We start from the raw sequence: 71,130 nt of genomic DNA, 5'->3' as shown, positions 1-71,130 counted from the left end.
TAATGCTTGAAATTATCTTATTCTGTAACAAGGACATCATACCAACATGGTGCGTAAGGAAGTTCATTTCACGGCTCACACATTTTAAAAATAAATATATATTGACATGTTATGAGTGATATGAGTTCTGCATGAACGGACGTGTTAGTCACTCAATTAGTCGTTCGACCCCTTTTTGTAAAGACTAGTAATGAAAAATTGAAATGGAACACGCATGTGAATGTATGAACAAGTTGATATGATGTGTATGAATATTCATATGAGGTATTCATCTAATAAGGATGTCGTGTTGTGAAAATTACATGCGGTCTGGATAACAAAAGTACTAGTTGTGTAACGTGTTGTTCGACACTCTTGTATGAATTCATGATCATAATGAGATTATAACAAGAATGTGAATTTATGAGTATATCGATATGATGTAATGTAAACCTATGAGTATGGAAAAATATTATTATAGACACGTGTATTAAGAATTCGTTCTATGAGAATGTTGATTTACGTTATCCTACATAAATTGTGCCTTGTTAATGAATAGAATGTAATGATAAATCTGAGGAATGGTGAAAAACATATAGAAATTGAACAGGAAAAAAAAATTCTAGCAATTTTAGCCTTGAAAAAGCCGAGTCGTTACATTTTTAAGACAAAAATGTTATCTTTAATAACCTATAACTTTTGGTATATCATTGCCACAAGTTCAACATACTTTTCACTAGCCTTTTTAATGATTTCCATAGCCAATTCAACTTTATCATTGATCAAACAATCTTTATATTCATGAAAATCTTTGAAACTTTCAAACATGTATGGATCAATATACCTTTGTTGGATGCTATTAAATAGGTTCCTTCCTATGCTAAATTTTTGAAAGATCTATGCACTTTTAAGAGAAAATTGAAAGTGAAAAAGAAAGCCTTTTTAGCTGAACAAGTAGGTGCCATTCTTCAGAAAAATAATGCTTTGAAATATAAAGACCTTAGTTGTCCTACAATTTCATGCATTATTGGAGAACATAAAATTAAAAGAGTTTTACTTGATCTTGGTGCTAGTGTGAATTTACTTCCATATTCAATCTTTCAAAGACTCAATCTAGGTGAGTTAAAACCAGCCTCTGTAACTCTTTTACTTGCTGATAGATCTGTAAATGTGCCTAGAGGAATACTTGAGGATGTGTTAGTACAAGTTAATAAATTTATTTACCCTGTAGATTTTGTTGTCTTGGATACACAACCTATTGAAGCATGTAATTCAATTCCTGTCATTTTAGGACGTCCATTTCTTGCAACTTCTAATGCATTGACTAATTGTAGGAATGGACTGATGAAGCTATCATTTGGAAACATGACATTGGAGATGAATATTTTCAACATTTGCAAGCAACCTAGAGATGATAATGATTTAAAGGAAATGGACTTTATTGAAAAATTAGTTCATGATCAATTTCAAACCACTTCTAGTGAAACTGAGATTGATGAACCTGACGAGTTGCAAATGGTCTCCTTTCAGGAAGAAGCAAAGGCATGTAATTAAAGACCACAAACTGAAGAATTGCCACTATGATCAATTGAGTCCATACCTTCAAGTGTTCAACCACCAAAACCTGATTTGAAGTCGTTACCATTCAATCTCAAATACTCATTTTTTGGGAGAAAATGAAACTTTTATGGTAATAATCTCTTTAAAACTTAATGCACATCAAGAAGGGAAGTTATTACAAACTCTAAAAATGCACAAAAATGCATTAGGATGGACCATAGCTTCCATAAAAGGAATTAGGCCTTTGATTTGCACACACAAGATTTATTTAGAGGAAAATGGCAAACCCTCTAGAGAAATGCAATGAAGGCTTAATCCTAATATGAAAGAAATAGTAAAAAATAAAGTCATTAAGCTTTTAGATAATGGAATCATTTATCCTATTTTTGACAGCAAATAGGTAAGTCCTACCCAAGTTGTACCCAAAACGTTTGGAGTCACTGTGATAACAAATGAGAAAAATGAGTTAATTCCAACTAGGATTATTATTGGTTGACGCATGTGCTTTTGACTATAAGAAACTTAATTCAATGACTACAAAAGATCATTTTCCTTTACCTTTCATAGATCAAATCCTAGAAAGAATTGCAGGTCATGAATTTTATTGTTTCGTAGATGGCTATTTAGTACTTTTGCATATTGAAGAATGCCTTTTGGATTATGTAATGCACCAACCACATTTCAAATATGCATACTTAGCATATTCAGTGATATGGTTGAACGTTGCCTTGAGATTTTTATGGATGATTTTTCTATTTTTGGTGATTCATTTGATGATTGTTTAACTAATTTGGAAAAGATTTTGAACAGATGTGAAGAGAAGCATTTTGTACTGAATTGGGAAAAATATCACTTTATGGTAACAAACAGCATTGTATTTGGTCACATTGTTTCATTAAAAGGAATTGAGGTTGAGAAATCTAAAATCGAGTTAATTGCCAACTTACCAACACCAAAATCTATTAAAGATGTTAGATCATTCTTAGGACATGCTAGTTTTTACAGAAGGTTCATCAAAGATTTTAGTGTAATATCTAAACCATTGTGTAACCTTCAAACAAAGAAAAATATTTTTGAATGGACTCAACAATGTGAAAAAGCCTTTGTTAAACATAAAAGCTTGCTTACTTGTGCTCCTGTTATTTAACCTCCTGATTGGTCACTACCTTTTGAAATAATATGTGATGCTAGTGATAAAGCCATGGGTGCTGTCTTGGGACAAATAAAAGATAAGAAACCTTATGTGATTTACTATACAAGTAAAACTTTAAATAATGCTCAAATGAATTACACTACCACTAAAAAAGAATTACTTGCAAATAGTATTTGCATGTGACAAGTTTAGATCTTATCTTGTTAGCTCACCTGTTGTCGTTTTTAATGATCATGTAGTATTGAAATATCTTCTCTCTAAGAAAGATTCTAAGGCTAGATTGGTGTGGTGGATTTTGTTACTTCAAGAATTTCATATCACAATCAAAGACAAGACAAGAAAGGCATAAAAAATATTGTTGCATATCATTTGTCAAGATTGACAACCGATTCGAGATCTAACATCACACCAATTAATGACTACTTTCCTGATGAATCTTTATTTTTTGTCTCTACAATGCCTATAAATTTCTAAACAAATTATGAATTTTGTTATATTTTTCTCCTTTCACTTTTATTTTATCTAACTTTTATTTCTTGTGTTTTGTCTCCTTTTCTTTTTCTTCTTTTTATTATCTTCCTACATATGCATGAGAGTTTGATCACGTACATTAAATGATAAACTTTGTAGGGTATCCTCATCTTCTTTAAAAAACATGGCTGAAGAGGATAATCAATCACTTTCTAATGAGAATAATGTGAATAATCGGGTTAGAACACTTAGAGACTACATGAATCCAACAAGAACAATTGTGCAATCATGTATATTTTTTCCTCCTAATGCATCTCATTTTAATTTTAAGCCAGGCATTATTCAACTTTTACCTTCTTTTCATGGTTTAGATCTAGAAAATCCATACTTGCATTTGAGAGAATTTGAAGAAGTTTGTAACACTTATAATGACTCAAATTGTAACATGAACACCATCAGATTAAAACTTTTTCCTTTTTCTTTAAAAGATAAAGCTAAAACATGGCTATAAAATTTGAAACCAGGATCTATTCATGCTTGGGATGAAATGCAACAATAATTTTTAAAGAAGTTTTTTCCATCTCACAAAACTAACTCTTTCAAAAGACAAATCACCACTTTCACTCAAAAACCAGGAGAAACATTTTACCAATGTTGGGATTGGTATCGAGACCTACTTAATACATGCCATCATCATGGTTTTGAAACATGGAGATTGGTTGCACAATTTTTTAAAGGGTTAACACCTAAAGATAGACAAATGGTAGAATTGATGTGCAATGAAACTTTTGAAAACAAAGACCCTGATGAAGCAATGGAGTACCTAGACTTGCTAGTTGAAAATGCTCAAAATTGGGACACTACAAGCACTTATGAGGCACCGGGTAAAACTCAACCTCATACATCTAGTGGAGGTATGTACAACCTTAGGAAAGATCATGACCTCCAAGCCAAATTTACATCTTTAGATAGAAAAATTGAGGCACTTTAATTTAAAAAGAGTGGTCAATTAAAATCTGTTCAAGACATTATGTGTCATATATGTCAAATGAATGAACATGTAACCAATGACTGTCCAACTTTGCCTTCTTTCAAGGAATGTCTCCATGAACAAGCCCATGCTTTAAACAATTTCCAAAGGCCCAATCATAACCCATACTTGCAAACATACAACTCGGGTTGAAGAAATCACCTAAATTTTAGTTGGAAGAGTGGTAATAATAAAGCACAAACTTCACAGCCACCGTTTCAAGCACACCATAATTTTCAAAATTCTCATGGATATTCACCTCCTTATGCTCAACCTCCTAGAAGAAATCTTGAGGAAACATTGCATGTATTAATTAAAAAGTAAGAGACAATCAATACTCAACTTGCTTTAAGCATGACAGATTGTAAAGATGCTCTTGAAAAATTCACATATGCTCTCAATTTTCAAGAGAAAAGTAAGTTTTCATCTTAACCACAGCAAAATCCAAAGGGGTAACACAATGCAAATGGAAGTAGTTCTAGAAGTCATCACATGGATCAAGTCAAATCAATCATCACTCTTCGTAGTGATAAGGTTATTGAAAAACCCACTCTTGAACCTTGTGAGAAAGATGATGAGTCAATCTCTAAGGGTAAGGAAGGGGTTGAATCTGAATATTGCAAAGAAAAGAATGAGTCCCCACCAGCACTTCCATTTCCTCATGCCATAACCAAACAGGAAGCAATCGAGGATGAAAAAGGCACCGAAAATGTTGTTGCGGATCATTTGTCAAAATTGACAATAGATTCGACATCTAACATTACACCAATCGATAATTACTTTCCTGATGAATCTTTACTTTCTCTTAGTTCAATGCCTTGGTTTGCTAAAAATAGCAATTTTCTTGCTTTAGGATTTTTGCCAACTCATTTGGATAACCAAGACAAAAGAAAGTTTTTGAGCGACGTGCAAAACTTTTATTGGGATGACCTTTACTTATTCAAATATTATCTTAATCAAATATTTCAAAGATGCATTCCCGACAATGAGGTAAGTAATGTCATTAAATTTTTTCACTCTAAGGCATGTGGGGATCATTTCTCATAAAAAAATACGACTGCAAAAATCTTACAAAGTGGATTTTACTAGCCCACCATGTTCAAAGACTTATATGCATTCTGCAAAACCTATGAAAATTGTCAAAAGGTGTGATTTATTTCAAAACATAAAGTATTTAGATAATCTTCTATTGACTCTTAAGTCTCATCATAATGGAGATGTGCATCGTGCAATTCATGATTTATGGCCCCATTTTCATAAAGAACATGCTCATCATAGTCTTGAGAATCTGACTAAAAAAAGACCCAGTTAGCCAGTTTTTAAGAAAACTAGATGGGAAGCCTATCCCCAACCCAAAAACGGCGTTTAAGCCGTTCTTGGACGTAATACCAAGGGAAGATGTGAGCCACAATCACAACTACCTATACATACACATGTTTTTTCAAAAAAAAAAAAAAAGGGAAGAAAGAGAGAGACTCCAGCTGGCTTCCATATAGGTGATATGATTGCATTTTCTTTTTCTCATCTATAAAACCTTCTTCTTCTTCCCTTCATTTCTACTCAACCCACACATTCTACAAGCATAGACAGGTCTTGAAATGGCAAGATCCTCAGCTCTTAAAATAAAAAATATTTGATGATTATAACATACGAGTGGAAGTTCCAATCAGATGATTTATCCTTAATAGTTTATTATAAATTTTTAACATGATCATATTAATTATCTTATTTAAGTAACACCATACTTTTAAATATTTTCAGGAATTCATGATGCTAGCTTATGTTAACAACAAATCAAATTCCTTTCATAGCACATGTGTAGGTTATAACATACGGGTGGCAATGAAAGCGTCAAGCATTTGTTATACCAAATGTTATACAATACAAATCTAGATTAACCATTTAACAAGCAAGGTATTAAGAATTAGTAAGATAAAAAGATAAGACATGTTAATAACAAACTTTCTTAGATATAAACATTGAAGTCCATGTTAAGTTTATATTATACCTATTCTAACACCATTAGTGAAACCTTTTTCACCTTGACATAATAAACTTAGCGAAACATAAATAAACAGCATAAGAACATAAGTATAGTAAAGGAAATGAAAAGCATAAACAAGAGATTAGGGAAAATATAACATGAAATAAAACTTAAACATTACAAAAATGTAAAGAAAGAAATAAAGAGCATATCTTGATCTGAACAACAAAGATGCCTTAATGCATGAAAAATGCCTCCTGTTATAGGCCAAAATTTTGAGTTATTGATTTGATGACTAATTATTGAGTGGGTGGCCACTTCTTGACTTGGTGACAATCTTTTTGTCTAAACAAAACATCATTGATAACATCAGAATTTGAATAGACTTAACCATGAAAGTTCTAGGAAATTGTCTTAGCTTTCCAATAAAAAAACATTGAGGTCATTTGGACTTCTAGAACTCGAGATATGGGTTGAACACTGAACAATGTCTATGTTGCAGGACAGATTTGGACTTATTCGTTGTTGCTGCAATTTAGATTTGAAAACGGCCTTTTTAAATCTTGGGCTCCCATGAAAGTTTTAGGCTTATGTCTTAGCTTTCCATCCATATATAGCAGACCTAAATCCAAGATCTACAGCTCCAGATATGACCCAATGACCGAATAGTGTTCTAGTTTGAACTGAATAACATCACTTTTCTAAGTTTGGCCCTCTCTTTGTCTTTTAAATTTCAGTAGTTAAACTCATCAATCAATCCTTTGATTTATGTGATAGGCCTGCATTTAAGATGAACATTTACTATAAATTAAAGGTATTTTATAGTATTAGACTTGTTACTATAAAATATGCTTTCATTAAAGAGTTATTGATAGTTCAAGTGCAAAATGATGATATAAAACCTTGATAAATATGCACTTTTAAGTACTAATCACCCCCCCTAACCAGCTTATTACTAGTCACTAGTAGTCAAAGCGTTTAAATAGAAAAACAATTTGCAAATTTCACAAAACAAGGCATTCATCATTCAACTTCCATTAATCTATTGAGATAAACAAACTCTCATTAAATTTATATATATTTGCTCAATACATTTTTAAAATAATATTAATAAACCTTCTTTTTTATGTGTTAAATGTATGAATACATAGATCATGGGGCTTTTATTGGAAGAAAACAATATTTTGTTCTAATGTTTAAGGTTAACTTCCTTGGGTTTGGATTATTATCTTCTCTCTTTTTTTTTTGAATATATATACATATAACTTAAAAAGCAATGCATCTTTAACCCATGTAACGAGCTTTCAGCTAATGACTCCCAGACCAGTTGATTTTAGGGCATTAGGTATTGAGACACCCCTACAAACTTAGTAACTCGGGTTGTAGATACTAATACGTAGATAGTGCAATGTTTGATTCCCTTAAGCTTTTCTCCTTAACCCATGTACCAAGCGTTGGGTCAATAGCTCTAAAGTTAGTTGACTTTAGGGTATTAGGTGTTAAAACACCCCTTTAGGCTTAATTTCTTAGGTTAGGGAGGCTACGAAACCAAACATATTTATGTTTTTATTATCAACAATTTTTTTTTTGTTTTTTTGTTTTTTTGCAAATTATATACTATCTATTTCCCTTAGTTGTTACCTTTAACAAAGAACATCCAATGCGCAACTCATAATCATATGTTAAGGTGTGTGTGTGAAAATAAAGGTTTAAAAATACTTGTTAAATGAGTATATAAGCTGAATTAAGTGATAATAATGCAAGAGTTTGTAAACCTAAATATTTTAAGAAGTATTCTGATAGACCTTGATAAGAATATTTACTAAGATGTGTCTCAAAAGTCAATCCTACTCTGCCATCCTAATAACAGTTTTGTCAAATGGTTTTATTAAAAACAAAAGCAATTAGATGGTTAGTTTTTTTTTTTTTATGTCAACTACTACCCTCTTCCCCCAACCAAAACGAGACATTGTCATTAATGTCCTAAAGTAGAAAAATAGAGTATAGAAGTCATCACCTAAAGCAGCGAACACTGACAATCTTGATATATATTTAAACAATTACAATAGATAACAAAATAGAAAAATATTATGCTATTAATAAAACTAAAAGACATAAATTTTTACAAACTATGACTCAAATCCAATCTAAGCTTTTTAGGGCTTTTCGTAGTTAACCAATTTATGCGACTCATAGAGGGATCAATTACATCAATGAAATACTATAGTTGGTCAATCAATTGTTCAGCAGTAGCAGTAGAGTTTATGATTTGTCGTGCCGAATATGTTTGAAATTTTTGTTCCACGACATGATCAAGAAAAGACAACAAATTATCATAAAAACCAATAACATTTAACAGACTTATGGGTTTATGGTGAATGTGCAGATGAGCCCAAGAGGAAATATGAAATATCTCTTCCAATGTGTCTAGACCAGCTGGTAAGGCAATGAAGGCATCAATATGGTTAAACATTGCATTCATTTGATCAAACATTGTGGAGACCTGTAGTTCCTCTCCAATTGTTTTTCCAATGATGTTCTTTTTTGCTAAAGCTTTGGGGACGACCCCCAAAACTTGACAACCTCCTAAAAATGCAACTATTGACACACTCCCCCATTAACCCAATGTTGCCCCCTATACTAAATGAATCTTTCTCTCAACTAGTACCTGACTAAGATGATTTGCTGATTCTAAAAACTCTATTTCCTTCCCGGGACTGGATCCGCTAAAAACACAAAGATTTCTTAAGTGATGACTTAAGGAACCTACCATTTCTACACACTTCTATATCTGTTGAATGTATGGGTTGAGTATAAATGAAAGGAAGGAAGAGAAGATTTTATAGATGATAAATTAAAAAGGCAATCATACCACCTATATGTATGTCAGCTAGAGTCTCACACTCTTTCTATCTCTTTTTATTTATTTATTTACTTATTTTGAAAAAGCATGTGTATGTACAGGTAGTTGTGATTGTGGTTCACATCTTCCCTTGGTTTTATTTCAAGAACAGCTTAAACGCCCTATATGGGTCGAGGATAGGCTTCCCATCCAATTTTCTTAAAAACTAGCAAACAAGGTCTTTTTTAGTTAGATTCCCAAGACTAAGTCGAGCATGTTCTTTATGAAAATGTGGCCATAAATCATGAATTGCATGATGCACATCTCCATTAGGGTGCGTCTCAAGAGTCAATAGAAGATTATCTAAAGACCCCTTACTCAGGCCATCCTTAATGAATTGTATTTTATCTTCATGGTTTGTTGATATCATTCCTAAAGAATGACATGTCACATTAAAAGTCCATCTGGCCATTTGTGACAGAGTTTTAGTTGTTTTAAACGACGTTTCTTTGCAAAAGTACTTTTACCTATTCTAGGCATGTATGAAATGAAAGAATTGGAGGACTCACCTGATAATCAAACCTTTGCTTCAATTAGCCAGCGAATATCTTCAGGAATTCCATGGTTCATTAACAACCTCAATCTTGCACATTTACCACAATAAATTTTTGTAATCGCATTCTAATGCAGAGTAGGAAAATACTTTTTTAATTTTTCAAGAGTGGTGTCCATTTTCAAATGAGAATTGGAGGAGAGATTCAAAGAAAGGGGAAAGAGCAAAGAGTTGCACAAATATATACACAAATATTAGTTATCATAGGAAACTAAAAGAACCAATTTAAGAGTCATGGAGCACCGTTATCCGCCATTTGACCAGGGTGAGAGAGACTGGCAAAACAAAAGTCACACCAAAAAGAAACATAAAAACAATGTGAGAAAAAGAATTAATCTTTATATACAGGATCACCCAATTCAATAGAGTAATGTTCAACTGAAAAATTGTCAAAGTAAACTTTCAAACAATGTCCATTTACCTTGAAAACATTTTCATTCTTTGGGTTCTTGATATCACAGGCTCCATATGGATACACATGTTTCATAATAAAAGGACCGCTCTATCTTGATCTTAGTTTTCCAGGAAATAAATGGAGTCGAGAATTATAAAGCAAGACTTTTTGACGAACATTGAATGCTTTTCTTAGTATTTTCTTCTCATGAAACTCTTTGATTCTTGCTTTATAAATTCTTGAATTTTCATATGCATCATTTCTTATTTCCTCAAGCTCATTTATTTGTAATTTTTGTAGTTGACTAGCATCATCAAGGTTTGAATTGAAAGCTTTAATAGCCCAATAAGCTTTACATTCAAGTTCTACAGGCAAGTGACACGGTTTTCCATAAACTAATCTATAAGGTGACATACCTAATAATGTTTTATAAGCAGTTCGATAAGCCCAAAGTACATCATTAAGTCTTGAAGACCAATCTTTCCGATTAGGGTTCACTGTTTTCTCCAAGATCTATTTGATCTCCCTATTAGCAAGTTCTAAATGTCCACTCATTTGAGGGTGCTAAGGGGTGGCAACTTTGTGTGCGATTCCATATTTCTTCACTAAAGACTCAAATGGCTTGTTGCAGAAATGTATTCCACCATCACTTATCATGGCTCAAGGGATTCCAAATTGACTTAAAATGTTTTCTTTCAAAAACTTTATCACTGTTTTGTGATCATTGTTACGACTTGGAATTGCCTCTTTCCATTTTGAAACATAATCTACTGCGATTAATATGTACAACAAACCAAATGATGGAGGAAATGAACCCATGAAATCTATACCCCAACAGTCAAAGATCTCAATGACAAGAATAGGATTTAAAGGCATCATGTGATGTTTTGAAATAGATCCCAACTTTTGATAATTTTCACAAGTCTTGCACAATACATGTGAATCCTTGAACATGGTGAGCCAATAAAATCCACTTTGTAAGATTTTTGCAGTTGTCTTTCTTGATGAGAAATGACCCCTACATGCCTTAGAATGACAATTTAATGACACTACTTACCTCATCGTCAGGAATGCATCTTTGAAATATTTGATCAAGACAATATTTGAATAAATAAGGGTCATCCCAATAAGAGTTCTTCACTTCGTTCAAGAACTTTCTTTTGTCTTGGGTACTCCAATGAGCTGGCAATTGTCCTGAAATAAGAAAATTAACAATATTAGCAAACCAAGGCATTGTAGAGACAGAAAATAAAGATTCATCAGGAAAGTAGTCATCAGTTGGTGTGATGTCAGATCTCGAATCGGTTGTCAATCTTGACAAATGATTTGCGACAACATTTTCGATGCCTTTCTTGTCTTTGATTGTGATATCAAATTCTTGAAGTAACAAAATCCACCGCACCAATCTAGCATTATAATCTTTCTTAGAGAGAAGATATTTCAATGATGCATGATCACTAAAAACGATAATAGGTGAGCCAACAAGATAAGATCTGAACTTGTCACATGCAAATACTACTGCAAGTAATATTTTTTCAGTGGTAGTGTAATTCATTTGAACACTATTTAAAGTTTTACTTCCATAGTAAATCACATAATATTTCTTATCTTTTTTTTGTCCCAAGACAGCACCCATGGCATAATCACTAGCGTCACATATTATTTTAAAAGGTAGTGATCAATCAGGAGGTTGAATGACAGGAGCAGAAGTAAGCAAGATTTTAAGTTTAACAAAAGCTTTTTCACATTGTTTAGTCCATTCAAAAATATTTTCCTTCGTTAGAAGGTTACACAATGGTTTAGATATTGCACAAAAATCTTTGATGAACCTTCTGTAAAAACCAGCATATCCTAAGAATGATCTAACATCTTTAACAGATTTTGGTGTTGGTAAGTTGGCAATTAACTCGATTTTAGATTTGTCAACCTCAATACCTTTCGATGAAACAATGTGACCAAGTATAATGCCGTTTGTTACCATAAAGTGACATTTTTCCCAATTTAGTACAAGATTCTTCTCTTTACACTTGTTCAAAACCTTTTCCAAGTTAGTTAAACAATCAATAAATGAATCACCAAAAACAGAAAAATCATCCATAAAAATCTCAAGAAAACGTTCAACCATATCACTGAATATGCTAAGTATGCATCTTTGAAATGTGGTTGGTGCATTACATAATCCAAAAGGCATTCTTAGATATGCAAAAGTACTAAATGGACATGTGAAAGTAGTCTTCTCTTGATCTTCCAATGCAATTTCAATTTGGTTGTAACATGAATAGCCATCTGCGAAACAATAAAATTCATGACCTACAACTCTTTCTAGGTTAAAGGGAAATGATATTTTCTAGTCATTGAATTAAGTTTTCTATAGTCAATGCACATGTGCCAAGTAGTAATAGTCCTAGTTGGAATTAACTCATTTTTCTCATTTGTTATCACAGTGAGTCCAGACTTTTTGTGTACAACTTGGGTAGGACTTACCCATTTGCTATCAAAAATAGGATAAATGATTCCTTTATGTAGAAGCTTAATGACTTCATTTTTCACTATTTCTTTCATATTAGGATTAAGCCTTCGTTGCATTTCTCTAGAGGGTTTGGCATTTTCCTCCAAATAAATCATGTGTGCAAATCAAAGGGCTAATTCCTTTTATGTCAGCTATGGTCCATCCTAATCCATTTTTGTGCATTTTTAGAGTTTGTAATAACTTACCTTCTTGATGTGCATTAAGTTTTGAAGAGATTATTACTGGAAAAGTTTTATTTTCTCCCAAAAATGAGTATTTGAGATTGAATGGTAACGGCTTCAAATCAGGTTTTGGTGGTTGAACACTTGAAGGTATGGACTCAATTGATCGTGATGACAATTCTTCAATTTGTGATCTCCAATTACATGCCTTTGCTTCTTCCTGAAAATAGACCATTTACAACTCATCAGGTTCATCAATCTCAATTTCACTAGAAGTGGTTTGAAATTGATCATGAAATAATTTTTCAATAAAGTCCACTTCTTGTAAATCATTATCATCTCCAGGTTGCTTGCAAATGTTGAAAATATTCATCTCCAATGTCATGTTTTCAAATGATAGCTTCATCAGTCCATTCCTACAATTAATCAATGCATTAGAAGTTGTAAGAAATAGACATCCTAAAATAATAAGAATTGAATTACATGCTTCAACAGGTTGTGTATCCAAGACAACAAAATCTATAGGGTAAATGAATTTATCAATTTGTACTAACACATCCTGAACTATTCCTCTAAGCATTTTTACAAATCTATTAGCAAGTAAAAAAGTTACAAAGGTTGGTTTTAACTCACCTAGATTAAGACTTTGAAAGACTGAATATGGAAGTAAATTTACACTAGCTCCAAGATCAAGTAAGGCTCTTTCAATTTTATGTTCTCCAATAAAACAAGAAATTATAGGATAACCAGGGTCATTATATTTCAAAGCATTATTGTTCTGAAGAATAGCACTTAGTTTTTTGGCTAAAAATGCTTTCTTTTCACATTCAGTTTTCTCTTCACAATGCAAAGATCTTTCAAAAATTTAGCATAGGAAGGCACATGTTTAATAGCATCCAACAAAGGTATATTGATCCTTACATGTTTGAAAGTTTCAAAGATTTCAGAGTTGTGATTGACTTTCTTTTGTTTGGTCATGGCATAAGGAAATGGAAGTGCTGGTAGGGAATCAGTCTTTTCTTTGCAATGTTCAGATTCAACCCCTTCCTTACCATCAGAGATTCACTCATCATCTTTCTCATAAGTTTCAAGAGTGGGTTTTTTAATAACCTTACCACTACGAAGAGTGATGATTGATTTGACTTGATCTATGTGTTGGCTTCCGAAACTACTTGCATTTGCATTGTATTGCCCTTTGGATTTTGTTGTGGTTGAGATGGAAACTTACCTTTCTCTTGAAAACTGAGAGCATATGTGAATTTTGCAACAAAATCTTTAAAATTTGTCATGCTTTGCGCAAGTTGAGTGTTGATTGTTTCTTGCTTTTCAATGAATACATGCAATGTTTTCTCAAGATTTCTTCTAGGAGGTGGAGCATAAGGAGGTGCATATCCATAAGAATTTTGGAAATTATGGTGTGCTTGAAATGATGGCTGTGAAGTTTGTGCATTATTATTATCACTCTTCCAACTTAAATGTGGGTGGTTTCTCCAATCAGAGTTGTATGTTTGCGAGTATGAGTTATGATTGGGCCTTTGAAAACTGTTTAAAGCATGAGTTTGTTCATGGAGGCATTCCTTGAAAAAAGACAAAGTTGGACAGTCATTGGTTGCATGTTCATTTGTTTTACATATTTGACACACAATGTCTTGAACAGATTTTAATTGACCACTTTTTTTCAATTCTAGTGCCTCGACTTTTCTAGCTAAAGATGCAAACTTGGCTTGAAGGTCATAATCTTTCATAAGGCTATACATGCCTCCACTACATGTATGAGGTTAGGTTTTACTTGATTCCTCATAAGTGCCTGTAGTGTCCCAATTTTGCATATTTTCAGCTAGCAAGTCTAGGTACTTCATTGCTTTATTAGGGTTTTTATCTTTAAAAGTTAAATTGCACATCAATTCAACCATTTGCCTATCTTTAGGTGTTAACTCTTTATAAAATTGTGAAACCAATCTCCATGTTTCAAAACCATGATGAGGGCAAGTATGAAGCAAATCTCGATACTTATCCCAACATTGGTAAAATGTTTCACCTGGTTTTTGAGTGAAAGTGGTGATTTGTCTTTTGAAAGAGTTAGTTTTGTGAGATGGAAAAAACTTCTTTAAAAATTGTTGATTCATTTCATCCCAATCATGAATGGATCCTAATCTAAGATTTTGTAGCCATGTTTTAACTTTATCTTTTAATGAAAAAGGAAAAAGCTTTAATTTCATGGTATTCATGCTACAATTTAAGTCATTATAGATGTTATAAACTTCTTCAAATTCTCTCAAATGCAAGTATGGATTTTCTAGATCTAAGCCATGAAAAGAAGGTAAAAGTTGAATAATGCTTGGCTTAAAATTAAAATGAGATGCATCATGTAACAACCCAGCTTTCCAAGCCCAAGACAATAGTAAATTTTATATATATATATATATATATATATATATATATATATATATATATATATATAATACACATGGTGCCGGCAATCAGTGAATCTGAATCCTCACATCATCAAAATACAATCCATACAATCAACATTTCATTTAAAAGTGATTCTTACACAAACACGTAATATTAAGGTTGTATGATTTGAAGTTCATATTAAAAATATATACATAGACATGAGTTTGCATTCCTATCCTACTAATAACCATAACAATTTTAAATAAAAATGATCTAATAAAAGTTATACATTCAGTGCATTGATCCATACAAAATACATTGTGATTTAGAATGCATCTACATAGTTCCTTGCAAAAGTATGTTCCCGAGTATCGGGTTTCCTAAACATCTCGTTGGTGTGATGTCCCTGCAGCAGTACAAAACATTTAAGAGAATGCAAATACTTAATAATAATAATAATGGTAACTAACGGTCTGGAAATTAAATGAAGCATTAACATTTATAATTTCTTCATGTATTTGATATAACAGCTAGTAGTACATATAGATACACAAGTTTTCGGATGTCATTCGCCGAAACTAATCATTCATTTGTCCCAGCCATCCATCCGGATGCCATAGCGAAGGCTGCGTCGCTGCAGATCCAGAATCGGCAGCGGAAACTGTGTCGCTGCTGATTTCTGTATCGGCAACGAAAACTAGGTTGCTGTCGATTTCTGTATCGGCAGCGAAGACTGCGTCACTGCCGATCCAGAATTGACAGCGGAAATTGGGTCGTTGCCGATCCAGAATCGGCAGCGAAAACTGGGTCGATGCTGATTTCTGTATCGGCAGCGAAGACTTTGTCGCTGTCGATCCAGACTCGGCAACGGAAACTGCGTCGCGCCCATTTCTGCATCGGCAGCGAAATCATTCCTTTATCTCGGCCATCCAACCGGATGCCATTAGCCGAAGCTAATCATCCCTTTATCCCGGCCATCCATGTGGATGCCATTAGCCAAAGCTAATCATTCCTTTATCCCGGCCATCCATTCGGATGCCATTAGCCAAAGCTAATCAACCATTTATCAACATTTAAACGTTCGACAAATCTAATATCAGTTCTAACAATATGATAATACTCAAGTTAAAATATTTCAATATTCAACGTATGAAAAGAAAAGGTGCAAGTCACCTACCTGCTCCACCTGAGGGTTGTTCCTGTCTTGATGATGGTCCAATCCTGACCGCACCACCTAAGACATCAATGGTCACAAATCAGCACAATTGTATTTATTTTATTTTTGAATCATATTCATCATCACACTTATTTCAAGAGTTCATATGTTCACATTCAAGTGTTCCATATTTTACATCATCATATCATGAAATTGTTACTAGCATTTAAGTCATTCCTGCCAGGAGGCTTATTGTAGAAATCGGCAGCGAGAACTGGTTTGCTGCGGGCTACCCAATTCGGCAGCGAGAACTGTTTCGCCGCAGGCTGCCAGTTCGGCAGCGACAACTACATCGCTATTGGTGCCATAGTTTCGCTGCACAACGCACAACTCGGCAGCGAATATCAATTCGCTGCAGGAAGTTCAGTTTCGACAGCGAAATAGAATTTCGCTGCACAACACACAAATCGGCAGCAAATATCAATTTGCTGCAGGAAGTTCAGTTTCGGCAGCGAAACAGAATTTCGCTGCACAACACACAAATCGGCAGCAAATATCAATTCACTGCAGGAGGTTCAGTTGCGACAGCGAAACAGAATTTCGCTGCACAATACACAAATCGGAACCATCAATTTCAGCACATAATTCTTCAACAAAATTCCAGTAGAACACACACATGGAAAACCATCAATTACAGCATATAATCTTTCAATAAATTCCAGCATAACACATTAATTTCAGCACAACAACATCACAGCAGAACACATTAATTTCAGCCTAACAAAACCCCAGCAGAACACATCAATTTCAGCCTAACAAAACCCCAGTAGAACACATCAATTACAGCCTATAATCTTTCAACAAACCCCAACAGAAAACATAAATTTCAGCATAGTAAAACCCCAGCAGAAACACACATGCATGCTGGCCCACCCCATAGCTAAAGCCAGCCCTCTACCATGATTTGTTATTTCCATTTTTATTTATTTTTTTCTTTGTTAGATGTTCTGAAATTGGCTTCATTTCATTTCAGTTTCCTTGTTCTCCTAGTTAATTTTAGTTTCCTTCACAGCTGGCTTAGATCTTAGATCAATTTTTCTTAGGGTTTTCTTCTTCATTTCCGTTTCTGGTCTTAAGGGGAAGAGGAAAGGAGTTTCATGACCCATATCTTTTGAATTTAACTAAGTTTGAGGAGGGTTTGACACTATTCTTTTCTCCTCTCCTGCTGGTTCTCCTCCTCCTTCTTCTTCTCATATGTTCCAGCCCTTTTTTTCCTTTCCTTTAGGCAGTTGTCCACTCTTCTCTCAAGGTCTCATTTTTCCCTCTCACGTTTACAAGCACTCTCTACTGGTTTGATTTAAGTTTCTGTTGTGAAAGAGGGAGAGAAGAACGACATGCAGCTGCTGTTTTTGGAAGAAGATGGGTCATCCTCTCTCTCCACCTTCTATTTATACTCCTCATCAAATGAAGTGGGTTGTTTGGGGGTTGGTTTAGATGTATTCTTATCCTTGTTTTGGTCTATCTAAAACCGGTTTTACCCCTCCCTCCCAGCTCTGCGTTGCTGTCGATCGAGAAATCGGCAACAAACACTGCATCGCTGCCGATTTCTACCTCGGCAGCGAAAACTGCGTCGCTGCTAATCCAGAAATCGGCAGCAGAAACTGCATTGCTGCCGATTAAGAAATCGACAGCAAAAACTGTGTCCCTGCTGATTTTTGTATCGACAGCGGAAACTAGGTCGTTGCCGATCCAGAATCGGCAGCGAAGATTGCATCGCTACCGATCTAGAATCGGCAGCTGACACTGCGTCGCTGCTGATTTCTGCATCGGCAGCAAAAACTGAGTCATCGTTTCCCTCTCTCTCTCTATATATATATATAGATATATTCATTTGGGTGTTTACACATCAGGAGGGAAAACTATGCATGAGGGTGCACTTGTTCTTGTGGGATTCATGTGGTCTAAAAGTGTTCTAACGTGGTTATTCTCATTATGAAGTGACTGGTTATCTTCTTTGGCCATATTTTCTGAAAATGATGAGGATACACTACAAAGTCTACCACTTAATGTACGTGACCAAACACTCATGCACATGTAGAAAGAGAATAAAAGGATGAAGAAAACAAAAGGAAAAAAAACAAAACAAAAGAAACAAAGTTAGATACAAGAAAAGTGAAAAGAGAAAATAAAATAAATACTATAATTTGTATAAGAATTTACCTTTCCTGCATAGCACCAAAAACTTGACACGACCAAAAGATTGATGTCTTCTCCCAAGCGTAAGAGTGTCGAAGTAATAAATAACCCGGCAAGACCGGGGTCAAACCACAGGGAGGTTAATTGTATAAATTTTAGACAACAATAACAACAACAACAATAACAGTAATAATAATAGAGATAATAATAATAATAATAATAATAATAATAATAATAATAATAAAGAAGTTGATAAGAACTTTGAGATGGAAGATTAAACAGTGATAAAAACAAATGTCAAGGTTAGAGAATCCACTAATGGTATTTCAAACAAGTATAGTATAAACTCTTATTATTCAATTGGAAACCACACACAAAAGAGGTTCCAATCGGATGATTTGTTATTAATAGCTCATTATAAATTGTTAACATGATCATATTAATTTTCTTATTTAAGTAACACCAAACTTTTAAATATTGTCAGAAATTCATGATGCCTACAACACAAATATAGATTATACCATACGGTTGGGCGATGAGAGTGATAAGCATTTGTTGTACCAAGTGTTATACAACACAAATATAGATTAACCATTTAACAAGCAAGGTATTAAGAATTAATAAGATAAAAAGATAAGACATTTAATATTAAACATTAAGGTCCATGTTGAGTGTACACTATATTTATTCTTACACCATTAGTGTAACCTTTTCATCTTGACATAATAAACTTAGCTAAACATAATGAAGAAGAGAAACATAAATAGACAAAATAATAATATAAATAAGATACAAGTTCACTAAGTAAAGGAAAGAAAATGAAAAGCATAAACAAGATATTAATGAAAACAAAACTTAAGGATTATAAAAAATATAAAGAGAAAGAGCAAGAGCAAGTTTTTGATCTGAACCACCAAGCTCTTAAATAAGCCAAAATTAATATTTAAATGTCTCCTTTTATAGGCTAAAATTTGGAACTATTGATTGGATGACTAATTGTTGAGTGGGTAGCCAACTCTTGACTTGGTGAAAATTCTTATCTTCTTGTATGAATAAAACGTCATTGCTAACATCAGAAGTGGAACCAACTGTACCATGAAAGTTATAGGAAATTGTCTTATCTTTCTAGGAATAAAAAATTAAGGTCATTTGGACATCTAGAACTCGAGATATGGGTTGAACACTGAACAGTGTCTAGGCTGCACGACAGATTCAGATTTCTTTGATGTTGTTATAATTTGGACTTAAAAACAGCCTTTTTAAATCTTGAAATCCATATGAAAGTTGTAGGCCTATGTCTCACCTTTCCATACATATAAAGCAGGCCTAAATCCGAGATCTACAGCTCCAGATATGACCTAATTACCAAACTGTGTTTCAGTTTGGACTGTACCAACATCTCTTTTCTAAGTTTGGCCCTCTCTTTGTCCTTTCAATTTCAGTACTTAAACTCATCAATCAATCTTTTTATTTATGTGATAGGCCTGCATTTAAGATGAATATTTACCATAAATTAAAGGTATCTTATATTATTAGATATGTTATTATAAAACATGTTTTAGTTAAGGAGTTATTGATACTTCAAGTGTAAAATATTAATATAAGACCTTGATAAAAATATATTGTTAAGTACTAATCATCATGCACTTTTTGTAAGTCCTTTTTACATAACCCATACTTATCAAATGCCCTAAGAATATAATCTTAACACTTGCAATTTCATATTTTTCCTTGTTCAAAAATGACTTATGTTCTCCAAGTCTACTCAGTACTTTAGATGAGTGCATTATATGGTCTTCCATGCTTGTATTGAAAACAACAATATCATATAAATATTTAACCATAAAGTCATCCAAAAATTCATATAGCACATAATTCATCAAATTACAAAATATTGCTTGAGTATTGGTTAAGCTAAACAACATAACCAAGAACTCATATATATCATCACACTTGTTTTGTGCTCATCCCTCTTAGCAATCCTCACTTGCTAATAACCAAACCTTAAATCTAATTTTGTAAAGACAATCAACATCTTCATATTGTCCCAATACTTGCGTAATGATAATCAATATCTTCATATTATCCTAACACTTGCGTAATGACAGTCAACATCTCCCTTTGTTGACTTGATTCCCCATCATAAGTTACTGTTGCGTATTGGGTTGACATGCATGATTGTTTCTTCACCTTTATTTTCATTGGCCATAATAGCATTAAGTTTCTTTCTTTTTAGACATTCCCTTTATGTAATATGGTCCATCACACATGAAATAACCTGCATTTGATTTGGATTATTTCCCTAATTCAACTGGTTGCTTGCCTTTGCCCTTGTTATTGGAAGTCTTAAATCCTTCACCAAATATTTTATTCTTCTTCTTATCTTCCCTCTTATATTTTGTCTTGGATTTCAAAAGGATTGCAACAAAACCATTTTTTACCATTATCTTGAAATTAACTAACCCATCTGCAACACCGATAGTAAAAGACTAGTCAACCACCTTTTTTCACCTTAATTTTGCTTGTGGCCAAGGCTGCAACCTCTATAGAAAGCTAGATAACTTGTCCTCTTTACACATATTTTCAATATAAAAAAAATGAGAGAATTAAAGTCTTTTATATATTCCCAAATAGACTTCTCATATTTCAACATTTTTAAGTCTTTTTATGCGATCTAGTATGTTGACAAAAAAATATTTCTTCAACAATCTTGGCCACATTAAAGCATTGCTCTATATTCCATATTTGTTTCCAATTATTTAGAACTTTGAATCCCACCGAATGGTTTTGGTTATGACAGTTTAAGTTTAGAAATGCGAATATGTGTCACTACCCTTTTCAAAACAAAAATTACATCCTTAGTAACCTATAATTTTTGGCTTGTCTTTGTTGCAAGTTTAACATACTGTCCATTATCCTTTTCATTGATTTTAATAGACAATTAAGTATATCATCGATCGATCATCATAATATTTAGGGATTGACCCTATCTAGCCTTTTAGGTTTGCCAACCTTTATCCAAATACTTTCATACCTTATGACATATGAAGTCAAGCCAATAACTTTGTGAACTTTCCAACAACGACTTTAACATAATTATTTTTTATTTTATCCCAAACGTAATCACGGTCTGATACCACATGTCACAAGGTCAAGATTTTCATCATAATTTCAATCCTTAAGTTGCAGCCTAATCCCCCACTAGAGTAAGCCATTTTCTACAAATCCATTTTTGTTTTGCCTATATTCTAAGTGTTTCACATACCTAAGAGGCTTTCTCCAATCTCTTATTTGTTATAAACAAGTAGAAGAAAACTTGTAAATAAGAACATAACAATGCACAAGTTTATAGAGAAAATCTCAACCTTTATAACTCTTATTAAAGGAAACAATACACAAGTCTTTCTTATGTGTGCAATGTATATACTATGTATGCTACAAACTAATTATGAACTATTTATAAATAGTTTATATGAAATGTTACAACTAAAAACTATTTCTCAAGGCTAAGGATAAATCTAGCCAATGTTCCACAAAACTAGTAATTGTCGATAACTATAAATAACTATCCCAACCGTTTCAATCTTCCTTGGCCTGCCTCACACAAATCACTATACCAATATGTCAACATCCATAATGCCATAATAAATGTATTTCTACATATTTTGGGCAGTGTCAAACATGAACCTAGTATCCATACAAAACATTATTCATATTATTTACCGAATCTACCACTATCCATGCAGGTTGCCACTGACTGAGGCATCTTTGTATCAATGTTTTTGTTAGTGTGATCTCACACCTAGGTTTGTAACATATTTCATTTTCTAGCAAATATCATGTATGCTTGACATGTTTTTATCTTCACCTTAAAGCTCACATTTAAAAGTCATTCCCTACATAAAGTATTAGGAATGATTATGTAGCAATGCCATGCATGTGTGTGTATGGCTTTAGCTAAAGGGCTTTGCTCATTTTGGACCTGGCTTAGGATGAGTTTGTGACCCACATGCCTAGGGCGAGCTGGAAGTGAGCTCACTCTAGGCTGCTTAAGGTAAATGGGGCACTAGCTTGCCATAGGTTAGGATTAAGACAAGTAACCTAGTATGAGATCGGCTGAGCCAACCTAGGTCGCTTGGGCCTAACCTAATCTTTCTCTCTCTACAATTTTTTTTCTCTTCTTTATTTATTTGCACACAATCCTATAATTCTTTTTATAACAAATACCCTCATGGTCTAATAACATTATTCTCAAACCCGTACTCTTTATTGGACAACAACGTAGCCACTTGGGTGACCTTTATTACAGCAAATGAAGCTCGCTCACTTGTTTCACAAGCTGAGAATCTTTAACATTCGTCAGTCCAGCACTAGCTGTGCATGATGAATTATGATAGCATTGTCCCTCAACCCGTGAAAGGTAAGTCATACAATAAGTTTTTTAAAAAAACATCAATACGCCAACTCTCACTTTGCACAAAAATACCTTCACTTCTTATTTTTTTACTTGCTTTTCACTTGAATAACCAAAATAAAAAAATTAACTTAAACATTATAGAATTTGTTTTACAGGCAATGTTAATCCACACAAGTGCAACCCAATTCATTATTAGCTGTGGAAAAGCTAGGAGTTTTTCTCATAATTTATCAATAATTAAAAAGATTTATTTCTTTAGGATCAATATGAAGAAATTTTATTAACTTAAATTCATTAGAACGAATAGGAAAAAACTCTCTTCTGATAATATTATACCAACTGGTCCAAACCTTAAAAGAGAGTGCATACTCCTAACGTAGAAAAATAATAGAGAATGACAATCATCATAACATCAAGGACAGACTTATAAATTCATAAAAATAAAAGGGCCAAAGGTAAATAAAGGCAAAGTGAAAAATCTAGGGTGCGTCCAGTCCCACTTTTGCTCTGACCCGATCACTATTTTTAGATTCCGGCAAGCCATCCCCCTTCTCTCTCTCCCTAACACTTCCATAATCTCGGTCTAGGGTTTTTGAAGAAACCATAATGAGAGGATTATTAAACAAGCTCGTTTCTTGCTCTCTTTCCGTCGCTGGCAAATGGCAGCACCAGCAGCTCCGCCGCCTCAACATCCACGAATATCAGGTCAACTCTCCCTCTCCTCCTCCCCTTTATGCATCACTGTGCGAACTAATCTGTAAATTTAGATCCTTGTATCTGTGATTTTCTGCACGATAATTCTTTTTTGTCTTTTTAGTATAATTCGCAAGAAATTGAAAGCAAAATTCAAGCTTTTTTTTTGTTTGTTAATTAGAAAGATTATGTAGTTCTATTTTCCTTTTGTTTTACTTATTTTTTTCTTTCGGTGAAGCTGTTGAATGTGAGTTTGAATTTATTTAATTTTTTTTTAATATGCGTTTGTTTGAGATATTTAGCAGTTTGGAATACTAGATTTGTTTGATCTGATGCGGTAATTGATGGAAGCTGTTACTGCTGTGCTATTGTTTTATTTTTATAGGGAGCTGAATTGATGGGCAAATATGGGGTCAATGTCCCGAAAGGTGTAGCTGTCTCTTCTCTTGATGAGGTTAAAAAGGCTATCCAAGATGTATTTCCTGGCGAAAGCGAGGTAATTCCAATCAGCATTGCTCCAAATATTTGCCAATGATTCAATTTTTATTTCCCAAGAAATGTTGGGGAATAGAAGAAAAAATTAGTTGCGAGTGTTTCCGTGTTAAATTATGGAATGAGACAATAAATGCAATAAATTTAGGTTGTTCTTTCTGTAATTAAGTTTTCTAATAATGTGCTATTCAAAGATTAGTTTTGTTTTATCTTGTTGCTACTGCGAAACTAATTGATGCTAACTTCGACTCTGGTGCAGTTGGTGGTTAAGAGTCAAGTCCTGGCTGGTGGACGTGGATTAGGAAAATTTAAGAATGGTTTTCAGGGTGGAGTTCACATTGTTAAGGCTGACAAGATTGAAGAAACAGCTGGTAATGAAGATTGGCTTCTCTCTGTCTTTTGTTGTTTGTCTTTTTGTTGAATGAAAGGCATAGCTCCTGGTTTGCTTTGATGGATTAACCAATTATTTTGTTTTATATAATTGAGAAAGTGTAGTTCTTTTAATGCAGGAAAGATGCTTGGTCAGATACTTGTTACTAAACAAACTGGTTCCCAAGGCAAAATTGTCAGCAAGGTTTGGCATCAATGGGCCCTTACAGAACTAATTTGTTGCATAGTCTTTGATCAATTTGTGCATGGTTAGCTGTTTTCATGGCATATCAGTTGCCTGTTAGTAGCTCCTACTTTGTGTGGTTGGATGATTTTAAGACTTGATTTGGGTATGTCATGATTTTACTATGAAGTGAGTTAAAGAATCATAAATGCTTGTGAATGAAGAGACACTTGAGTTTTTTACCGGAAAACTAGGGGGATGTGGAATGAGAAGATTTCAATGGTCTCATTTGATGATTATGTTGCATGAGATATTTGGATGCCTGTCTTGTAATATTTAAGATACCGTGATAAGATGAACTCTACTTAATAAAAGAATAATGTTCATGGTATTATTTTTGCAATTGCATTTGAGCTCCATTTCTCGAGCATCTCACATTTTGTGTTTGTTATTTATCTTCTAATTATATGCGATGTTCATTTTAGTCCTGCCCATATGCATCCTTCAGAAGTTTGGCCTTATGGACACCCCATGTTTTAGGCCTACTAAACCAGTGTTCGTATTTCAATCTTTTTTTCATGTTAAAATGATCTATTTGCTGTCATGCACAACTATCATATGAGATTCGACTCATATAGGATCTCTCTCATCTATTTTTAGGCATAGATGGACTGATTGTGAACTGTTAGCTACATTTTTTGGACTCATTGTGTATTGTAAACAGTGAAAATTATGAATCTGGCTATAAGGTTTTACTTGGTTAGTCTTCCAATTCTTGTTGGCTCGGGGCCAATTATTGTTGGTTAACTCATTGATGCATGCTTAACATGGAAAACTTGTTGGTTGATGAGAAGAATGTGTATTGATTGCTGTTGATAAAATGTCCATATCTTGTTTCTTATGTTATTTAATTTTCAGATAATTGATGGCTGCAATACTAATATCAATATTCACTTTGCAAATCAAAAAAAGAAAAATGGCTAGAATGGAGTTGATTTCTCCTTGTACAGTTATCTTCATCCAGCAATATTTTCTTGAAAAGAAAGTGATTGTCTTGGGGATTGGTTTGAGGTTCAGTTAATTTCCTTTTCTTTTGCAGGTTTACCTGTGTGAAAAGTTATCTCTTGTCAATGAGATGTACTTTGCTATCATGCTGGATCGTACTTCAGCTGGTCCAGTACGTTTCACTCACTGATATGATTATTTGTGCTTTGTCTTTGGTTTATTAATTCTTTTTTCTATTCACTGACTGTAAGTTTGTCCTTTCTTATAAGCACTTGCAAAACTTGTTCTTAATTAAAGAAGCTTGCACACATATCTTTTTTTCCAGCTTATCATTGCGTGTAAAAAGGGGGGAACCAGCATTGAAGACCTTGCCGAGAAATTTCCTGACTTGATTATTAAGGTTTGTCATCCTTCTTCTTCTTCTTCTTCTTCTTCTAATGTTTTAACCAGGACTATCTGTGCAGTTTCTTCATTACTTATTGCTTAATTGTTTATAACTGATCCATTGTTGTTTCTGCATTCTGACAGGTCCCTATTGATGTATTTAAAGGAATTACTGATGAAGATGCTGCAAAAGTTGTAGATGGCTTGGCTCCAAAGGTTGCTGATAGAAGTAATTCGATTGAGCAAGTGAAGAAATTATATAAACTCTTCTGTGAGTGCGACTGCACATTGTTGGAAGTGAGCATAAATTCCTGCTAATGATGTGTTTATTTCTTTTTTGTTTTTTCAATGACTCCAAAATGCTAGTTTTGCATTTCCTTTTTCTATATGCGTATCTCATTGTGAACCCCTTTCCTCTCTGCTCAGATCAATCCCATTGCAGAGACTTCTGATAAGCAGTTGGTAGCTGCTGATGCTAAATTGAATTTTGATGATAATGCTGCATTTCGTCAGAAGGAGATATTTGCTCTCAGAGATCCAACACAGGAGGATCCTAGAGAGGTTTGCTATGTTTATTTTTTCCCTTACATGGGCAACTTCACTGGTTATGTGGAGAATGATGAAATGCTCCATTAATTGCTGTATCTTTTGGTTCCTTTTTGATCTTTCTATAGGTGGCTGCTGCCATGGCAGATCTAAATTATATTGGTTTGGATGGAGAAATTGGCTGCATGGTGAATGGTGCAGGATTAGCAATGGCTACAATGGATATAGTTAAACTGCATGGGGGAACCCCTGCAAATTTTCTAGATGTGGGTGGGAATGCTTCTGAAGGACAGGTAATATGTTTTATTTTGAAGTATTTTGATTTTACTTCTTTAATTATCCATTGGCCTCTCTCCTCGCCAATTTGTCTGAGGGAGTCCCTACTGTTGTCATCATATGTCCATGTTTTTATCCTTTTTATTTTTGCTGATGGAAATTTATCTGCAAGTTCAAATCATCATGCTTCTCTAAGAAAGCAATTTTATGAGTCAGGTGGTTGAGGCATTTAAGATATTGACTTCTGATGACAAAGTAAAGGCAATTTTGGTGAACATATTTGGAGGAATAATGAAATGTGATGTGATAGCAAGCGGAATTGTCAATGCTGCCAAACAGGTGAGTTCCTCATCAAATTATGTTCAGGTTTTAATCAAAACAATTACTACCTAGTTCATTCTAGCTTCTTTGTGCCACATCAGCACAATTACTGCCGTGTAGAGTTTTATGACAGATAAATTGTAAGCGTGGTCATTTCACAAAAATAAAAGAAAAAGAAAAAAAAACTAGAAGTTCCCACTTTTGAATAATATTGTTAAATATTTCATTTGATTTGGCAAGGCATTAACTTTCTCGGTCCTTTCTGAAAAGGTTGCTCTAAAAGTTCCAGTGGTTGTACGCCTTGAGGGAACCAATGTTGACCAAGGAAAGAGAATTCTGAAGGTAAATGTGAATTTTGATTATGGTATTCAATCATGTACACGCTCATTTGACTTCAGTCATGGATGTTCTATTTGAACTGCGATGGTAATTTTATCTTGATCATTAATATACACAGGAGAGTGGAATGGCACTAATCACAGCAGAAGATTTGGATGATGCTGCAAAGAAAGCAGTAAAAGCATCAGCTAGCTGAGGAATCAAGATACGAAGACCAATTTGTGTTCCTCCCTGTTCTTACAACTTCGGTGAATCAAATATATTGAAAGTTGAAAATAATATAGCCACTACAAAGGTTTATTGCCCCTCAAGATTTTTGTTTTTGTTAACCCACCCTTGTCATTGAGCTAGAAAATTGTGGTCTTATCTTTGATTGTGTTAGGCCATGAAATGGAGGGCTCCGAGCCTCTTTTCTTTTCTTTCTTTTTACTCCCGATGGTTTTGATGTTAAAAATAATTTTTTAAAAAATAAAAAAAATATTATTTTAATGTATTTTTAAGTGATAAGCAATTTGAACTGCTATTACTATTATAATTCCAAATAAAATATCTATCGTGGCTTTTCTAGAATCTCGTTTTTTTAATAGGTCACCATTTTTAAGTTGTGTTGAATTTTTATGGATTCTTGAATTCATTAAATTATCAAATTATCGGAGTTAATTTCTCTTTAATTTTGTATCTCTAGTCTTTTCTCTATAAAAAGAGTGGATGGATTTAATTTATTTAATTTTAAAAAAGTCAAAAGTAGACAAGAAAAAACATTAAAAATTCTTACTCTTTGGTGCCTCATTTGCTTCCTTTAGGTTTTTGTTGTTATAGAATAACAAAATATGAGCAACTTTTCCGGTTTGTAGGTCTTGATTGGAATGTTGTATCCTAATGATGTATTGTTGTTAAAATCATGAGAAGCAAGTTGCCAGAGAAGATTTGCACCTATTGATGAGCAATTTAACCGATAAAGGGTATAATCATCAATAATAAATTTCTTTTTTGTATTGGTTTTGATATGAAATTCTATAATTTTATAAGTATTTTTGATATATGTACTTATATTTTATTTGATATTTTTTTTTTCATTTGTTTTGTTATCCTTCAAATGTATTTAATTATTTTACTAAACTATTTCCCAAACAATCTCAAGGATAAATCAACTTATTTATTTAGTTTAATATACTTTATGATTATTTATTTTATACATTCCATACTATAATTTTGTTATTTAATTTAATTTATAAATTTTCTACAATAATTTTTTATTTTATAATTTTGATTTCTATGTTCTAAGCCAAATTTTTAATCAAAATATATATTTGGCTATCATTTCTTTTAGTACAAATAATTATGACTTTTATTCAAGAGATTGATGCTTCTACAACTATTTCCATGACAAGTATTACTTCGGTAGGGAGTATTCCTCTATCATCTTTTATGATGCTTGGTAAGAAACTTGAAAAGTTCAATGATTTTAACTTTAAAAGGTGACAACAAAAGACATTTTATCTATTCTATCTAATCACCTTGAACTTATTGAATTTCTTGACTGAAGATGTGTCTAAACTATCTAATGTAGAATTTGATCTCATTATTGCGACAACTATAGATGCATGAAATCATAATGATTTCATGTGCAATAGTTATATCTGGTTTGAACAACTCATTGAATAAGGTGTATGGTTTCATCAAAAGTTTAAAGTCGAAGATGCTAATATAAAATGTTCACATTTAACGACTTTCTAGATTTCAAGATTTTTAAATCAAGGATTGCCATAAGCCAAGTTAAAGAGTTTCAACTCTTTTTTCATGACACTCATGTTAAAGGGATGATTTTGAGTGAATTTCTCCAAGTTGATATTGTTCTTAAAAAATTGCAACCATTATAGAAAAACTTCAAGAACTGTCTTAAACATAATCACAAGGAGTGTCATTACCCAAAATTTAACCTCTATTTTTAAAATATTTTTCAAAAATCTAAAAAAGCAAAGGTGTTTTTTTTATGCATTTTAGTCATTCTCATGCCCATTTCATAAAATTTTGAATATTCCAAACACAAAAAAATGATAAAATTTTAAATTAAATTAAAAAGAAGATTGGTGGGTGAAACACAAATCAAGAAAAAAAAAGGGACCAAAGTGAAATTTGTTTACTTGCCCTCTAAGTAACTAGGAGAAAATGACAAAATTTTAACTATAAATAGAATAGAAATTTTAAGAGAGGAGGGAGTGCAAAAAACCCTAGCCACCACTAAAGAGAAGCTAAAACAATTGAGAGAAAAGAAAGATAGAGTGAAAGCAAGGAAAAATGTATTGACAAAAAATAAAGAAAAGAAAAAAGAGAAATAGAAAAATAAAATAAACATAAAACATTTTCCCACATAAAAAAACATTAGCATACATTTCTTTAACACTCTAACCATGTTCAACAAAAGCTCTAACTACTGCCGCTCTCCTATCCATTTCCTCCATCAAAATCCAGCATATCATCATGCCTATAAACATTTACCTATTGAATTCTAGCCCAAACAACCTATACCATCAACTACCACAACAACACACCTTCATAAGTGACCCAAACCATCTCCTTTATATCATTATACCCAAATATTTCTTTTAGTTTTTATTGTCTTTCACATGTTTTGAGACTACATCATATCTCTTAATGAAGTGAGAGTTTTTCAATGACCAATTGTTGTTTGAAATGAAAAAATATTTTTATGAAAGTAACAATTGACATTTTAATTATTTCTAAAATGGATAAATATAATGGTAAGTTTAAAAAATTGATAAAATTCCAAGATATATCAAGAAAATGCTAAGGGCAATCTTTTTTGTTGAATCTTAAAGTCTTGTTTCTTACCCTTAATGAATATTGAAAGGGTAAAGCCTTGATAATATCTCTTTTTTAAACCCTTAAATTACCCTTTTCACCTCCAACAAACCTTAAAAAGGGAAATTTTTTTTTTTTTTTTATAAGTGATTTGGGTGACAAAAATAATGACAAAAAAAAAAAAAAAATACACATTTGGGTCATGACCTCACCGTTTTTTCTCTAAGGCTATCTCATGGTTTTCCTAGTAAAATATGGCTTTGAATAAAGCTATGATTTATCAACATAAAAAATTTGATTTTGAGATGAAAAAAAGGTTATCTTTAATAATGCCTTCACATATAAATAAAAATTATTCTTTGTAGTCTCATTTGAGCCTAAAATATTTTTCTTGAATGATAATTAAGACTAAGATTACTCCTCACACTAAAGAGCAAATAAAAAATCTCCGACGGACAAAATGTTAGAAGTGACAAAAGTGTTATAAAAAAGAGTAAGGAAAACAAAAGAAAAAAAGAAAAAAGAAACAAAAAGCTTTCTAAAATTCCTCTAATTGAAGATAAATGTCTATTGAAAAAGCACAAAAAAAACTCGAAGAATTAATGTTGCAATGAGATCAATCACCTAGTCATCAAAATTAAGACAATAAGCTTAAATGATCTCTCTATATAATAAGTGATCCTATGTGTTTACATCCTTAAATATCATTTCAGCCTTATGCATACCCTTTTTCTTCCCAACCATGAACCATAACCTCCATTACATTATTTTAGAATCCCTTTATAATTAAAAAAAAACATTTCGTTCATATTTCTAAGTTTTAGTCTCTAAGAGAATAAAAATATTTTTTTAAAAAAAATTTAAACTATTTGTGTGTTGGTTATCATTATTTATGACATAGAATCATCAACATAATGCAAAACAAGATTGCTCTTTTTGAAAACCAAAATTTGTATTTTGAATATAATATTTTCTTTCAAAAAGAGGCCTTTTATTGTTGGAAAGTCCATTCATTTTTTTTCATTAAACAAAAGAGATAAAATCATGAGACAACCATTATTTCTTACAATCTCGAATTGCATATACCTCATCGTTTATCGATAAAATATCCAAAAATTACATCCTGACATTGAATGACATGTTTTGGGATTTCAATAAAATAAGTATAATTTTTAAGAAAATACTTTTAAAAGTACATTTCAATGATTTTACTTCAACAATTGAACTTAAATAAACACAATCATTAAAATTTATGGCATGATCCCAAAACAAAAAGGATGATTTTTAAATAAAATGATCAACGATTGAATTTGCAAAGTTCTTATCAAGAATGATTATGATGCATTTGAGCATTATGATGGTTAATGGAAAGATGATAAGTCAAACTAGTTGGGGAAAATAGAAAGATAAACATTGTTAGATTTGCTGGGGGCAATTATGTGATGATAATGATGCGTGTATGCCTCATGTTGGCTACTACGAAGATACAATCAAAGTACTTAGAGATAATTTTATTTGAAAAAAACAATTTCATGGAAATCATGAAACCAAAAATGATGATATGAAAGAACTTTGTCACATGTTGGAAATTTTTCATGATGAAGTAAGTAACATTAAAGGGACATCTTTAAACTTACTGTGATGGTAATTTTACCTAGTTGATTGGAGATCCTAAAATCTAGGTTCAAAGGGAAAACTAAGTCACTTGTTATGTGATATTCTCAATAACACTTGAAAATTAGAAAATTTTGCTTGTTCTTATGATGAAAAAGGGAGCTAGCTCTAGTTTGACAAGGGTGGGCTATGCTCTTAATAATTCTTATATCTTGATTCACCAAATGAAGTATTGCAAAATATTTTTAATGAGAGATCATCTATATGAGTGAGAAATGTAGTTGTTTCTTTGAGAATTTTTTTTTTAAAAATAAATTCTCTAAAATACTCATAAAGCCAAGAGTTGTTTATGGAAAAAATAAACACTTATATGAGAACTAAAGAAAAATTTAGGAAGAGAGCTATGTGAATCCTATTATCTTGGTTTATATCAAAGGTTGAATAGTTCAAGATATCAAGTTCACTACTTAGCTAAGTAAATCTAATAGTACATCACTCGGAAAAGTTTAAATTCAAAAGCTACTTTTCCTGATATAACAATGTCCAATTCATTTTCTATTTATAATTCTACATTAGCAGTCAATTTCCATTCATGTGTGAGATTGCTGGAAAAATATCATCCTTAACACACCTCTTCTTCATGAAATTAATGCAATGATTAGTATCAATTACCTAATCATGAAATTCCCTATAGTAAAGGGGTGATTATTGTAAGGAGAAACCAACTTATCTCAAGGAGGTGTACCTCAAACTATCTAAAAAGTAAGAAGACTTTGGTGTTGGAACGACAAAAGTCCTTGAATGAACAAATAAAGGTTAGAGTTGATGCCTCCAAGGAATTGAAAGAAGTAAGCCTTGGTGACTATTGTTTTTAGTACAAGATTGGTGTCATAAGCAATCTCAAAGTCAAAGTGATTTTCTCTTTGTGATTTCCACCATGAATGATCTCCTTATAACCAAGTCACCTCACTTTAAACCTATGCTAGTTCATTTTGTGCATCAGTTAGCACACTATGAGCATCAAATGATATCTTCTCAAGCCCCTCAGTCTCTTCTAGTAACTAACCACTTCTCATTTGGATTCTACTTTGTCAAAACAAAGATATGTAAACTTTGCATAGAAAGTATCTCTTTATGTGCGTGTGAAGCGATATGTTGATTGTAGTTCATGAAGACTCTTTTTTGTTTGAGCTTGTTTCTCCTTACAAATGATAATCTCCTGATGAGCCCATATCAAATATTTGATTATTTGTTCATGCTCTCCTTTCAATATTCAAAGAGCTAATACTTTTGCCTTTGGAAATTTTAGAAAACAAAATTTGTTAGTGGTTATAAAAATAATAAAGAATAATTATAAGAGATCAACAACCTTTTACTCATATAAAAAGCTTTATTCAGGTTACTAGTCAATAGATTGGATATGTTACGTCCTCCAAACTATTGAATATCTTGAGGAAAGTAACGTATTCTAGCATCTACATTTTAGCCAGGTTATTAGTAGTTGAAGGGTTATCTCTAAATATATATGTCATGAAGTCTTTCTTTATTAGTGTATATCACCTTTCTAGGAGGTTGGAATCCTACCAAGAAAAGTTCCTTAGACATAGAGCAATCACTTAATTTATAGCTAGAAGGACAACGAAACCAAAGAGGAGAGGTAGAAGAAGAAGTTCCAACAATAATACTACCACTTATATTTTTATTGTTAGGGATATTGATGGGACTTGTCAAAGTATGCATAAGAGTGGGAACAACATGATTTGGGGTATTAGTGTGTGCAAAGCTTAGTATAGGACTAGACGAGGATGCTATTGTCATGAAAGAGCTAGGATTTACAAGATTGAAACTATGCCTCTTCTTATTCCTTAGGCATAGAGCATACCCATTCCCAAATGTTTCCATGTCAATATTGGAGTCCATTTCACCACTCTCCTATTGAGTTTCTTTTATTATCTTTACTTTAGTTTCTTTTATAGTCTCTTAATCCTCTTGAACTTCCTCTTCCACCTAAGACTCTTCCTCGTCATCCTTTAGCATTTCTTCAGAGGATGATGATAGTCATGACAATGAGCGATTTGAAGTTGGTTTTTTTTTATTCCTTAATTGTCTCATATAGTGGGGCCTACCTATAACAACTTAGATAAATATCAGCATAATAATTATGTTGCATAAGATGCAAGAAGGATCACAAAAAAATCTCTCGTGCCATAAATACTATCATCTAGATAATGCCTATCAACCAATTGAAGAAGGTAGTATTGATTGTAACAACCCGGCTTTCCAAGCCCAAAACAACAGTAAATATATATATATATATATATATATATATATATATATATATATATATATATATATATATATAATACACATGGTGCCGGTAATCAAAGAACTTTGAATCCTCACATCATCAAAATAAAATCCATACAATCAACATTTCATTTAAAAGCGAATCTTACACAAACACATAATATTAAGTTGCATGATTTGAAGTTCATATTAAAAATATATACATAGACATGAGTTTGCATTCTTATCCTACTAATAGCCATCACAATTTTAAACAAAAAGGATCTAATAAAAGTTATACATTCAGTACATTGATCCATACAAAATACATTGTAATTTAGAATGCATCTACATAATTCCTTGCAAAAGTAGGTTCCCGTGTATCGGGTTTTCTAGACATCTCGTTGGTGTGACGTCCCTGCAGCATTACAAAACATTTAAGAGAATGCAAATACTTAATAATAATAATAATAGTAACTAACGGTCTGGTAATTAAATAAAGCATTAACATTTATAATTTGTTCATGTATTTGATGTAACAGCTAGTAGTACATATAGATACACAAGTTTTCGGATGTCATTCACCGAAACTAGTCATTCATTTGTCCCGACCATCCATCCAGATTCCATAGCGAAAGCTGCGTCGCTGCCGATCCAAAATCGGCAGCAGAAATTGCATTGCTGCCGATCAAGGAATCGGCAGCGAAAACTGTGTCGCTGTCGATTTCTGTATCGGCAGCAAAAACTGGGTCGCTGCCGATCCAGAATTGGCAGTGGAAACTGCGTCGCTGCCGATTTCTGCATCGGCAGCGAAATCATTCATTTATCTTGGCCATCCATTCGGACGCCATTAGCCAAAGCTAATCATTCTTTGTTCCAACCATCCGTTTGGATGCCATTAGCCGAAGCTAATCAGTCCTTCATCCCGGCCATCCATTCGGACGCCATTAGCCAAAGCTAATCATTCTTTGTCCCGACCATTCGTTTGGATGCCATTAGCCGAAGCTAATCACTCTTTATCCCGACCATCCGTTCGGATGCCATTAGCCGAAGCTAATCACTCATTTGTCCCGGCCATCCGTTCGGATGCCATTAGCCGAAGCTAATCACTCATTTGTCCCGGCCATCCATTCGGATGCCATTAGCCGAAGCTAATCAACCTTTAATCAACATTTAAGCGTTCAACAATTTAATATCGGTTCTAACAATATGGTAGTACTCAAGTTAAAATATTTCAAGATTCAACGTATGAAAAAGAAAGGTGCAAGTCACCTACCTGCTCCACCTGTGGGTTGTTCCTGTCTTGATGATGGTCCAATCCCGACCGCACCACCTAAGACATCAATGGTCACAAATCAACACAGTTGTATTTATTTTATTTTTGAATCATATTCATCATCACACTTATTTCAAGAGTTCATATGTTCACATTCAAGTGTTCCATATTTTACACCATCATATCATGAAATTGTTACTAGCATTTAAGTCATTCCTGCCTAGGAGGCTTATTGTAGAAATCGGCAGTGAGAACTGGTTCGCTACAGGCTGCCCAATTCGGGAGCGAGAACTGGTTCGCCGCAGGCTGCCAGTTCGGCAGTGACAACTGTTTCGCTGCCGGCAGCCAGTTCGGCAGCAAAGACTGCATCGCTGCACAACGCACAATCCAGCAGCGAATATCAATTCGCTGCACAATACACAAATCGACAGCGAATATCGATTCTCTGCAGGAGGTTCGGTTTCGGCAGCGAAATAGAATTTCGCTGCGCAACACACAAATCGGTACCGAATATCAATTCGCTGCAGGAGGTTCGGTTTCGGCAGCGAAACAGAATTTCGCTGCACAATACACAAATTGGCAGCGAATATCGATTTGCTGCAGGAGGTTCAGTTGCGGCAGCGAAACAGAATTTCGTTGCGCAACACACAAATCGACAGCGAATATCAATTCATTGCAGGAGGTTCAGTTGCGGCAGCGAAACAGAATTCCGCTGCACAATACACAAATCGGCAGCGAATATTTATTCGCTGTAGAAGGCTCAGTTTCGGCAGCGAGTTTCGCTGCACAACACACAAATCGGCAGCGAATATCAATTCGCTGCAGGAGGTTCGGTTGCGGCAGCGAAACAGAATTTCGCTGCGCAACACACAAATCGACAGCAAATATCAATTCGTTGCGCGCAACACACAAATCAACAGCAAATATCAATTCGTTGCAGGAGGTTCAGTTGCGGCAGCGAAACAGAATTCCGCTACACAACACACAAATCGGCAGCGAATATTTATTCGCTGCAGAAGGCTCAGTTTCGGCAGCGAAACAGAGTTTCGCTGCACAACACACAAATCGGCAGCGAATATCAATTCGCTGCAGGAGGTTCGGTTTCGGCAGCGAAACAGAATTCCACTGCGCAATACACAAATCAGCAATGAATATTTATTCGCTGCAGAAGGCTTAGTTTCGACAGCTAAACAGAGTTTCGCTGCACAACACACAAATCGGCAGCAAATATTAATTCGCTGCAGGAGGTTTGGTTGCAGCAGCGAAACAGAATTTCGCTGCACAACACACAAATCGGAACCATCAATTTCAGCACATAATTCTTCAACAAAATTCCAGCAGAACACACACATGGAAAACCATCAATTACAGCATATGATCTTTCAATAAATTCCAGCATAACACATTAATTTCAGCACAACAACATCACAACAGAACACATTAATTTCAACAACAACATCACAATTAATTTCAGCAACAACATCACAGCAGAACACATTAATTACCCCAGCAGAACACACACACACATGCATGCTGGCCTACCCCATAGTTAAAGCCAGCCCTCTACCATGATATGTTAGATGTTCTGAAATTGACTTTATTTCACTTCTGTTTGCTAGTTCTCCTAGTTAATTTCAGTTTCCTTCATAGCTGGCTTAGGTCTTAGATCAATTTTTCTTAGGGTTTTTCTTCTTCATTTTCGTTTCTGATTTTAAGGGGAAGAGGAAGGGAGTTTCATGACCCATACCTTCTGAATTTAACTAAGTTTGAGGATGGTTTGACACTATTCTTTTCTCATCAGCTGTTGGTTCTCCTCCTTCTTCTTCCTCTCACGTTTTCCAGCTCTCTTTTTCCTCTCCTCTATGCAGCTGCCCACTCCTCTCTCAAGGTCTAATCTCTCCCTCACAAGTTCACAAGGCAATCTCTACTGGTTTGATTCACGTTTTTGTTGTGAAAGGGGAAGGGAAGAACGGCATGCAGCTGCTGGTTTGGGATGAAGATGGATCATTCTCTCTACCCTCTTTGTATTTATACTACCTATCAAATGAAATGGGTTGTTTGGGGGTTGGTTTAGGTGTGTTCTTATCCTTGTTTGGTTTATCTAAAACCAGTTTTACCCCTCCCTCCCAGCTCTGCGTCACTGTTGATTGAGAAATCGGCAGCGAAAACTGCATCGCTGCCGATTTCTGCCTCGGCAGCAAAAACTGCGTCGCTGCCGATCCAAAAATTGGCAGCAGAAACTGCATCGCTGCCAATCAAGAAATGGGCAGTGAAAAACTGTGTCGCTGCCGATTTCTGTATCGGTAGTGAAGGCTGCGTTGCTGCCAAATCTAGAATCGGCAACGAAAACTGCATCGCTGCCGATTTCTGCATCGGCAGCGAAAACTGCGTCGCTGCCGATTTCTGCATTGACAGCGAAAACTGCATTCATCATCATCTCTCTCTCTCTCTCTCTCTCTATATATATATATATATATATTATTTTATTTTTTTCCTTTGGGTGTTTACATTGATAGTTATTAGTAAGATTTTAGAATACATTCTCCTTATATGGACTCAAAATAGGACCAACATCATTTACAACAGGTATTTTTTAATATGAGGAACATCCCCACACCTTTTAAGTAAAGGTTATAAATCCACTATAACACACTATAACCCAATCACTTCTCAAATTCTTTATTGATAGTGATTTACCTTGAAAAATATCATTCAATGGATTTTGTATTCTTCTCTTAGAAAAAATATAAAACCATATCATACCTTTCTTAGCATTAAGAGAACTAGATAGACTATAACAATTTTAAACAGGCCAATTATAGGATTTTATCCCTTAAGTCTATAATACTTGTAAAAGTTGTTATAGTCATCCACTTATTTGGGTGCTTCTAACTCATAGATAGGTTATAGTAGGAAAATATATCTCTAACAAAACCAAACAACATGAAATAAATAGTCAAACTTAAAACATGCACATAGGAGTTGTGATCTCATGATTTTTAATTGCTACCTCTAGTGTTCTACTTGTTCTTTCATGAGGAAGGGGAGTCCTAACATTATATTTCGCCCTCATGATAAATGTTAGTTCAAAAATAACATTATTAGCTACATTAATCTTGTATTGATCATGAGGTTGAGTTGGGTTAGGTGTAGGTGTAGAGGACAAATATATCCTATAAGAAGATTTGACGCCTTTACTCCTACTAGTGTGATTAGAAGGATTAGCTCCTCCACTCCCACTGACAAAAGTACCAGCTTTAGAATCTTCTATACCAAATGTTTTTTTTTTTAAAATCCATTTAGACATACTTAAAAAGTAGAAAAATCAAGAAAAAAGAGAGTTAGGTTTCTCATCTTTGTCTCTACACACTAAAGGTTCACCACAAATAATTCAAAAGAAAGAAGAAAGTGATGCTGAAGTGGAGGAGAAGTATGGCTATTTATAGTGGTGATTCTGCTCACAACTATTAAAGTGATTATGGAATGCATACATGAAATAATAGAGATGTATAAGATTCTTAGATAATTGTTATTTCATGGTGGACCAAGATTATCTAGCATTATCATGAACACAACCATGCGTACTATAATGCCTGATATAGACATAGGCTTTAATGTCACTAACCTTCATTGTAAGTTCATGATTTTCATTATATATATCATCATTACTTGTTTCTTTCCTATTGCATATGGCTTTCTATAAAGTAATTTTTGGACAACACTCTATTAAAAATTTACTTGAAGGGCAACTAATGAAGATGAAAAAGAAAAAGAAAAAGAAAAGGGAAGAACTCAATTAGGCTGAGTCCTAACACTTAGTTGGGCCTAGGCCTGATCAAGTTATCTCTCCTCCCTTAATTTTTTTCTTAATTTTTTTTATTATCATTACAAGCTACAATCCTACTATAACTTTACATAGAGAAATAACAAGAGAATAGGGTTGCTACATTGAGAAGCTGAAAGATTTTTTCTAGATTTGTTCATGTTTTCCTAGATATAAATGTCAATTTCTAGAAAAAAAAAAAAGGGGGGGGGAGGGATTCTCTCAACACAATACAAAAAATAAAATAAAAATCTTATTCTCTCTACTTACTATTTTTACAGAATATCTACCTAAAAAACCCCTAAACAGACTTTGGCATTAGAGGGTGTTTTTTATAGGCAACACCCTCATCAAACTTATTATTATCCATTAAGAAAGTTTAGATTTAGTGAAGATTTCTTAAGTTTCATAAAAAAATGTTTACTAAAAAATGGAGTAAAATGAGTTAATCTCAAATTTAAAATGTCATGTTCAATTGTGTTTTCTATAATAATCAAAAGATAGCTCAATTTGATCAACAATATGAGAAACATGGCCAACATGATTTTATTTTATTTGTGTTTTCTGAATAATTAAACGAACTAACGTTATTCTCTATTTAAAGCATAGAAATCATAGTTCTTTCATATACTTAATATATACAAAACATAGTATACATGAACACATCAATTCTTGAAATTAACTTCTAACTCTCAAATCCAGCTATCCTCTTAGGATGTCATTAGCCGAAGCCAATCGTTTATTCATTTCGGTCATCCATTTAGGTAGCCATTAGCTGAAACTAATCATTTACTCATCCTATTCATCCATTTAGGTAGCCATTAGCTGAAACTAATCATTTACTCATCCTATTCATCCACTTAGGATGCAATTAGCCGAAGCTAATCATTTGTTCACCGTGGTCATCCGTTTAGAATGCCATTAGCTAAAGCTAATCAATCATTTGTCTCGATCATCTATTCGGATGCCATTAGCCGAAGCCAATCAATCATTTGTCCCAGTCATCCCTTCAAATTCCATTAGTCAAAGCTAATCATCAACCAATCAAACATTCCAGAGGCGGTTTATGAAATCACTAGAACATGGTAATATCCTTTGAATTGCTTATTCAAACGATTCATAACAACTTGAAATTCACTGCAACATAATAGCAAACCCTTCGTGATACTTGTATAGGCATTCTGTAATAGTTTAACATTCAATAAACACGATAACAGATCATTTATAATACACAAACAAAACATTCCATAACAGTTTAATAGTTAGTAACACAATAGTACACCCTTCATATTACTCATCCAACTATTCATAACAATTAATGTTCAATACAATACAATAATAGATCTCTCATACTACTCCCACAACCATCTATGATAATTAACATTTAGTATAATACAACGGTAGATCTTTCGTAATACTCATACAACAATTCATGACAATTTCATTTGATATAATACAATAATAGATCCTTCGTAATGTGAATAACTATTCATCACAATCACATTCAATAAAGTACAACAGTAGATTATTCGTAATATTCATACAACCATTCATCACAATTACATTAAAAAGACACAACAATAGATCCTTTATAGTACTCATATAATCATTCATCACAATTACATTCAATAAAATAAAATAGTAGATCCTTTGTAATACTCATACTACCATTCATTAGCAGTCCAAATTCATAATAGTCCAATCAACATCTCATAGTAGGTTTAATATTCATCGCAACACAATAATATATCCACCTCTAACAGGTCATTTCATAGTATTAACATTTTCATCATTGTTTCAACATTCAACAAGAACCCGATCAACATTTCATAGTCGTTTCGACAATTATCAAGACTTCAATCAAACACTTCATTGTCGTTTCATCATTCAATAAGGATTTAATAAAATATCATCATAAGTAAATTATTTCAAAACATAAACATCATACGAGAAAAAGGTAGAAACCACCTACATGTTCCTCTTATGGGGTGTCCTTGCTCAATCGAAGGTCTGATCATGGTCGCTCCACCTAACAAGTCAATGGTCACAAATCACCACATTTGCATTATGAAATTACATTAATCTCCAAACCTATTTCAAGAATCCATATGTTCACATGCAAATGTTCTACATTGTACACAATCATACAATGAAATTATTGCAAGCATTTAAGTCATTTCTAATCGAGGAGTCTATTGTAGAAAATCGGTAGTGAAAACTAGTTCGCTGCTGGCTGCATAATTCAGCAACGAAACTAATTCACTGTAGGTACTTCAATTTCGGCAGCGAATGCTACTTCTCTGTAGCCAGCACACTTTCAGCAGTGAATTCTAATTCACTGTAAGTTACTTAAATTCGGTAGGAAATCGAAATTTTGCTGCAGTCAATACACTTTCGGCAATGAAGGCTAATTCACTGCTGACAGCTCAATTTCGGCAGCAAATCATAGATTCGCTGCAGAAAACATCCTTTTGGCAGCGAAAGCTAATTCACTACAAATAACTCAATTTCTTCAACAAATCACAAATTCACTGCAAAACACACACTTTCGGCAGCTAATGTTAATTCGCTACAAACAACTCAATTTCGATAGCGAATCACATATTTGTTGCAGACAACACCCTATTGGCAACACCCTTTTGGATGCGAACACTGATTCGCTGCATAAAACACTTTCAACAGTGAATGCTAATTCGCTGCAAACTCAATTTCAGCAGCGAATCACAAATTTGCTGCAGACAATACAAGTTTGGTAGTGAAATTTGCTACAGAACACACATTTTTGGCAGTGAATGCTAATTCCCTGCAGACACCTCAATTTCAGTAGTTAATCACATATTCGCAGCAGAACACGCACTTTTGCCAACGAACGCTAATTCACTACAGACAATACAATTTCAGCAGCGAATCATAGATTTGATGTAGACAACACCCTTTCGGTAGGGAACGCTGATTCGCTATTGACAACACACTTTCTGCAGCGAATGCTAATTCACTGCAAACAACTCAATTTCAGCAGTGGATCACAAATTTGTTGCGCACAATACAATTTCGACAGCAAATCACATATTAGCTGTAAACAACACCTTTTTGGTAGGGAAAGTTGATTCACTGCAGTCAACACACTTTCAACAGTGAATGTTCATTCCTTGTATACAACTTAATTTTGGCAGCGAATCACAAATTCTCTATAGAACACACTTTCAATAGCAAACGCTGATTCGCTAATGACAACTCAATTTCAACAACAAATCACAAATTTGCTGCAAACAACTTCCTTTTAGCAGCAAACATTGATTCGCTGTAGACAACACACTTTCAGCAGGAATCACAGATTCGCTGCAGATAACACCCTTTTGACAGCAAGCACAGATTCACTACAGAACACACATTTTCAGCAGCGAACGCTAATTTGCTGTGGATAACTCATTTTTTAAGCGAATCATAAATTCGTTGCAAATAACACCCTTTTGACAGCAAACGTTGATTCACTACAGAACACATATTTTCGGTAGCGAACGCTAATTTGCTGTGGACAACTCATTTTCGATAGTGAATCACAAATTTGCTACAGACAATACAATTTTGGCAATAAATCACATATTCGCTTTCGGTAACACCCTTTCGGTAGCAAAAGCTAATTCGCTGCTGACAACAAACTTTTGGAAAAACACTTTCAACAACGAACACTGATTCGCTGCTGCCAATACACTTTCAGCAACCAATGTTAATTCGCTGTAGATAACTTAATTTCAGGTGTTCGTTGCACACAACACAATTTCAAGCATGAACACATGCATTTCAGTTCCAGTATTACATGTGTTCATAGAACCCAGCAAAATCATATAATTTCAAGTATGAACACATGCATTTCATCACACAACATGTTTTGTTCAACGACCCCCACTATGGCCGGTCATCTTTCCAAGTTCATGCATTTAAAATTTGTTCATTTCCTTTGTTAAGTATTCTGAAATTTAGCCCTCATTTAGTCCCATTTTCATCCCTCTTCCTAGTCTAGTTTTTCCTTAACAACCGGTGTAAGAATCCCAGGCCATTTACTTGGGGTTTCCTTCTCCCTTTTGGTCACAAGGTTACAAGAACAGAAGGAGAAAGGTTTTGGTTCATACCTTACAATTTTAAGTGGTTTTAGGAAAGGATTTAATGGTCTTTCTTCCCCTCTGCTACCATTTTTCTTCTAGTTTTCCTCACCTTTCTTCTTCTGTTCAGCTGTCTATCACAACCCCTCTCCCTCCATGGCTTTTAGTTATTAATCTTACTCTTTAGCTCTCACTTTACTCATACATTCAATGGAGTGAACATGCAGCTGGGCTGTGTGTTTTTTCTCTTGATAGAGGGAAGGGTTTGCTACAGCTGTTGGGTTGATTTTGTGAAGAGGAGGGTCACCTTCTCTCTTCTTCTCATCTCTCTACACATTCTTCACTCAAGTTGGTTTTTCTTGGGAGGTAGAGAGGTTTAGTCGCAACAATGGTTGTAGCTGTTTTTTAGGGAGAGGAAGAGTCACCTTTTCTCTCTCTTTATATTTATAGCCCTTATAAGTGTGCTGAGGTGTTTGGGCACTAGACCAAGGCTATCCTTACCCCCCCTTTTGGGTTATCTTAGGCTAGTTTCTATTCCAATTCTCCTCTATAATAGGCCAGTCCAACACAAATTTTTGTTAGGTTTTACAATGTTGTTGCCGATTCAGAAATCGACAGCCAAAAACTGTCTCTGCAAATTTAGAAATTAGCAGTGAAACTATGCCGCTGCTAATTTAGAAATCGACAGCCAATAATTGCATTACTGCTGATTTAGAAATCGATAGCCAAAAAATTTATCGATACTGATTCACAAATCGATAGCCAAAAACTTTGTCGCTGCTAATTCAAAAATTAGTAGCCAATTACTGTGCCGCTGCTGATTTAGAAATCGACAGCCAATAACTGCATTGCTGCAGATTCAGAATTCAGCAGCCAAAAACTTTGTTGATGCCAAATTAGAAATTGGCAACAAACTATGTCGTTGCCGATTTAGAAATCAACAACGAATAACTGTGTCGCTGTCGATTTAGAAATCAGCAGCGACGGAGTCATTTTTGGCTTTAATTTACTTTTTTTGTGTGTTTACAGATCACCTATTGCAATTTGAAAACATCCTCATGTGAGATTGATGTCTTTCATTGCAACTAGATCATTTCTCGAGGTAGTTTTGAATCTCAAACATAGAGAAATTGTACATGTTTGAAGATAAATTTTGTTTGTAATTATGGACCGAGTTAGATTATGAATTGGGGGTTGATCTGAATCAACTTATAAATTGATTTAAAATAAAATCTTGAAATGGTATCTCTTTAATAATGAAAAAAATGGTCTTTTCACTTACTTGAGTAGGCCACTAGACCCGGTCAAGTCTTATAAGTAGGCTTTTTGAATATTTAGGCTTGTTAGGAGGAATAAGAATCTAATTAATTACCGTCAATATATATATTAAACTATTTAAAAAGCAAAAAAGGAAATGCCTTGAGAATATGGAAAGTAGATTCAATAAACCTTGCAAATCAGGATATAAAAAAAAGGTTTGCTGATAAGTTCCTTTCATTTTTGGTTTTAATAGATTCAAAGAGTGAATTTTAGGAGTTACATTGATATAAAATGAAATTTTGTGCCTAAATCAACGATTCAAAAAAGGCTCGAGACTGAAATAGAACATTGACTTTCATTTAATATATATTCATAATACTAATAGCATGTTTGACTTTGGGCTTATTGTGCTTAGAAGCTGAGCATCCTGTTTAGCTAGCTACGGTCACGCTTTTCTATGAGTCCATAATTCTTTTTAAAAAATTCGATGTTTAAGTGCAACTTATACGTTTCAAAGAAAAAAAAATTTGACTTAAGTTATGTACCTCACCAACTTGAATGTGTCAATTTTATTTTAATAAGACAATAAAGAAATGACAATGATAATAAACATATAAATTTTTTTAAGAAAATAACCATGATAACTTTGAAAAAAAAAAACCTTTGAAAATATGTAATTTGATAATAAGAGACAAAATATACTAGCTCAAGTAAACCTAAGGCTGCTTGACAAATATGTAACCTTTAAGGGCAAGTTAAGTACTCAAGTTAACCAGCGAAACCTTTAGCTCAAGTAATGAGATCAAGATAACATAAAAGTTCATAGGGATATAGAGAACAAGGGCTTTGCCTTTCTCCATGTAAATGATGATGAATAGACTAGCTTTTAAATGTAAAAGTTTTCATAGAATATTAATGAAAAGGGCTTAGACCTGATTTTCTACCATCTTGCTTTGATGCGTATATAATTTTATTAAGCATTGGCTCAAATCAAATTATCTCAACAGCTATGAAAGGATCAAAAACCTTACCTGAATGGTGTTTATATATCAACCTGGGAAAAGCAAATCCATATCCAATAAACATTAACATACACATAATGCATTCATATTACATCACAATCATGCATTTTAATTACTCTTTGTAAAACTTGACAAAAATCTAAGTAAAAGGGTTGACTTGTACTAAACAAAATCTAAGGGAGTAAACTGGCCTGCTATAAAGAGGATTTAGGAGGGGGGGGAACCGGTTTGAGGATAACTTAAAAAGGAACAAGAACATATAACACCCAATAAGAAATTTGTGTTAGGCCGACCTACACTAAGAATACATTAGGGAAGAGTTGGTCGGCCTGCTCTAGGGAAAAATAGTGGGGGGAAACGGGCCTATCCTAGATTAGGTTTATGGAGGATAAAACCAGCCCTAAGATAATGCAAAAAAGGGTTAAGAACATCCATGACTAGCACCTAAACACCTACCTTATCTATACGTGGTATAAATACAAGGAGGGAAAAGGGATAACTCTTTCTCTCCGCCAAAAACTGGCTAGCAAACCTCTTAAGAAGAAAACCTACCTAAACTAGCTGTATGTCTCCTTCATTGAGTGTTTAAGTAAAAAGAGAGCTAGAGAGTTTAGTTGATGGCCGAAACCATGGAAGGAGGAATATTGTAAGAGGCCAATTGGTGCAGCTAGAGAAGGAAGGAAGAAAACTAAAAGTTGAGAGGAAGAAGAAGAAGAAGAAGAACTATAATAGAAACCTTCCTAAGACTATCTGAAATCATAAGGTATGGAAAGAACATCACCTCCTTACTAGGATTCTTTCACCTATTACTTATGAGGAATAGATAAAAAGACTTAGTAGAATGGGGGCTAAATGAGGGATATAATTCCAGAAATATCAACAAAAAAAATGAATGGACTTGAATACAACCTAGAGCATGAACAAACCAAATAGAGAAATGATTAGATTATGTAAAGAAATGAGGAAATGCATGAATAATGACTTGTTAAACTCCTAAAAAACATGTAAACACCCGAAAAAAAGGGAAAACCTAGAAATTTTTGAATTAGCAGCAACACAATTTTTGTTAACCATTTTTGAATCGACAGTGATACAGTTTTTATTGCTGATTTTTGAGTTGATAGCAGCACAATTTTTGCTGCTAATTTCTAAATTGGCAATGCTTTACGGTTTTTATTGCTGATTTCTAAGTCAATAGTATGCCACAGTTTTCATTGTTGATTTTTGAGTCAATAGTGACTGTGTGTGCCAATGAGTCCATGCATTTTGTAAGACCCAACAAAACAAATTAGTCTTTGGTCGACCAATACTCGTAAGTTCTTTTAGAAAAAGGACAAGGTTTATCAATACTGACGATGTGTGTTTGAAATGAGAAAAGACCATCTTTGTTATCTCTTCACTTTCTAAAAATATTTGGTCATCTTTGGTAAAAGTCTAACATAAAGACAACCCATGTTCTAAAATCTAATAAAACTTTTAGGGGAATTACTTAAAGAACTGTTTTGATGCATACATTGAAAGTTATAGTTCTTATGAACAAAACCAAGTCTTTTAAATATTTTCTTCTTGAAAAAGATTTTTCTTTTGTTGAAACAAAACCAAAAGGCCCTTAAAATGAAAAAAAAGGCATTTAAATTATCGATAAGATCATTATAGACAGTGTCAAAATATATATTCATTGGAGTAAGAAAGGACCCCACAATAAACAAAAGTTGGAGACTTCTTCCCAATAATGTGATGGGTAAGAAAGGCAGCACAACAAATGAATCCTGACTCAAGATACAATTTCTAACACATGAACGAGCTCATACCAGAAAAAGAGTTCATATGAAATGAATGAAAGGGTGGGATCTATGTTTCCAAACCAGGTAAAAATACATGCATTTAACCCAAAAACATTTCACAAGTTTTATTTTACAAAAAAAGTCTTAAAATCAGACTTACATAGGTCAAAAGATTAATAAAAAAAAAAGTCTTTGGAAAGCTTTAGTTAAAGGGGATCACTAAGATTCAGGGTTTCAGGTCAGCTGAGTCATAAAAAAAGACAAACATTCTAGTTCTAGTTAAAGGGGATTACCGAATTAGGATCTCAAGTTTACCGAGCTAAAGACAAAGAACAAGGTTCTGGTTAAAGGGGGTCTCTAGATTGAGATTTCAAGTTAATCGAGTTGAAGGCAACATTCTGGTTCTGGCTAAAAAGGATCATCGGATTGAGATCTCAAGTTAATCGAGCTAAAGACAAAGACCAAGGTTCTTGTTAAAAGGGGTCTATAGATTGAGATTTCAGGTTAACTAAGTTGAAGGCAACATCCTGGTTTGGCTAAAGAGGACTGCCAAATTAATATCTCAGGTTGTCCAAGATAAAAACAAAGATCAAGGCTCTTATTAAAAGGGGTCTATATATTGAGATTTCAGGTTAAACGAGCTGAAGGTAACATTCTGGCTCTAGTTAAAAGGGATCCTCGAATTGGGATCTCAGGTTAACCGAGGTAAAGACAAAGATCAAGGTTCTGGTTATCTAAGGTCTCTAGATTGAGATTTCAGGTTAACCGAGCTAAAGGTAAAATTATGGTTTTGGTTAAAAGAGATCTCCGAATTGGAATCTTAGGTTGACTAAGCTAAAGACAAACACCAAGGTTCTTGTTAAAAGGGGTTTATAGATTGAGATTTCAAGTTAACAAAGCTAAAAACAATATTTTGGTTCTGGTTGAAGGGGATCACCAGATTGAGATCTCAGGTTGGCTAAGTTAAAGATAAAGACCAAGGTTCTAGTTAAAGGGGGTCTCTAGATTGAGATTTTAGGTTAACAGAGCTAAAGGTAATATTTTGGTTCTGGTTCAAGGGGATCGCCGAATTGGGATCTTAGGTTGACCGAGATAAAGACAAAAACTAGGGTTCTTGTTAAAAGGGGTCTAGAGATTGAGGTTTTAGGTTAACCAAGCTGAAGGCAATATTTTGATTCTAGCTAAAGAGGATCGACATATTAAGATCTCAGGTTGACCAAGCTAAAGACAAAGACCAAGATTGTTATTAAATGGGGTCTATAGATTGAGATTTTATGTTAATTGAGCTGAAGGCAACATTCTAGTTCTGGTTAAAAGGGATCCCTAGATTGGGATCTCAGGTAGACCAAGTTAAAGACAAAGACTAAGGTTCTGGTTGTCGGGGTTCCCTAGATTGAGATTTCAGGTTGACCGAGCTGAAGATAACATTTTAGTTTTAGTTAAAAGGAATCGCCAAATTGAGATTTCAAGTTAACTAAGTTGTAAACAATTTGATCATAGTTCTAGTTGAAGAGGATTGCTACGAAGACAAAGTTTTAGGTCAACCAAACTAAAAGCTCTAAGAGGATTTGTTGTGGAAGAGCCTTTTTGTTTATCTTTACAAACTTACTACGCAAAGCACTTCACAAGTCTTTCCCTCGTAAGTATTGTAAAGAGAGGGCATTTTTTGTTACTTATTTTATGAGCCCCACATAAACAAAAAAGATTAAGAAAAAGAGAGAAGAAAAAATACAAAAATGTCAGAAGAAAAACAAAAAAATATATCAGTTGAGAAGAACTTATCAGAACACCTAGGAAAATACTAAAGATTGGTTGAAGATGATCAAAATACACAAAATTAAAAAATTTGACCATGTTGACAAAGAAAAATCATTTTTTGAGGACGAAAATCAAAATTGTATGTTTAAGGACTCAATTGGAGATTTTCAAGATTTAATTGAATTTATTGAGGGCTTAATTGTAAGAAAAATTAATTCTTGAAGTCAATTTATGTTTTAATTGGTGTTGCAAATTTTAAGAGTTAATTTGGTCAAATTAGGGGCTTAATTGCATAAATATTAAAATTTGATGGGCAATTAGGGACTTGATTGAACAAATTCAAAACCAAAGACCAAGTTGTAAGAAGTGTGAGACTTCAGGGTTTGAAATTGTTGAAATCAAAGGCCAAATTGAAGAAAATTAAAAGTTTTATGGTTAATCGAGGTCCAATTGAGCAAATAAAAAACAAATGACCAAATTGTAAAAAACACTTAAATTCAAGGTTGTCAATTGAGTTTGGTAGCAGTGAAATTGCATGAAATTAGGAGTTTAGGAGGAACTCAGGGTGAACTGAAAAGAAATGAGAAGATTAGGGATTAAATTAAAGTTTGCCAAATCCCAATTTAAAAACCCTAATTTGTAGGGTTTAGCCTATACGACGTCGTTCAGCTATTATGCATCTTTTTCAATAATTTTGGCTGATTGTATAACTCTTAGATAAATGAATGTGGCGTTTTCGATCACTTCTAAGGCTGTAACACCACCATTCAACTGGAAAACACCCCCCTATAACCTCATTTTCATGAAATCAAACGTTTACATTCTATTTTTTCCAATGATCTTAACAACATCTTGTTCATGATCAGCCACCATTGCATTTTCAGATTATATGTTGATTGGGTTGACACTTTAAAAGGAATGAATGTTGAGCTATAGATCTTCAAATTAAGCAAGAATTGGTCCAACATAAAGGTATGCACCCCCTCTACCATGATTAGGTGGTCTTACACAACGTTGACGTCGGAGTTGCTCTAGCGAAGCCATGAAAGTGCCTAACCCAGTCAGTCTTAACTAAGACACCCTCTTGCACAAAACCACCCAACTCTTTTGTGTGTTCACATTTAAAAGGACCCAGAGGATTCTTATCAAGGGTTTAAAACTTTTCTCTCAAGATCAAAAGGCTAAAAACACTTCATCTTAGCCTTCAAATTTCTTATAAAACCATCTAAATCCAAAACCATTGATTTTGTGGTAAAACTAGCCTAGTTTTGGTTTGTTAGAACCCTAACTAACTCATCTAGAAGTTCTGAATTAGCCTATAAAAGGAGAGGTAATAAGAGAAGGAAAAAGAAGAGGAAAATCAAGGGGAAACAAATTTTGTTTAAGGTTTAAGTAATTCAATCAAGTTTGTGATTTCAAGGATTTAGTTTGTTTTTGCTTGGTCTGGAGAGAAGAAAACAGGAAGGTAACATTAGAAATCCATTCTTATTTGAAGATTCCAAGCTTGGAAGGTATATCTTTACAAACCTTAAAAATGAAGTCCATAAGACCTGTTGGATTGATTTGTATTGTTTGAATGCAATGTTTTAAATATGTTGACATGTTGATGATTGTTTTAATATGTAATGTTTGCATCTGAGTTTGATTTGAAATTTGCCAAATGTGCTAGCAAGGTTATGTTCTTTTGTTTTAAGTTAATGCATGTTTCTGGGTTTTTGAGTTTTATTTGATTCTTGTTGAAAGTCTAGAAAGACATTTTGAATCCTAAATTTCTTGAATATGTAGATTGTTTTAGATTGGTACTTTTTTGGCAAATGGAATTTGAGACATTTTTATGATGATTTGTTGTTTTTGTGAGTCTTTTTTATTCAAGTATGCTTGGTTTTGATAATGTGTCTTGTTGGAACTAAGAAAACATGTTTTAGAGGTCAAAAATGGTCATTTTGGGTTTAAGACAATGTTCTTCGTGTTCTTGGAAAGAACATTGCATTAGCCCCTTGATTTAGTCCATTTCTTTATACATAAATCTTCTTTTATGCATGATTAAGCAATAATCTAGTGATCATTGTCATCAACAACACATTTTAATTAGTTTTTAACCATAAGGTTTCCGTTTTGAACCGAAACTCATTTTGCCAAAAATGTTATGTTTGAGTGATCATTGAAGAAAACTATACTTGATTTTTGATCCATGTGTGATTTCGAATAAAACTATCTTTCATTGTTTGAAATATGGTCTGGTTTAATGTTTATGTTGTTGGTTTTAGGTTTGAATGTTCTTAGTGTTTTTTATTTTTCTATGTTTGATCCATTTTCTTGAGAAACTTTTAGTTTTTTTTTTTTTTAATGTTTTGACTTATGTTGAATTCATTTTGGGTTTGGGTTTTTTTTTTTTTTTTTTTTTTGTCAACCCGATCAGGTCAACTCAGTTAGATCAACCCTAGTCGAGTTAGCCTATTTGGGTCAACCCAGTCGGGTCAAAACCAAGTTAGTCATTAGGCCCTATTTGGTTTGCTTTTTTTTTTTTTTTTTAAGGTTTCTTTTGTTTATGGGTGTGTTTGGCAAACACCCCTTAAACTTGTTTTGGGTAGTTTTATTTTAAGAAAAAATGTTTTTTTTTGTTTGCCAAACATGGCCTAACAAAAATACAAAACAATAAATAAAATACAAAAATGGTAACAATATGTATAAAAAAATGTCTTTTCTTTGTGCATTGCATATGGCCAAGTCTTTCAAAAATAAAAATAAAAAATCATGTTTTTGAATATATATGAAAATACATGTTTTGTTTTAGCTTTTTTAACAAAATATATGTTTGCATGTTGACCAAAAAATTCCTAAATTTATTTTATATATTCATCAATTTTAATTAAAAGTATTTTTTATCACAGTATAGGAATTGTGAAAAACTATTTTTATAAGAATTCATTTGGGCACATGAACTCATAATAAATTCGAAACACCAAATTTATTCACACAAATAAATCCCCTTCTTAGGGCATAGTTAAACCACCAGTTAGGAACATATCAAAACCTTGAAACCATATTCAAACCGCACAATACAGCTTACCTCGGGTAGGGTATGCTGGGGGTGGGCCTTATCTAGCCACAACTAGTCCCTTACCCTGAAAATCTCTGATAAAACAAGTATACTTGAGTTTCCTAACGATCTTGAATCAAACAACTAGGTGATGACTCTTTTGACCCCCCGATGTCACACGTCCACGCATGACACTTAGGATGGTTGTAGTTGTTCACTGTTGTTTGGAGTGGAGTATGAATGATAGGTTCAGTGATGGAGACTTTATGGAGATGAGGGGAAGGAGAAAGAGGCTTAGTGTTTTTAGGATGGTTACTAGAGTTTTTAGGAGAAAAACCAAAAGATGATATTTGCTTCCTTTTTTTCTGGTGTGGATTTTTCTTCTCTCTTATGAAGGAAAAAAAAAGATTTAAATGGATCTAAACTAAAGGGACCCCAACCATTCATTTCTCTTTTCCTTTTCTTTTCACCGTTGATTCTTACCAAGGACATTTATGTTCTATCTTGTAGAGTTGGCCAAGGAGAGGACTGGCACGACCAAAAGATTAATGTCTTCTTCCTAGTGCAGAAGTGTCGAAGTAATAAATAACCCGGCAAGACCGGGGTCGAACCATAGAGAGGTTCATTGTATAAATTATAAATAACAATACAAAAACAATAATAACAACAATAATAACAATAATAATAATAATAATACTCAGTATGTGGCATTGTTATACCTGAGAATGATCTAAAAGATCGGGTCACAGGTTTCCAGCCTATATACTGAGTTTATGAAAAGATCAAAGAGATATATTATATAATATAAACAGATTTTTGATGCGAATGAACAAGGCAAGACCAAAAATGTCAGGATCCTTGAACAAACACAGAGCATACTTAACGTACATAAAATATAACAATAATGTAAATAGTAGTAGTAGTAGTAATAGTAGTAAAAAAGAGAGGAAGAAATTAATGAGAACTTTGAGATGAAAGATTACTGTAAGGGTTAAACAATAATAAAAACAAATGTCAAGGTTAGAGGATCCACTAATAGTATTTCAAACAAGTATAGTATAAACTCTTATTACTAAATTTGGAAACCACACACGAAGAAGGTTCCAATCGGATGATTTGTCATTAATAGCTCATTATAAATTGTTAACATGATCATATTAATTATCTTATTTACGTAACACCAAATTTTTAAATATTGTCAGGAATTCATGATGCTAACTTATATTAACAACAAATCAAGTTCCTTTCATAGCACAGGTGTAGGTAATACCATACGATTGGGCTATGAGAGTGCCAAGCATTTGTTGTACCAAGTGTTTGAATAAATAAGGGTCATCCCAATAAAAGTTCTTCACTTTGTTCAAGAACTTTCTTTTGTCTTAGGTACTCCAATGAGCTGGCAATTGTCTTGAAACAAGAAAATTAACAATATTAGCAAACCAAGGCATTGTAGAGACATAAAATAAAAATTCATCAGGAAATAGTCATCGATTGGTGTAATGTCAGATCTCTAATCGGTTGTCAATCTTGACAAATGATCTGCGACAACATTTTCAGTGTCTTTCTTGTCTTTAATTGTGATATCAAATTCTTGAAGTAACAAAATTCACCGCACCAATCTAGCCTTAGAATCTTTCTTAGAGAGAAGATATTTCAATGATGCATGATCACTAAAAACAACAACAGGTGAGCCAACAAGATAAGATCTGAACTTGTCACATGCAAATACTATTGTAAGTAATTCTTTTTCAGTGGTAGTGTAATTCATTTGAGCACTATTTAAAGTTTTACTTGCATAGTAAATCACATAAGGTTTCTTATCTTTTCTTTGTCCCAAGACAACACCCACAGCATAATCACTAGCGTCACACATTATTTCAAAAGGTAGTGACCAATTAGGAAGTTGAATGACAGGAGCAGAAGTAAGCAAGCTTTTAAGTTTAACAAAGGTTTTTTCACATTGTTCAGTCCATTCAAAAACATTTTTCTTTGTTAGAAGGTTACACAATGATTTAGATATTACACTAAAATCTTTGATGAACCTTCTGTAAAAACCAGCATGTCCTAAGAATGATTTAACATCTTTAACAGATTTTGGTGTTGGTAAGTTGGCAATTAACTCGATTTTAGATTTATCAACCTCAATTCCTTTCGATAAAACAATATGACCAAGTACAATGTTGTTTGTTACCATAAAGTGATATTTTTCCCAATTCAGTACAAGATTCTTCTCTTCACACCTGTTCAAAACCTTTTCTAAATTAGTTAAACAATCATCAAATGAATCACCAAAAACAAAAAAATCATCTATAAAAATCTCAAAAAAATGTTCAACCATATCACTGAATATGCTAAGCATGCATCTTTGAAATGTGGCTGGTGCGTTACATAATCCAAAAGACATTCTTCAATATGCAAAAGTACCAAATGGACATGTGAAAGTAGTCTTCTCTTAATCTTCCAATGCAATTTCAATTTGATTATAATCTAAGTAGCCATCTAGGAAACCCCTTCCTTACCCTTAGAGATTGACTCATCATCTTTCTCATAAGGTTCAAGAGTGGTTTTTCAATAACCTTACCACTGCGAAGAGTGATGACTATTTGACTTGATCCATGTGTTGGCTTCCAAAACTACTTGCATTTGCATTGTATTGCCCCTTTGGATTTTGTTGTGGTTGAGATGGAAACTTACCTTTCTCTTGAAAATTGAGAACAGATGTGAATTTTGCAAGACCATCTTTAAAATGTGTCATGCTTTGAGCAAGTTGAGTGTTGATTGTCTCTTGCTTTTCAATGAATGCATGCAATGTTTCCTCAAGATTTCTTCTAGGAGGTGCATATTCATGAGAATTTTGGAAATTATGGTGTGCTTGAAACGGTGGCTGTGAAGTTTGTGCCTTATTGTTATCACTCTTCCAACTGAAATTTGGGTGATTTCTCCAACCAAGATTGTATGTTTGCGAGTATGGGTTATGATTGGGTCTTTGGAAACTGTTTAAAGCATGGGCTTGTTCATGGAGGCATTCCTTGAAAGAAGGCAAAGTTTGACAGTCATTGGTTGCATGTCTTGAACAGATTTTAATTGACCACTCTTTTTCAATTCTATTGCCTTGACTTTTCTAGCTAAAGATGCAAACCTAGATTAGAGGTCATGCTCTTCCCTAAGGTTATACATACCTCCACTAGATGTATGAGGTTGGGTTTTATTTGGTGCCTCATAAGTGCCCGTAGTGTCCCAATTTTGAGCATTTTCAGCTAGCAAGTCTAGGTACTCCATTGCTTCATTAGGGTATTTATCTTCAAAAATTCCATTGCACATCAATTCAACCATTTACCTATCTTTAGGTGTTAACCCTTCATAAAATTGTGAAACCAATCTCCATGTTTCAAAACCATGATGAGGGCAAGTATTAAGCAAGTCTCGATACCTATCCCAATATTGGTAAAATGTTTCACCTGGTTTTTGAGTGAAAGTGGTGATTTATCTTTTGAAAGAGTTAGTTCTGTGAGATGGAAAAAACTTCTTTAAAATTTTTTGTTGCATTTCATCTCAAGCACGAATGGATCCTGACCTAAGATTTTATAGCCATGTTTTAGCTTTACTTTTAATGAAAAATAAAAAAGCTTTAATCTAATGGTGTTCATACTACAGTTTAAGTCATTATAGGTGTTACAAACATCTCCAAATTCTCTTAAATGCAAGTATGGATTTTCTAGATCTAAGCCATGAAAAAAAGGTAAAAGTTGAATAATGTCTGGCTTAAAATTAAAATGGGATGCATTAGGAGGGAAAACTATGCATGAGGGTGCACTTGTTCTTGTGGGATTCATGTGGTCTCTAAGTATCCTAACACGGTTATTCTCATTATTCTTATTATGAAGTGACTGGTTATATTCTTTGGTCATATTTTCTGAAAATGATGAGAATACCCTACAAAGTCTACCACTTAATGTACGTGACCAAACACTCATGCACGTGTAGAAATAGAATAAAAGGAAGAAGAAAAAAAGAAAAGAAAAAGGAAACAAAACAAAAGAAACAAAGTTAGATACAAGAAAAGTGAAAAGAGAAAACAAAATAAATACTATAATTTGTACAAGAATTTACCCCCCTGGCAACGACTCCAAAAACTTGACATGACCAAAAGATTGATGTCTTCTCCCAAGTGCAGGAGTGTCGAAGTAATAAATAACCCAGCAAGACCGGGGTCGAACCACAGAGAGGTTAATTGTATAAATTATAAATAAACAATACATAGTAATAATAGTAATAATAATAATAATAATAGTAATAATAATAATAATAATAATAATACTCAGTACGTGGCGTTGTTATATTTGAGAATGATCTAAAAGATCGGGTCATAGGTTTCCAGCCTTTATACTGAGTTTATGAAAAGATCAAAGAGATATATTATATAATATAAACAGATTTCTGATGCGAATGAACAAGGCAAGACCAACAATATCAGGATCCTTGATTAAACACAGAGCATACTTAACGTACATAAAATATAACAAGAATATAAATAATAATAGTAGTAGTAATAAATAATAAAAAAAGAGGGAGAAATTAATGAGAACTTTGAGATGGAAGATTACTGTAAGGGTTAAACAATAATAAAAACAAATGTCAAGGTTAGAGGATCCACTAATGGTATTTCAAACAAGTATAGTATAAACTCTTATTACTCAATTTGAAAACCACATACGAAGGAGGTTCCAATCGGATGATTTGTCATTAATAGCTCATTATAAATTGTTAACATGATCATATTAATTATCTTATTTACGTAACACCAAACTTTTAAATATTGTCAGGAATTCATGATACTAACTTATATTAATAACAAATCAAGTTCCTTTCATAGCACAGGTGTAGGTAATACCATACGGTTGGGTTATGAAAGTGCCAAGCATTTGTTTTACCAAGTGTTATACAACACAAATCTATATTAACCATTTAACAAGTAAGATATTAAGAATTAGTAAGATAAAAATATAAGACATGTTAATATTAAACATTAAGGTCCATGTTGAGTTTACACTATACTTATTCTTACACCATTAGTGTAACCTTTTCACCTTGACATAATAAACTTAGCTAAATATAATGAAGAAGAAAAACATAAATAAACAAAACAAGAACATAAATAAGATACAAGTTAACTAAGGAAAGGAAAGGAAATGAAAAGCATAAACAAGATATTAATGAAAGCAAAACTTAAGAATTAAAAAAAAATATATAAAGATAGAAATAAAGAGCATGATCTTGATCTGCACAACCAAGCCCCTAAATGCATGGCAAATGCCTCCTTTTATAGGCCAAAATTCAGAATTATTGATTTAATGACTAATTGTTGAGTGGGTGGCCAACTCTTGACTTGGTGAAAATTCTTATCTTCTTGTCTAAATAAAACAAAATTGCTAGCATTAGAATTGGGACCACTTGAAAACAATAAAGTTGTAGGAAATTGTCTTAGCTTTCCATAAAAAAAAAATGGAGGTCATTTGGACTTCTAGAACTTCAGATATAGGCCAAACAAACAGTGTTCGGGTTGCAGAACAAATTCAGACTTCTCTGTTGTTGCTATAATTTGGACTTGCAAACGGCCTTCTTAGATCTTGATGTCCACATAAAAGTTGTAGGCCTATGTCTTACTGAATCTGTGTAAAAATTTGAGATCATTTTGACATCTAGAACTCAAGATATGATCCAATTACCGAATAGTGTTCCAGTTTGAACTACACCAACATCTCTTTTCTAAGTTTGGCCCTCTCTTTGTCCTTTCAATTTCCATACTTGAACTCATCAATCAATCATTTGATTTATGTGATAGGTTTGCATTTAAGATGAACATTTACCGTATATTAAAACATTTTATAGTATTAGACTTGTTATTATAAAATATGTTTTAGTTAAGAAGTTATTGATACTTCAAGTGCAAAATGATAATATAAAACCTTGATAAAAATACATTTTTAAGTACTAATCAAGAACAAAACTTTCCAGCATTCTTATTTCTCAGGACCTCAACTTTAAAAGTATTTCTTGGAGCAATGCTTCAACATCTTTCTTGATACCATGAAAGCTGTCTTTTTTATTATTATTATTAAATGTAATAAATTTTATAAATTAAAACAAAACTAAATTGAAGAACCACCGTGTCAAAATATACAAGCATATATAAGGAAGGGAAATAACCCAAAAGAACCAGGCTCCCTTGAACAACAAAAGAGTACAACATAGCAAACAAAACATGCCATAAAGCAAATGCAAAGCAGCTGACCTACTAACTGACAACCAGCATGAGCAAAGAACAACAAAAACCATACAAAACAAAAAAAGTAGCAGCTCCAGCAAGGAGGCCCCAAAGACTTCAGCTAGTAGCATGCTAAACTAGGCTCGCAAGCAAAACAAGACCTGGACAACATCTAACCATACCCATGAATTCCAACACAGGATAAAGTAGCCCATCCTGTAAACAACAAACAATATCTTGGAATCCCAGCATAGGTGTCCAACATCCATCAAACCGCTACACTGCACGCAATTAGCATAGCAGTTAGAAGAAAGCGAACCTTCAACATCAACCAAACTACCCACAGCAGACCTGCAATAAGACAAACCAGCAGCAACAAAGCTTGAAATCTCATCGACTTCGCATACCAACACTGCGATTAGCAGCAGCTAGGGATTACAACAGCTATATGCAACGAAGATCCAACAGCAACTAGCAAAACCAGCAGCAAACAGAGCAAACACAGCTTGGAATTACGACAACCCCAACATGCCATCACAACATACAAAGCAACCAGAAAAACAACAACCAGCTTCAAGGAGCTGAGCAAATAATACTGCATGAAGCAGCAATAGAGGACAACATCCACCAAACACAAGCTGCATAAAACAGCAACACGAAACTAGAGAGGGAGCATAATCAGCTCTAGCAAACTGCATGGGGACACAAAGATTGTATAATCCCGCATAAATAAGCAGAAGAAAGATGCTTCACAGCAAACCTTCCACAAACTAAAGCTAGAAAGGGAAGCTGTGAAACCATATCCACTCCAGCCAACCAAAGGTATATAGGCTGTAACTAGAAGGCCTAATGACAAGATTCATGAAAGGTGTATTTTTAGTTTATCTCGAGATTGTCTTTAAGGTAAAAGAAACCATTTTTGACCCCCATATAACAAACAAGAGATCACGGCCTTTGGTTAGGTGGGACTTAGGTGTAGTTTTGGGAGAGTATGGGTTAAAGGTTTGAAGGAGTCAGGGTTTTTGGTTAGAAGGTGAAAGATAATCCACAGTGCTATTTAAACATGACATCGTTTGGCAGTCCCTAATCCAAATAGGGCTCAACTCAAACATCCTTACGTTAATCCCAGCCCCTAATCATTTGAAATCATGCAATCAACTCCTCACATAAACCTAATTATCAGGACTCTTCTCAATTTCATCCTTGATGATATACAATTGAACCCTCAACTTCTAGTGCCTATTGTTGCAGTATGGTCCTTGTTCTTAGATGTTTTCAAATAAAACACTTAATTGACCTTCAAATTTCAAACCTTTTTCAAATTTACCCCTGATTTTAATTAATTTTATCCCATGAATGTGCACTTCTCTTTCAACGTGATCCTTGATTTTATGATTCTTATTTCACCCTTCAATTAGCCTTTAAACTTTAAATTTCTTAAAATTGAAACCTTGAATGCACCAATTTGGCTTTTCAAAGTTTCAATTGTGTCCCTCATAGTTCAATCTTGGCAAATTGATCATAATTAGGCCTCCAAACTTGATTTCTTTTTAATTGAGTCCTTAATTGAATTCATCAAAACTCATTGAAGCTTAATTGATTTCTTTTCAAAGTTTCAATTATGTGCCTAATATTTCAATCTTGGCAAATTGATTCGAATTAGGCCTCCAAACTTGATTTCTCTTCAAACCCATTGAAAGTTTAATTAAGTCCTTGCACTTAATTAATTCTTTTAATTTTGACTAAATTGACTTTTAAACTTAATTTTCCTTCAATTAAATCTTTAGCTAAAGTCAATTAAACCCATTAGAAGTTTAATTAAATCTTTAAACTTAATTAATTATTCTAAATTGGATTTCAACCTTAAACTTTGTTTCAAATTAAGTCTTTCTTTAGCCCCTCTTGTCAATATACCCTAATATGACTATTCTTTTAGTATTTTATAGCTTGAAAACTTATCTCCTCATGTCCCAAAAATATTTTTGTATCTAATATTTTTGATATTTTTTAGATTTTTTTAATAATAATAATAAAAATATACATTTTTTATAAAATAAAATTAAAGGATCATAAATTAGGTCATGACAACCCAATAACATATAAAAAAGTTATGATTATTTTTGTTAGGCCGATCACTTTGCGCAACCTAGATCTATTCTTACACTTAGCCATATTCCAGTAATCCATGGTATCCTTGCAAAGCTATACACATAGTCGTCAAATTATGGTAGATGCAACTAACTATCAAATTCACCTAAATCATATAAGAACCCATCTTACATTGGGAGTAAAATTCCAAGTTAGTTTCTAATGTAAAAGAAGAAGGTATTAACATTATAAATGTGTTTTTTGATATCATGAAGTTTTTTAATTAAGAATTAAAAGATGTTGTATATCATTGATAAAATAAATTTAAAAATGTATTAACTAATAAATCATCAAAAAAGTATTTAAAGCTAATTAGAAAAAAAACTAGACTGAGAAATTATTCTAATTTATAAGAAACAAAAGATAGATACACATATAAATATTTAATTTTGTGCATCAAGGCACTCTTCAAGTTTTTTAATGTAATTAAATGACAATTAAAATGGATATTTAAAAGTAAGGAAATGATTTAAATTATGTCAAAAGGTACATTTTTTATCAATGTATTTTTTATATAAAAAGGCACTTTTTTTTTTTGTTAGTAGTGTGGTTAACTGAATAAAAACCAAAACCAATTGAAATAAAAACCCAAAGAAATTCTAATGGTTTGAATTATAAAAAATAGTATCTCTTTAATCATAACTTCATAGTGAAAAATTGACTATGAATAGGAATGTGGACAATAATTTGGGACAGAGTATTTTTAGTAGACGAATAAGAAATTCCCCAAAACTTTTAATTTATCAGGTAATAAGAGAAATAGGGGAATCCCGCTTATTTTATGATCAAATTTTTATCTTATTTTCCAAGATAATATGTTGGATTAATAGAGTTAAACAGAGTATAACTCCAAGTGTCAATGTCATTATATATATTAATCAATTAATTTTGGCTATTTCTTTAAATCTACTATATACTAAATTAATTAGTTCATTGATCAATATTAATCATGATTAATTTAATATTATATTATTTTAAAAAACATCTTATTTTCTTAAAAACCACGCAAAGCCGTGGAAACAGATACGGCGAGGCCATTCATTAACGGCGAATCAATAAAGTCAGCTCTGGACGGAGAAGAAATTCCTTTTCGATTGAAGAAGCATCATTAACTGCGCGAAATCAACGATTTCTTTCTTTCTTTTTATTTAGCAATTGATTTCCATAAACCACACACACTTTATTACTGCTATTAATTAGTTTTTAGAAAAGTGAAAAAATGGCCATGGCTGGATTGTACCGTCGAATCCTCCCTTCTCCTCCTGCAATCGATTTCGCTTCCGCCGAAGGAAAGGTAAGTAATCCTTGCTGTTTTTTCTACTTTTTTCATTTTGTTTAGAAATTAGAGAAAAATTAGATTTTTTGGTGAGATTTTATAGCGTGTAGGTTTGTAAATTTGAAGTACTATAAACTTTATTTACTAGCTTTTATTTGCATGATTTTTGTGTGATCCGTGTGGTTTTATTTTTTGTGTTTTGTGGTGATTTGATTTTTTTTTGATGGTTTATGTTTTTCTAATTAGTGCAAAATTGTGGATTGCAGCTACTTTTTATGGAAGCAATTCAAAATGGAACGATGGAAGGTTTTTATAGGTTGATTTCTTACTTCCAGACACAGTCGGAGCCTGCGTATTGTGGTTTGGCAAGTCTTTCTATGGTCCTGAATGCCCTAGCTATTGACCCTGGGAGGAAATGGAAAGGTAATTTTTATTTATGATTTGTACTCGTGGCGGCAATGTCTTTTTGTAGATTAGTTTGGGGCTAGTAGGATTGCCAGTGGTTTGCGAGGACGGATGATGCTAGAGATACTTAATTTTTATTTCTTAACTGAAATACTAAGTGACGTGACATCATGCAATTTGTGTTTTATCAACCAATCAATTTTATAATTATAATAATTTTCCCATTAAATGTGATAAGATATTTCATCCATGATTTGAGATTCTTGATTTTTTTCAAAAATTAGCATGTCTTTTTTCCAAAAAAAAAAAAAATGGAAAAATAGGCAAAATAGCACATTTTATCCATGTCGCAGTTGAGGAATACGACATTCAACCTCATTGCTATTTAAAAATACGTCATTTGAAAGAAATTCTGAAATGAGCTGTAGAAATTATTATGAGAAGAGAGGAGAAAGAAAAATTGAATGTCTTTTATTTATTTATTTTTTCTTCTCTCGTCTCTCTTCATTGTAATTTGTGTAACTCAAGTTCACAATTTGTTTTTGAAATGTTGCATTTCTGAATAGTGATGAGGTTGAATGTCACGTTTCTCAGTCGTGAGATGCCCAAAGTTTGCTATTTCACTAATTTTTTTTCAAAGGATGTCATTTTACAAACTTTTTTTAAAAAACCACGCTAATAAGCAAAAATAAACGAAATTCTTTCCTTGTGATAGATGCCACATCATTTAGTAGCAAAAATTAGTAAAACAATTTAGTACCCCTAGCATTGCCCTTGTTAGGACTATCTGAAATGATTCGGTTTTTGAGTTACCACAAAGTATGTGTTAGAAAGTGGTCTGTTACTGGCAGGACCTTGGAGGTGGTTTGATGAATCTATGCTAGACTGCTGTGAACCTTTAGAACAAGTTAAAGCTAAGGGTATCTCATTTGGGAAGCTAGTGTGTTTGGCTCACTGTGCTGGGGTTAAAGTTGAAGCATATCGAACAAATCAAAGCACTATAGAGGACTTCCGTGTACACATTATGAGATGTTCAACTTCTGATGATTGCCATTTGATCTCGTCTTATCATAGAGGAACTTTTAAACAGGTATTCATCTTTAAGTTGATTGAATCTTTTTCATAATTGTTTACTTTCTAATGAATCCAGATAATTTTGCAATGTTACATTTTGCTTCATTCGTTAAAGATTTAATGACAGAACAGGGTGGATCTACATTGGCTCTGATGTTTTTGCTATTTGGGTGTGTAATAGGAAAAGAATACTAACATCGATAAGTTCATTTATTATTTTGTTGCTTATATGCCTCCAGTAATAAATTTAGCACTCCCTACTTAATTTAGCACAAGAAGTTTTTGGGAACTTATTTATTTATTTTTTTTTTAAATTTCCAGACAGGAACCGGTCATTTTTCACCTATTGGTGGCTATCATGCTGGGAGGGACATGGCACTGATTTTAGATGTTGCGCGGTTCAAGTATCCTCCTCATTGGGTTCCACTAACACTTCTTTGGGAAGCAATGGATAGGACTGATGAGACAACTGCACAACGAAGAGGGTATGGATTTTTGCTCAGATACATTTATAACTCTTGGTGCACGCCACCTAAATTTGATAATTGGCATATCACAATGAATTGAATACAGTGAAAAGCCAAATTTGCTTTCAAATGGAAAGACAATGTCTAAATATTGTAATTATGCAGCAGGATCAATTTTTCATTGCTCCACAAACTTTTTGGATAGATCCAATTCCAACTTTCAATTTGGATCCTAAAATTGACAACATATCATCAGCTGGTGAAATTCATTGGAGGCATTCTACATACATTGATCTCGAAATTGAGGCAATTATTCCCACTGATGTCCTCTACCTTGATATAATAGTGATCTAAACCAAATAGTTTACTTTTCAATTTACTTTTGCATTTTATCAATCTTCCTTTTTTCTGTTGGTTGTCTATTCCAAGTTGATGCGTTTTCCATTCTCTATTTTTCTTTGATACTTAATTGGTATGACATCATCATTTCTCTATTTACCTATGTTTCAGGTTCATGTTAATATCGAGGCCTCACATAGAGCCAGGACTGCTTTATACCCTGGTACGATTATAGTTACAATTGCTGGCATTCATGGTGTAAACTGCATTACTGCACACATGCTCACTGCACTTCCATGGATATTTAGTTCCTTATAGTTTGACCCCTCTGCCTGCCCTTCCAACCTCCCCTGCATTTATTTGTAACTTTTAATTTTTGGTATAATGTTTATGTAGTAGAGTTCTTAAGCTGTATTTTGAGCATATTTGCAAGTAGCTAGTTGCATTTTCTTTTCTCACGATCCCCATGTGAATTTTTTTTCTTGGAAGGCAATTACTTTGCTTTCATTGTTCTAATATTGGTGTGTGTGGCAGAGCTACAGTTATTAAAAAGGGTGGGGTTGGGGGGGGGGGGTAATTAAACTAAACGAAACGGGGTCATAAATTAAATAAGAAAATTTTTGGAGGGGTGTAATTGTAGGAACCTTAAATATAAGGTCTAAATTTAACTTTTTAAAAACATTTGGGGAGGGCCATTAGCTGTGCTTCACCCCTGAGTGGAGCTAAAGGGACAAATTTAGATTTATCTTCTTAAAAGGTTGGAGGAAGTTAATGCTGGACAGGGTGCCTTAGTGTGTTAGATTCAATGTTCATTCCCATCTAAGATATAGAAGAAAAAGAACCATTGAACATATAGTGTTTTAGTTGAACCTTTATATGCTTGATGGTGGTGCACTTGGATGCCCTATCATACAATCTAAAAGAAAATGAAAAAAAAAAAAGAAAAAAAAAAGAAAAGAAGAGGAAGAAAACAATTTCAAGAAGGCTAACACATATAATTTCAGAAACACTCCTAAAAGTAATCCCATCAATTCAGCTTTAAATGGTGTAAGGCAAGTTATTGATTCACCATTTTGCTTCACTGCAATTATGCAGAAACTTATGGCCCGGCATTGGTAGAATGCGAGAATAAGTTTGTCTCAGACAAACACCTGCCTAAATTGTTCGGAATATCTAGTTTTATATTGTTTTGGAAAAGACCTGAGATGCCTGAAATTTTGGATGACTTATATTGTTTGTATTATATAACAATTTTAAACCTTTGTGCAGAGCTGCAAGCATGAGAGTTGGGTTGGTGTTGCAAAGTATTTAATGGATGATGTTCCTCTTCTCTTAAAGTCGGAGGATGTAAAAGATATTAACAAGGTTCTCCATGTTGTTTTCTTATCACTCCCATCAAGTTTTGGGGATTTCATCAAGTGGGTCGCAGAAATTCGGAGACAAGAGGATGGTGGTCAAAGTCTAAGCCAAGAGGAGAAAGGAAGGCTTTCTGTCAAGGTGTTGTATAGTTTCATCTCCTTTCAGTTCTTTCTCGTAAACTTGCAGGATGTTTTTCTGCAGTTTGTAAAATCTTGCCCTTAAAATTTTGAAAACCAACCTTTTGATTTGGCAGGAAGATGTGTTGAAACAGGTGCAGGAGACCGACCTTTTTAAACACGTTGTGGCATTTTTGTCTTCATCAAATTCATGTTGCAGAAATGTACCAACTCTGGATCAAGAAGATGATCTGCCTGATATTGCTGCAAGTGTCTGTTGCCAGGGGGCAGAGATTTTGGCTGGGAAATCTGCTTCTGTGGAAGGGTATTTCTGTAAGGAAAAATGTGTGAAATGCTTGAAAGCTAATGGTGACAAGCCTATTACTTTGATTTCTGGGACAGTGGTAGATGGTATCAGTGAGCATGGGCTTGATGTGCTGGTTCCTTCATCTCAAACAAAAATGATTTGTTGTGGCTGTGGTCCAAGCAGTCACATTGGGATGCACCCAGCTGGCAATGATGTTTTAACAGCACTTTTACTGGCTTTGCCTCCAGTCACATGGTCTGGTATCAAAGATGAGAAACTTTTGCAAGAAATATATGCTCTGGTTTCAACTGAACATCTCCCAATTTTGCTTCAAGAAGAGGTAAGCATCGTCTTTCTACTTTTATTTGTTTTGCTTCGGTTGCCATAATCAGTAATTTACTTGTAAGTGGTAGCTGTTCAAAAAAAATGTAAGAAAAGTTATGAATTGTAGATACTGAAACCTTGGTATTGCTTTGTCTGTTTACTTGGAAAGCAGAAGCATGTTGCCCTATTTTTCAAATGACCGTTAGGGTTGACAAAACTTGTGGTTCATCCTAAAGAAATGATCATGTGGCACGAGAACAGACTAAGTCTGATCACCATTCATGCCTTTTGGTTTTTGTGTGTGAGTTGTATTTCTCGCCACATGTCTGGTTGTGATTTGGATTTATGGATATAAAAGGGAAAGCTGAATGTTCCAGACTTCCATTTTATTACCTTGATTGTGATGGTGATATGGTCATCAATGGCTTGATGCCTTCTGAATCTTTCTGTTTCTGGGTTAATTTCTAATATATCATTGTCCAATGTGGCTATGGCAGGTTCTGCATCTACGGCGTCAGCTCCACCTCCTCAAAAGATGCCAAGAGAATAAGGTAGATGAGGATCTTGGCGCACCTCTTTCCTAGCATTTTCTTTACATGCTCTCTGTAAAGTCATTATCTTTTAGCCAAAAATGTACCTACCCATGGAAGATTTATAACCCAAAAAAACCCTAGGGACTGAAATGACTTAATAGAGGAGCTGCATTTGTCATCCAAACACCAAAACTCATGCTAGGCAAGGCTTGTTTGCATAGTTATTAGACTCCCAGAGGTTGACCCAACTAAGAAGCCTGGTCTTAGGTTACATGGGTTGACCCAGGTCAACTCGTGTCAACCTGAATTAATCTGGAAAAATAAATAAAAAATATTTGAAGTTTTGATAATTCATTTGAAAAAATTAAAAAATAATCCATGTGAACATAGGCTATACATGTTATAAATATCAGTTTAAAAGATTTTTTCAAAAGATTTGTATTTCATATTAAAAAAAATATAATTTTTTTTTTGTAAGCATAGAGTATATATATGTTAAAAGACTTTAAATTTCATATTGAAATTTTTTTTTTCTTATGAATATAGAGTATATATACTAAAGGGTTTTAAATTTTATATTGAAAAAATAAAATATTTTTATAGTATTTATATAATGAATTAAAAAATATAATAAGGAGTATTCAAGTGTCTTGATTATTTGTTGTTTTTCCTTGTTAAAGCTTGAGAAAGTCATTCAAAAATTGAATTTTCTTCAAAAATCATATCTTCTCCAAAGTGTTTCCTTTGGTGGTTTGTTTTGTGTAAACTATTTTACATGTAAAATGTTTTCTCTTGTAAAATAATTTTTAGTGATGGTGGTGGAAAAGGAGGTAAAGATGAGATTATGATGGTAAAAATAATAGTGGAAGAGGTGGTGGTGGTTGCGGTTGGATGAGGTTATGGTTGAAATAATTAGATGATGATGTAAATGGATTGTTATTTGAAAAATATTTTATGAAATTTTACAAGTTGAAGATATTTTTTTAGTAATTAAATTAAGTTTTAAGGTTGATTGTAAAATATTTTTAATTAACTAGTGTTTTTATAAAATATTTTATGAAAAACAAACATGTGAAAATATTTAAAAAAAATATATGAAAAGTTTTTAAAAATAATTTAGAGACAAACTTGGTAAAGATTTGAAAGTTTCACTACTTTTACATGCAAAGGAACCACCTTCAGGTTATTGCAGAAAAACGTAACCACGAAGTAAAGGTCCAACAGCTATTCCGAACCCTAGAGCAGTATTTGGAGAATTTTCACTCAGCATTTCTAACTAGTCTGGCATTTTTGTGGATGTCATTGGTAATTGAAGAAAATACCAATGGCGTTCCGCAAATCTTGCCTTGTGCATAGTGATTGATGTATGCGAAGTGTGTATGAACCATTTGTCACAAACAAATCAGGAAGAGCAATGGTGGTTTTATTCTATTCAGTCTCTTTTTTCTTTTCTTTAATTTTGGGTTCAACAGAAGGCTCAGTAGACTTGGAATGTTGGGCTTTGATGGCTGCCACTAATCCACAACCGTTCGGTCAAATCAAGAGCCATTGAAAAAACTAAAGTTGAAGGAGTTTTCTTCTATAATTATATTTATCTCAATTTTTAATATTTTATAAATTATAAATTAGATTTATATAATAATTTTAGATTTAAGCAAGTTGGATATATTAGATTGAGCTAATTTTTTACAAGAATATTACAAATATTTATGTGTTTGATTTATATTGTTAATTTTTTGGATCCGTATTTAGAGATGGACCTACAACATAAATTCTAAGTGTCATTACACTCAATATTAGGTCTATCTTTCCATATCTTACACAACCATTAAGTACTGGTTATCTTTCCCTCTCATCTAGCAAAGAAATAAGCTATTTTTTTACCGTTAAATAAATCTAATAGAAATCCCACTAATAAGAGTTTTAGAGTCGATATATTTTTAAATAAAATAAAAATAAATGATCACTTCATAAACCATCAAATATAGAGACAAAATAAGTATAGGGCAATGGGTTAGATCGAGTTGACCAGGTTTTAGAAATCTCAACCTGCCACTTGACCCGTGATACATTTTTTATTTTCTTTTATCTACTATCATATGTTATTTCCATATTATCTAAATGTTTTTAACACTACTAGGAAAAGTTGCATCTTATGTATTTTTTTGGTGTAGGAAATCTCAATTTTGTCTCTAATCTGTAACTTAATTTTATCCCATAATTGAATCCTTTTGTCAATGTTTGCTAATATTTTTCAAATGAGAATAAGTGGATAAGAAGTCAAAAAAATCTTCATCGTAATTTTTATTTCTTTCCAGAACTGACAAATTCCAAGCTCTTTTCAATCCAACTAAACATCAATTTTCTTAGTGATGAATCAATATTTTTTACCCTTTGTGAAAAACCTAAAACCTTGTCAAAAAAGGTCTAGTAATAGGGTGGTAACCCATATACAAGTGGGTCTGGCGAGCTGTCAAACCCAACGCCATTGGTTTTAGCCACATGCTAACTCTAAGCGAACATGAGTCTAATGAGCTGTCAGGCCTAACATACTTGGGTCTGGCCACATGCGAAGCTTAAGTAAGCGTGAGTCTAGCTACTCTACCCAACATACTTTTGTTGCCCACGTGCTAAGCCTAAAAAAGCCCAATGCCATTGGTTTTAATCACGTGCTGAGCCTAAACAAACATGGATTTGACAAATTACCCGACCTAATGCCATTGGTTTTAGCCATATGCTGACTCCAAGCAAACATGAGTCTGGCAAGTTACCAGACTTAATATACTTAGGTTCGGCTACGTATTGAGCCCAAGCAAATATGGTTCTAGCAAGATGCTAGACCTAACAATATTGGTTTCAACCACATGTTGAATCCAAGCGAACATAGGTCTCGCAAGCAGCTAGACCCATTTCCTTTAGGCTAGGTTATGTGCCAAGCCCAACTGGTATAAAGGTTATTATAAAACCATGTTAAGGTCATAAGGCTTTGTTTATTCATTCTTAAAACTTTTAACAAGAACTATTCATGTCTGGAATAATCATCTATCTACATTTATAGATGTATAAAAGGTCTCTCAAGGGCTTACAATATTTCTATCATCATTAATGATGTGTAAGAGATATTTGTCCCTCATTAATGATGTGTATTAGATTTTTATCCCTCATTAATGCCATCAGAAGAAAATAATACTCTAGCCCCTCTACTCCATCAAAACTACAAAGTTCATGGATCATAAATACTCTTCAAACCACCCAAGTAAAGGGTTCACAATTTCTCTTCTCCAAGCATTCATATTTTGATTCTTAGAGAATTTATCATACCAAACAAGAACAAACACTTTTGTTCTTATATTTTAAAGCTCTTTCTTTCATTTATTACAACCAAGGTTGTTAAAATCACGATTTTAACATGGCACGGAAATTGCAAAACAAACTCGGATCGTAAAATAATAAGGAATTTTAAAATACATTACAAAAAAATTCATACTTCAAATAAAAATTCATACATAGTTCAAGCACCTTAAAATACATGCTTCAAATAAAAATTCATACATAATTTAAATAACTTTTCATTAACTAATAATTAACAAACTTAAAACAAACAATTTGTTAGTGTCATGTAAACTAAAACAAGCTTCATTGCCTATATTTGCAAGAGTTTGTAAACCTGAATATTTCAAGAAGTATTTTGATAGACCTTGTTAAGAATGTTTACTAAGATGCATCTCAAGAGTCACTTTAACAAAAGAACTCCTTTACTCTATCATCTTAGTAACAACAGTTTTGCAAATGTTTTATGAAATAGAAAACACAGTTAATTTTTTTTTTTTAATATCAACTACTACCCTTTCCTGTCAACCAAAACAAGACATTGTCCTTAATGTCCTAGGGTAGAAAGATAATATGACATAGAAGACATCACTTAAAACAACGAACACTGACAAGCCTGAAACACACTTAAACAAATATAAGAAATAACAAAACAAAATAATATGTTATTAATAAAACCAAAAGACACAAAGTTTCACAAACAAAGGCTCAAATCCAATCTAAGATTTTTATGTATTTCCATAGTTGACCAATTTATGCAAATCATGGAGGGATCAATTACATGGATGAAAGATTGTACTTGATCAATCAATTGCTCAGTAGTAGCAGCAGAGATTATGATTTGTCGTGCCAAATATGTTAGGAATTTCTGTTTCAAAACATGATCAAGAAAAGACAACAAATTATCAT

General features: G+C 33.4%; 2 protein-coding genes and 1 pseudogene across 2 annotated transcripts in view; 2 read left to right on the top strand and 1 right to left on the bottom strand.

Annotated features, from left to right (window-relative positions):
* Window positions 1-10,539: 10,539 nt before the first annotated feature.
* On the bottom strand, window positions 10,540-55,611 carry LOC118039640 (uncharacterized; annotated as a pseudogene).
* On the top strand, window positions 23,340-27,915 carry LOC118039664 (succinate--CoA ligase [ADP-forming] subunit beta, mitochondrial). The gene is made up of 12 exons (XM_035046432.2): window positions 23,340-23,588; window positions 23,962-24,072; window positions 24,328-24,439; window positions 24,578-24,642; window positions 25,721-25,798; window positions 25,952-26,026; window positions 26,155-26,307; window positions 26,437-26,571; window positions 26,685-26,849; window positions 27,049-27,171; window positions 27,424-27,495; window positions 27,611-27,915. Exons 1-12 carry the CDS (start codon window positions 23,490-23,492, stop codon window positions 27,686-27,688), a joined length of 1,266 nt encoding a protein of 421 aa, XP_034902323.1. The 5' UTR covers window positions 23,340-23,489; the 3' UTR covers window positions 27,689-27,915.
* A 6,060-nt stretch (window positions 55,612-61,671) lies between the features above and the next one.
* Window positions 61,672-71,130, top strand: part of LOC118039661 (glutathione gamma-glutamylcysteinyltransferase 1) — a 14,013-nt gene continuing 4,554 nt past the window's right edge. The window contains exons 1-8 of the mRNA XM_035046429.2: window positions 61,672-61,985; window positions 62,234-62,390; window positions 63,224-63,462; window positions 63,768-63,931; window positions 64,424-64,475; window positions 65,522-65,749; window positions 65,865-66,374; window positions 66,856-71,130. The exon at window positions 66,856-71,130 is cut by the window's right edge and continues 4,554 nt beyond it. Of these exons, the coding sequence (XP_034902320.1) occupies window positions 61,911-61,985; window positions 62,234-62,390; window positions 63,224-63,462; window positions 63,768-63,931; window positions 64,424-64,475; window positions 65,522-65,749; window positions 65,865-66,374; window positions 66,856-66,942 (1,512 nt within the window). The 5' untranslated portion in view covers window positions 61,672-61,910 and the 3' untranslated portion in view covers window positions 66,943-71,130. The remainder of the gene's footprint in view (window positions 61,986-62,233; window positions 62,391-63,223; window positions 63,463-63,767; window positions 63,932-64,423; window positions 64,476-65,521; window positions 65,750-65,864; window positions 66,375-66,855) is intronic.

The sequence above is a fragment of the Populus alba genome, chromosome 14, assembly GCF_005239225.2.
Source record: "Populus alba chromosome 14, ASM523922v2, whole genome shotgun sequence".
Taxonomy (NCBI): Eukaryota; Viridiplantae; Streptophyta; class Magnoliopsida; order Malpighiales; family Salicaceae; genus Populus; species Populus alba.
The sequence above is the reverse complement of the archived record's forward strand: the minus strand, read 5'-3'. Positions and strand labels throughout refer to the sequence as shown.

What these genes read in the sequence shown, in the direction of transcription:
- LOC118039664 (XM_035046432.2), top strand. Translation starts at nt 23,490, where the DNA reads ATGAGAGGATTATTAAACAAGCTCGTTTCTTGCTCTCTTTCCGTCGCT. An exon ending in AAGGCAAAATTGTCAGCAAG is followed by an intron (nt 24,643 to 25,720) that starts GTTTGGCATCAA and finishes TTTCTTTTGCAG; the next exon opens with GTTTACCTGTGTGAAAAGTT. An exon ending in CACAGGAGGATCCTAGAGAG is followed by an intron (nt 26,572 to 26,684) that starts GTTTGCTATGTT and finishes ATCTTTCTATAG; the next exon opens with GTGGCTGCTGCCATGGCAGA.